Raw genomic sequence first — 72089 nt, 5'->3', positions numbered from 1 at the left:
CTTTCTTGTTTCCAGTACACATTGACACTGTCAGAGGGTTACTTGTCTCGCAATATGTTCGTGGGTTCAAAGGATAGTGTTTCCGTATTTATTTCTTTACCGAATCTTATCTGCTGGTGGACTACGTGTGCCAGGAGAGCAGCTAAGCTAAACTAACCTCCGCCCGAACAGGTCATGAAGATCCAACGGTACCGACCGCGCCGGGCATCGCGTCATCCTCAGCCCGCAGGCGTCACTGGATGCGGGTATGTGGATATGGTCATCACAACGCTCTCTCAATTTACGAGACAGAAGCCGCTTCTTCTCAATCAAGTATCTCGTCAGTTTGCCTCACAAGGGCTGAGGGCACCCCACTTGCGAACAACGGTCATCCATAAAAGAACAGAGTAGCTAGTACTCTTCAAATACTTCAGTTTGCTAGCATTGCGTGGTTGATAAACGGAGGGTCCAGCAGGTCTGCTTCGTCCCTGAAGTTCGGTTACAAGTTCTGTCGAATAGGTGGCTTTGTGTGGCTGATTACTGCCGAGCTGAGGGTATAAACCTCGGCGTTGCGTGGTCTGTTCCACATGCCTAGTTACTTTATTCATGTCAGTTGCAGGATGTGAAAGCCTTCCGGTAATTAGATCATCATGCCAGTGTACAGTAGAGGCAGTGAAGTATGGTGAAGACGCGCATTTCACCGTTTGCGTTTACGAATGGGGAAAAAAGCGAGACCCATGGTTTGTTGCAAAATGAACCAGTAACTGCCTCATTACCGATACGTAAATGAATCAAACTTCCATGTATTAAACATAATGTTTGCCGTATGTTAGAATTCGGTGAGTGCTCATCGTTATCAAACGCAGTATGTCTATAATAACTTTTGCTGCGTATGATGAATAGATCGTTTCTCTTGCATATCGGTGTTTATGAAGTCGTTATATCCTGAACTGTGCACACATATTCAGTGGTCTATTTGGAAACCGTCTCCAAAATGTAATGCGATTCGAGTTAGTAGTAAAGATGTAAGAATTTAAAACTTCATATTTGATGCAGAAGTTTAACTATATGATGAGCAAAAATGTAGTAACCGGCGACATTTTCTGCTGTCCATTACTTTTTACGGATATCAGCGTGAAAAATTTCGAAAAGATTCAAACCTATGTGTAAAGTCCATTGGAAGTAACTAAGTGCCCTCCATCTCAAATATTGGATGAACATAATCTAGGTAATCTGTGCGCTATAATTTACATTGCCTCAAGATATACGGGTTGTTCCGACATCATTCTTTCAAATGAATACAGGAGGTACAGAACATCAAAACAAATAAAATTATAAAGAATGTAGCACTATCATGATAGAAACCTGCAAAGGACAGTACTTCGACTTACGGCATGTATCGGTTAGAAAAATGCATCGATGATGACTGATATCAGTCGAAACCGATTTGAAACAAGATAAATAAGTTATGTTTCAGCGACTGGTTGCTACATTCTTTATAATTAGCACATTATTTGTTTTGATGTTCTGTACCTCCTGTATTCATTTGAAAGAATGTCGGAACAACCCATATATCTTGAGGCAATGTAAATTATAGCGCGCGGATTACCTAGATTATGTTCATCCAATATTGGAGATGGAGGCTCTGAGCACTATGGGACTCAACTTCTGAGGTCATTAGTCCCCTAGAACTTAGAGCTAGTTAAACCTAACTAACCTAAGGACATCACAAACATCCATGCCCGAGGCAGGATTCGAACCTGCGACCGTAGCGGTCTTGCGGTTCCAGACTGCAGCGCCTTTAACCGCACGGCCACTTCGGCCGGCATTGGAGATGGAGGGCACTTAGTTACTTCCAATGGACTTTACACATAGGTTTGAATCTTTTCGAAATTTTTCACGCTGATATCCGTAAAAAGTAATGGACAGAGGAAAATGTCGCCGCTTACTACATTTTTGCTCATCATATAGTTAAACGTCTGCATCAAATATGAAGTTTTAAATTCTTACATTTTTACTACAGGAAGTGTTCGAAGGCGCGACGATTGATTGTTACGTTCGTTCGAACATACCTGGCATATCCGCAATGATACCAGCAGCAAGGATAGTTCTAGTGAAGAGGTGCGCTTCTCTTTCCACAAGGTTTCATATCCAGCTGCTTTTTATGGCTCCAGAGAAACAAATCCAGCACATGCATTAGAACTACCCTTCCTGCTGGTATCATTGCGGATATGCCAGGTATGTTAGAACGAACGTAACAATTAATCGTCGCGCATTCGAACACTTCCTGTGAATACCATTGCTGTAATTAGCATGCTAAACTATATTTTGTGTAAATCGTCCCTAGCACCATAAATTGCCATCAGAGACAATATGTACCATACCTAAATATAGAGTGACAATTATTGAACTATGTGAAATAAAATCGTCATAAGTTATGAACGGTTTGGGATAGGACGCTCGATCTGCATGGTTCACCGCGAAGCACGACGGGAATTACTATGCACTGTATGGTTTGGTTTAGCGACGAAGCCCACTTTCATTTGGATGTCTTTTCTGTGAGCAAAATTGGCGCATTTGGGGGATTGAGGATCAGCATTTCGCAATCGAGAAGTCTCTTTAGTCTCAATGGGTGACTGTGAAGTGTGCAATCTCCAGTGCGACATTCCTTGATGACAGCGTGACTACCGAACGGTACGTGACGTTTATGCAAGATGATTTCAGGCGCATTATCCAAAGTGACCCTGATTCCGACAATATGTGGTTCATGAAAGATGGAGCTCGATCCCATCGAAGCAGTAGTGCATTTGACGTCCTGGAGGAGCACTTTGGGGACCGCGTTCTGGATCTGGGCTACCCAGAGGCCACTGGCATGGTCCTCGATCGGCCGCCACATTCTCCGGATCTGAACACATGTAACTCCATTTTGTGAGGCTATATTAAAGACAAGGTGTACAGTAGTAACCCCAAAAACAACTGTTGAGCAGAAAACGGCCATTCAAGAGGCCATCGACAGCATCGATTTTCCGACACTTCAGCGGTTAATGCACAGTTTCGCTATTTGTCTGTTCACATCATCACCAAGATGGCAGGCTTATATAACATGTCAAAAACCTAAATCCGAATATCTATAGCGACGTTTCCACGTTGAAGAAAGTGTGTGCACGCCGTTGTTTGTAACTAATTTACGTTTCCTTTCATATACTCGTAATTCAATAATTGTCACCCTGTATGTTTCTTTTGATGTTTTCTCTCTCGTAAGCTACAATAATTGGAACGAATTGTTTCGGAATACCCTGTGTAAACACAGTTTCTAACATTAATACTTGTCTTATTATATTAAATCTTTAACGTAAGCATATACGTCTTAATGCGAGTATTATAACTGTATTTTATATTTTTAAATTTTGTCAATAAATATGTGAAATAGTACTCTAAACTTTGTTGCCCCTGGAAGCAGTTAGATAGGCAAGAGGCAAAAGGATGCCCATGTGACCTTTCTAGCCATTTGTTAATATAAATGCATGGTCAAGAATACTGTGATTAACACCTTACTGGAAAAAAGGAACAGCCGCTGATTACTACCAATTACTGCTTCATACATTACCTTCACTGTAGGGGAACGTTACCATACTAGAACGACAATGGATGTGGTTTTAATTGGTTCAGGAGTCCAGTAATATTGTTTCCCCGTTCGTCTGCCCACAATCCCTCAGATTTCTGGTTTACGAGACTCTTAAAGTTGTTGGTGTAGTCTACACTGACGGAGACGAGCACAGTACAAGAATGTGTGTCGATACATGTAACGAAATCAGGGGACGGACAGGTGGTGTCGCATGAGTTTGTCATTCTTTGAGGAGGATGTAAGAAGTAAGTGAAAGGGTGTTAGCCACACCGATCGTGTAGAATAACAGATACATGTCTGTCTTCAAACCGAATGGCTAATATTTCAGCAAGTACTTGTTTCTGAAAACTTGTTTTAACGTCTTTTCTTTTTTTTCTGCGAGGGTCGTTCAATAAATAACGCAACACATTTACTTTCCCGTCAATGTCGGTTGGAAAATGCGGACTTTTTTGTGGAACATCGTTAATAATTTCGCTTCAGACACTATAATTTCCAGAAATTTCGATAGGTGCGTCGCTGTACGGGTAGCCTTCAAAATGCTGACCAGCCTGTAATGGAGTGCGTTCCAACCGGGGAGCTATCATTGAGTTTCTGTTAGCGGAAAACCAGAGGGTCACTTATATGAGGGTTGTCCAGAAACTAAGTTCCGATCGGTCGAGAAATGGAACCACTAGGTAAATCCGGTAAAGCTTTGCACAAACGTGTTGGGAAGTGTCTCTAGTATTCCCGTCGATCGTGTCGCATCGCTCTTTTCCGTTTTGAGTGAACAGTAAGCACGTAAAGATGCGTGGGGAATAGTGTCTCCTGCCAAGTATGAGGGCCTGGTTAGAGATTTCAGCTGTGTCATGCAGCCCACATAACACAACTGTGGAGCAGTTCCTTCTTCATGCCATTCTCGGCACACTGCACGGACAATTTCCTGCAGCGTTTCCGATGAGTAGGTGTTTGATCACACACAGTACAGTCCATAATTGGCTCCCCCTGAGTCTCATCTTTGCTCACAAGAACCGCTGGCTATGAAGACAAAATTTTTCCACAGACAACGATCCGCAGACCAGTGCAGATAACTGGCCGAAAGCACAGGCGGTGCTTTCTATGACGAGGATATTGGAAAGTTGATACAATACTACGAGAACACTCGAAGTTGGAGCGGCGACAATGTAGAGAAATAGGTGGAAGGCGTACCTAACTGTTGCAAATAAAATGTTTCTTGTTTTCCCTGTGGTTTCCATTTTGCAACCGATCGGAACTTACTTTCTGGACAACCCTCGTATTCATAGGCGCTTGGAGAATGTCTACGGAGACCTGGCAGTGAACAAAATCAGGGTGAGGTTTTGGGTAATGTAGCCGCCTAACGGTGGACCTTTTTAGCGCAACTACCTGCAGGCTATGAGGCCGATCGTGGCAATCTTTTGTCGAACATCACCACTGGCGATGAAACATAGGTTCATCACTTCGAACAGAAAACGAAACGGCAATACAACGTGTGGCGACACACGACCTTTACGCCAAAGTAAAAGTTCAAAGGTGCACCCATAGCAGGTAAAGTCATTGCGACGGTCATCTGGGACTCTGAAGAGGATATACTGTTTGAACCTTACGGCGCGACGAGAATTGTATTGTTCTACGCTAAGGAAAATGAAGAACCTTCAGCGTTTTCGTAGCTACAATGTCACAAACGAACTTCTTCTCCATGACAAACTAAGGCTTCGCGCAAGTCTGCACACCCAAGGGAAGCTCCTAGAACTTTACTGGACAGATCTTCCTCATCCACCCTACAGCCTCGATCTCGCATCTTCCGAACTCCATCTATCTGGGCAGATCAAGGGTGAATTCTGCGGGAGTAGTACGTGAATGATGGGGACGTTACTGATGAACAACGAACGACGCTGGCTTCGACGTCGACCAGTAGAACGATACCATGCGGGCAAATAGGTCCTCCCAGGAAGTTTACGTAAGGTCTTCGCACTGAACGTAGATTATGTAAAAAAAATAGGATTTTGTGGCGAAAGGAGTGGGGAATAATATAGTGTGCTGGAATCCCTAATAAAATCATCCTGCTTTTAGAAAAGGGTGTATTGCATTACTTACTGAACACTGTTCATATTATCTCCTACAAGAACACGGGTCACTGGGGTTTTTAACCTTCGTACATCAGATGTTCATTTGCTGCCAGAGATTAACATGAAGCTTCTTTATACCAGAACATATCGCACACACTTGATCTACCGAGCTGTGGCCGGCTCGCGTTCGTGCTGTTTGTTCTTTGGCATTTTGTCGCAATCTAGTGGCGTCTTATTTCCCCCTGAGTTACTGCCATTATGAGTTGCTGACTTTGCTCCGTCAGTGGCAGCAGCAGCGCTTATCGATACTAGTTCTGCTGTTCCATCTTTGGTGTGACCGATATACACTCCTGGAAATTGAAATAAGAACACCGTGAATTCATTGTCCCAGGAAGGGGAAACTTTATTGACACATTCCTGGGGTCAGATACATCACATGATCACACTGACAGAACCACAGGCACATAGACACAGGCAACAGAGCATGCACAATGTCGGCACTAGTACAGTGTATATCCACCTTTCGCAGCAATGCAGGCTGCTATTCTCCCATGGAGACGATCGTAGAGATGCTGGATGTAGTCCTGTGGAACGGCTTGCCATGCCATTTCCACCTGGCGCCTCAGTTCGTGCTGGACGTGCAGACCGCGTGAGACGACGCTTCATCCAGTCCCAAACATGCTCAATGGGGGACAGATCCGGAGATCTTGCTGGCCAGGGTAGTTGACTTACACCTTCTAGAGCACGTTGGGTGGCACGGGATACATGCGGACGTGCATTGTCCTGTTGGAACAGCAAGTTCCCTTGCCGGTCTAGGAATGGTAGAACGATGGGTTCGATGACGGTTTGGATGTACCGTGCACTATTCAGTGTCCCCTCCACGATCACCAGTGGTGTACGGCCAGTGTAGGGGATCGCTCCCCACACCATGATGCCGGGTGTTGGCCCTGTGTGCCTCGGTCGTATGCAGTCCTGATTGTGGCGCTCACCTGCACGGCGCCAAACACGCATACGACCATCATTGGCACCAAGGCAGAAGCGACTCTCATCGCTGAAGACGACACGTCTCCATTCGTCCCTCCATTCACGCCTGTCGCGACACCACTGGAGGCGGGCTGCACGATGTTGGGGCGTGAGCGGAAGACGGCCTAACGGTGTGCGGGACCGTAGCCCAGCTTCATGGAGACGGTTGCGAATGGTCCTCGCCGATACCCCAGGAGCAACAGTGTCCCTAATTTGCTGGGAAGTGGCGGCGCGGTCCCCTACGGCACTGCGTAGGATCCTACGGTCTTGGCGTGCATCCGTGCGTCGCTGCGGTCCGGTCCCAGGTCGACGGGCACGTGCACCTTCCGCCGACCACTGGCGACAACATCGATGTACTGTGGAGACCTCACACCCCCCGTGTTGAGCAATTCGGCGGTACGTCCACCCGGCCTCCCGCATGCCCACTATACGCCCTCGCTCAAAGTCCGTCAACTGCACATACGGTTCACGTCCACGCTGTCGCGGCATGCTACCAGTGTTGAAGACTGCGATGGAGCTCCGTATGCCACGGCAAACTGGCTGACACTGACGGCGGCGGTGCACAAATGCTGCGCAGCTAGCGCCATTCGACGGCCAACACCGCGGTTCATGGTGTGTCCGCTGTGCCGTGCGTGTGATGATTGCTTGTACAGCCCTCTCGCAGTGTCCGGAGCAAGTATGGTGGGTCTGACACACCGGTGTCAATGTGTTCTTTTTTCCATTTCCAGGAGTGTATTTCCGTGTGGTGGTGTGTGTGGCTGTCGGTCAGTTGTGTCAGAGCAACGAGGAAGTCTCCGTGGTGCGATATCAGGCGGGGACCGCTGGCGGCGTGCTTGACCGGTCGGATTGTGAGGTGCTAGCTGCGAGAACTACAAAATTCATTGCCCACCGGACCTGGGTACTAAAGTTGAGCGATCAGTTAACCTATTATGAAACCTCAGTTGGTGTGACATCTCTTCGTTCATTGCCGGTTGTTGCTACCTGGTCTGTTCTGGATAGCTGCAACATATGGCGTGTAGGAGTTGGTGAAATTTTGCAGCCCTCTTCTTGTGTGGTCTTTAACTATTAAGTTGGTTGTTACTTATCAGTGAAGTGCATCAGCGATATTTTCTGCCTTGTAGCCGTTAACGCCCCAGTTACCTGCCTGGTCGTTAGCGTAGCTTTCCGGCAGTGTGTTTTTCCTCGCCGCGTTGATGCTGTCCAGCACGGCGTGTAGTTCGGCAGCCTTTTAGTTGTTTGTTCACTTTTTTTTCTTAAGAGTTGTTATTGTGCGCTGGCTGTTTATAGACCCCAATTTTTAAGACGTAGTGTGACTCGTATATTCGTCCTCGGCTGATATTTTCCGTTGTCGTATCGTTGGTCGGGCGCAAGGGAATAGATTAGGATGTTGGTCGGTCCCTTAGCCGTCGTTGTGTCGAGTTGCCATTCGATTATTTAACCTTACTCTTGGCTGCCTGTCTCACCTCCTCAGGCCAACCCTCGGAACACTTCTGACCACCGCTGTTGTGTTGATTTTAGATTGTGATTTTCATTTAAGTCTGATGTACTGTACGAGGCCTTTCGCCGTCTATTAATTTAGTTTGTTTCGATTTTAAGATAATGCCTTGAGCCGACTTAAATTAAAGTTTGAAGATTGATTTGTTTAACAAGTAAAATTTTGAAAGTTCTTTCTATCTGAAATTATTGTTACCCATGTCCTAAGCCCTGAGTTGTTCAATGTCTTGTGTGTGGTCTTCAGACGAGTATTTACGTGAAATATTTTCTTCTAAGTATGGCCTTCACTGCGTGTATTCTTTAAAGCAATTTTTATAATTTGTGTTCAGGCCTTCAGAGGTTCTTGTTTTTGGTGTGGTTTTGGGCCTTCAAACCCAGGAGGTATCGCAAGTTTTCTTAACTAGGCCTTCAGCCGTATTGTTTTAATTTGATCCTTTTAAGGCAATTTGTAATTAAGTGGTTCTTAGGGAAATAAAACTTTGTGTCTTTTGTGCAACTAACATTAACTGATTACAGCCCCCTCCACAACCATAACCTGATCCGCTCTGTCCTGCGAAGCCAGATTTCAACTATTTCATGAAATAATGTAAGGATTAGTGCAGGAATGCTAACGAGGTACATACCTATGCTGCCAGCATTCTTCATCCGTCCTTCAACTCTTACTATACCTACATATGCTGCCAGCACTCTTCATCCGTCCTTCAACTCTTACTCTTTCACATCATAACTAGTTGCCTCCATAGGCGGCAGAAGCTTTGAAGGTCTCCATCGCCCGGTGATATTTTCACCACAGTATATTACCGTATCAGATGTGGAGTACGCCGTTCTCTTTGCACAGAGCAAGTAACGAGTTTTTAACCGAAGCTAAAAAATCTCGCTGTAAACTCTGTCAGAGAGAAGGCACTGCCGTAAGTAAAGTGCCTTGATATTTCATCCTGAGAAAAGCTGTGTGTAACGCGCCACGTTTCGCGGACATTTCATTCATCGGGACTCGTGTTGAGAGACAAATACGGTGCTAAGGAACAAATGTGTCCATATTTGGTCAACGGTTTGGTGTTGTGATATGTGTTTGAAAATTTCCACCTGGGAAATCTTTTAAGTCTCTAAGTGAGTGTAGTTTCCGAGAATCTTCGCTGACGGATATTCGTGAAGTACCGCGAAGCCACTTCAGACCAGATGAAACTTGCATCTTAGTTGCTGTCCACCAATCATCAATCTGATAAAGTTACAGGGGATCTTTTATTTAGTACAAAATTCTTCAATCCGTGAATTTTTTTTTTTTTTTTTGCATATTTACTAACTGAAGAAATTTCGCAACACGAAAGAATAATTAATGTACACTAATCAAGTTTCGGGAAAACATTTATCTAGGTTATTGACATTGCTAGATCACATGTTATTGTTAGGGGGAGATAAGCCATTGCAAATGTGAAATGCTCGTATATTAGTATCCGGTGTAACCGCAAAGCTGCTGATTGCAAGGATGCAAACGTACATGCGTTGTGTTGTACAGATGCCGGATTTCAGTTTGTGGGATGGAGTTACATGCAGGTTGCACTTGGTTGGTCAGGACAGGGAAGCTTAATGCTATTCGTGGATGAAACTGGAGTTGTCGCCCGATGATATTCCATATGCGCTCGATTGGAGACAGACCTGGTGATCGAGCAGTCCAAGGCAACATCATGTCAACAGTCTGCAGAGCAAATTGGATTACAACAGCGGTATGAGGGCAAGCGTTATCCTTATGACTGAATTGACCTTAAAGTGCCGATAAAATAATGAACACACGATATAAAACATAACATAAAATGAGATACGAGGGTTGTCCAGAAACTAAGTTCCAATCGGTCGCTAAATGGAAGCCACAGCGAAACTCAGAAACATTGAAGACACTTCTCTACATAGTCGTCACTCTGACTTAGACATTTGTCGGAGCGTTATACCAAATTTCCAACACCATCGTCATAGATGTCAGTCGCCTATGCTTTCTGATAATTCACTACTCTGGTCTATAGCGTGTAGACTTCGCCCAAGCGTTGTCTTCGTATTCAGCGTTTCATGTGAACAGAGATGATACCCAGGACGAGGCAATTAGGTCTGTGTTGTGGGTGATCGAATACTTCCCATCGAAAGGCTGCAGGAGCGTCTTCACTGCCCTGCAGAGTGCAGCTGAGAATTGGCATGAAGAAGGGAGTGCGTGGCAGTTGTGTTAGGTGGGCTGCATTCATTAAGGCGAAGCCTCTCAGCGGACCATCCTACTTGGCGGAAGACATCGTTGTTCTAGGCACCTTCACTCGCTCACAGTGAGCTCACAACTGAAAAGAGCGTCTTGATGAGATCAGTGGTCATACTAGACACACTTCCCCATACATCCGTGCAAAGCTTCCTCGGGTGTTCACTGTGATGTACATTTCGCGACCGATCGGAACTTACTTTCTGAACAGCTCTCGTATAAAATGAACTAGAGTATGCAATAACTCTCTAGGAAATCAGAACTGAAATTACAAAAATTATAATTAATTCACAATTCCAATGTTTTTTATTAAGAAATCTGAATTAAGAATGGTAATTATTGGAGTAATCATAATGCTAGAAAAGTGTATGACACTCAGCATGCAGAGTTTTCGGAGATGCGAGAATGTCTGTCGTCGGACACGTGCTTGCAGTCAGAAAATCTTTCAACATTTGCTGAAACATCTGCAGCATGCATTTTGATGTTTTCCCTTTCTTTCGAAAACAGTCTAAAAAGTAGACACACGATAATTGTATTTCATCAATGGACATTTTCTTGGTATAATATCGGTATTTCTGTTTCAATATCCATACCTGGTGTAAGTTAACAACAGTAAGTAACAGGCCAATAATAATAACCGGATGGACCATTGTAATTTATTTCCATCATGAACGAATAAATTCTTAAATAAAATTGTTACTGCTTTCCTAGAGGCACAAGTATTTTCATTTTTGGCGTCATCAATAGAGTGTATTATTGTGTCATAAATGAACGTTAAATAAAAAGAAGTAGAAATAGAAGTCTTAAATAGATACCATCCTCGAAAATGTAAGTACAGGATGGTACCTCTACGACGAAAATAGCAGAATTAATACTTGAAATACACTGAATTCTACTGTATGGTTGCCCGTGACCACAAAAATAAAGCAACGTATATACTCTTCACATTACTTTTAAAAAACATTTCTTTTATTAAGGCGAGCATCTATCATCTTGGGAAGTGTATTCACACTTGCAAACATGGACAACTATCAACTGTATAATGGAAGGATGACAATGAAACCGTGCTGCGAACCCTGATTTCCCACTTATCGCAGGCTGTTGTCTTGCCAGCAGGCTATCCGATCACAGGTCACGGCCAGAACCAAGCTTCCACAAGTCATCAACCATGTGACAACAATCTGCACCCGCATATTCTGTCTTATCCTGCCGACTCTTCAAATATGGGGTGCCTATGAAACCTGCTTTCTCTGATCACTAGGCAACAATTCAAGAAAATATCATTAATGAATTTTATTTACAGCAGATAAATGACAATACTTAACTTGGAGAAATTTACAATGATGTGTCGCAAGCAAAGGGTGACGTGCAACATAAGCAATCTCTTAAATATATACAGTTCGTAATACAGTTAACTGAATTATAGTCATAGTGGATGTTGTTGAACTCTGTGATTGTTCCTTTATAGGGTGTAGATAATTTTCAGCTGTCAGTCAGAATAAAAGATTACTTATTCATCACACAATCGGTGTGCCTTGCCACTTACAGTTGTTCCACTTCTATCTGTTTAGTCACCACCAAATAATTTTTTTTGTATTTTTACTTTGATATCCAGCAATATAAAAATTTACACGAATGTATACCCCTGAAGATGGGCACAAGTCCGAAACAGGTCGTCTGACGACCTTTTATTGTGACTTATAGCGGAATTTTTTCTACATCCTATAAGTAATAAAGTCCTAAGTCGCTGCTATACAAGTGCCTAATCTTGATGCTGCTGTAGACGTCGGGGAATTGACTAGTCTTCAACTGGCCGCAGCCAGGCGGGAAAGGCGCTTATGTTCTCTTCGCCTAGAGGCCGCTACTGTGGCGTTGTCGTATTGGAGAGGGATCGGTCAGCGTGCTATTGACTGACGTCTTCTTCACGACCCCCTCTGCTCTATCGTTCCCGCCTGGCGTGCCAGTGCTTGCCTTTACGCCGAAACACATTCATTATGTGTCTTCCCGTACAGGAGAGACATTGAGAGTCGCTTGCCCGGTGTCAGTAGGTAAATAGAATATCGCAATGCCTGTGTTGTTATACTGCTCAAAAAGAAGTTTTAAATTTACATGGACGTATAATAATTATTAATGAGTTTAGCTGTTTACATCTTTCGACTTCAGCTTCTGAATAAAAACATGTTTTATCCTCACTGCAATTGTGGCATATTCTCAGTCGGTGTTCTTTGAGTGGATGGCTGTGGTATAACACTCATGTTCGCTTTCTTGGTAAATAACAATTCCTTGATGTCTCAATTAGTCTTCAACTGATGGCCCAGCGTCTTAATCATCACCTCCTCTTAGATCATTGAGAACAGTATCTTCTTCAGCCCCCTTAGCTGTGTGGTCAGCACGTCATGCAGCGGGCTAGAGTTCGATTTCCGTCCGGCTCGGAGATTTTCTCCGCTCAGAGACTGGGTATTGTGTTGTTCCCAACATTTCGTCATCGACAGGATAGGGGCCCAGTATGGCGTCAACTGAAAAGATTTGCAACTGGGTGGCCGATCTTTCCCAAATGGACACTCCCGGCCATCAATGCCATACGATCATTTCATTTCACTTTAGTGTCTTGTTGGGAGGACGACGGTTCAAACTCACATCTGGGCATCCTGATTTAGGTTTCCAGAGATTTCCCTAAATCACTTCAGGCAGATGCAGGGATGGTTGCGTTGAAAGGGCATGACCGACTTCCTTCCCCATCCTCCCCTAACCCGATGGGACTGATGACCGCGCTCTTTGGTCCCACCCCCAAATCAACCAACAAATTTAGGATCTCTTTCACTACTTGCCACTTCACTTAACTCTGTATCAGTTGGATCGGTATCATCAGCTGCTAATTGTTCAACTATATCTCTTTCAAGGTCTTTTTAAGGTATCTGACAATGCCTTTGTATCGCTGTTGGAACTGGAACAATTCCGATAAGAACATGTAATGTCAAAAATGCTGTAGGGTTGTGTACAACATAATGCTAACAATATTCATGAGTGATGCACCAAAACACTTAAAGTAACTTGGCAACATGACAGTTCTCTCAGTAGTGAAGGAACACGGAGCTGAAGTGAGAGATAGGAACTTAAAGATAGGTCGCCTGCTACCTCACAATGTAGGTCCAAGGTTAAACACAGTGTAGTTCCAAGATTAAATTTACATTTACGTAGCCAGAATAGTCGGTATTTTAGTCCTTGTGAACAACCTGTAGTTCATAACGAAAAAAGATTGTTGAGACCAACGAACGCCGGTCATTACTAATAATCTATACAAAAAATTAAATGAAACTGTTGGTCATCTGACTTATAGAAGGCCTCACAAATGGACAGCAGATTCAACTCATATTTGACTGGTCGCTTGTATACAACTTCAAACGAAAGTTTTAAATTCTTTTCGGACCTGGAGCATTGAAGATGTCTTGCAAGGAAATTACAGGTACAGTAAGTCAAAGCACTCCTATACTTGAGGCTTGTTATTAAAATGTTATTTTGTAGTGATATAACCTTAAAATGGTTCAAATGGCTCTGAGCGCAATGGGACTTAACTTCTGAGGTCATCAGTACCCTAGAACTTAGAACAACTTAAACCTAACTAACCTAAGGACATCACACACATCCATGCCCGAGGCAGGATTTGAACCTGCGACCGTAGCGGTCACGCGATTCCAGACTGTAGCGCCTAGAAATGCTCGGCCACTCCGGCCGGCGATATAACCTTATTTCGGCTCCATGGCTATTATCAAGCTATCTGAAAACATATGGAGTTGTTAGTGCATCTGTCTAAGTCTATTCGTAACTAATAACAATTTTATACCTGTTGAAGTATTTACTTCCATAATACATGGTTAATGCTGTCACCGTGTACGTTATATAACTGCATATCGTAGGTGTAGCGCAGACTGAGTTCTTTTTCTCTAGATATGTATCGTCTCAGCAATGGAATTTATTGATTAACATTCTGCACTAAGATCCATTTAACATATCTGTAAGTTTGACAGCTTGAGATAAAAACTGAGACAACGATGTTATATGTGTACGTAGTTGACTTAATCATCTATGTAGTTGTGCATGTGTTTTGTATGTGGTAGTAAACTCTTTTATAATGTACTCTGGCGTTTTCTTTGCCTGTAAATTTATTTTACACATTATCATGTTCTACAATTTCAACAATAAAGTATAATTTTTATATTTTAAGTAATTTCCTCGGTAAGAATTTTATGTGGAAATTAACGTATGTGTGAGAAGATTTCTATTTCTTCCAAAACGTGCATCATCGTGCACATTGTTGCTAAGTTCAGAATTTGCATCGCATTTTGGATCTGGTTTACATTGTGGTTTACTGCTTGCGTGTGACTGAAGACTGGGCGTGGGTTTTTGTCATTGTTTCTCCTAAGTTATGGGTATCTGGTAGCGAAATTTCTGCCCATTTGACCTATACGGAATTTTCACAGTCATTCAGATTAATTTCGTTTACGCCTGGGCATGTGTGCACCAGGACATAGAGGATGCTCCGCTAAACAATTTGATGTAGGGAACCCGGGGTCAGAGAAGGCAGCTTAAGAAGATAATAGGAATGCAATCACATTACTGTGTACCTTTTAATTTAGATTAGTTAACTGCAGATACCATTATTGACACAATTAACATACGATTTGTATTGTATCTCACAAAATGTGCTGAAACTGTCAGCCATCAACGTCAATGTAAGCACGACATCGGCGAACAAGATTCTGACGCGCGCGCTCTGAGAAACATCCGTGGTGCATGGTACTGTACGTAGCTGAACAGGAATGAGTAATGAATGGGTCTGTTATTGATTCCTAGCACGTTTTGTCATGGGACAATGTAAATACGACACAACAGAGCCATGTTATGTACAAGTACAGTAAACAAAACCTGCATCATGAATTCCTGGTAATCCGTAAATAATGTACGTGTAAATAAACAGTGCAGGACGTGTAAACTAGTACACATGTTAGTTGAAACTAAACTGCAAAACAATAATGCTAGACAAAGCGGTAGACAAGTTTACTTCCACATCTCCTTAAGCCGGCTTCTCCAACCGCAGGTTTCCTCTCTCAAATTGTTCATTGGAGCGTTCTCAATGTCCTGTTACATTTTTGCACCCTCTTACTGAACCACCCTGTATTTTTGTGATATGTACGTTCCTGTTTTCTTGGTATCTATCTTATGACCTGCAGTAACAGAAAACGTGGTTTAAAATGAAGGCAACTTTTAAAAATTACAGTTTCAAAATTGACATACTTGTTCAATATGATTGCCATGACGTCCTTGACGCATTTTTGTGCACATGAAATTCCAGCCAAACTAACTTGTGCAGAACCATAACATCGACTGTTTCAGTACTCCGTTATAAGTTTTCCTTCCGTTATTCTGTTGTTTTATGTTTAAATTTTCAAATATCCTCACAGAAATAAATCTCAAACCCACAAGTCCGGCGAACGATGAATATACGAACTTTTGCTTATTGTGAATCCTTCTGTGAGTGCTTCGGCAATAGGAAGAAGCTATCGACGTGACAGTTAGCTCGCATCTCCTTCCTACTGGAAAAAGCAGCACTGCCTTTCATGTTCCTTTAACTGAGAGCAGAAGTTCATCCATATTTTAAAATAAACGTCTCAATTGAGAGCTGTTTCAAAGAACAACACATCAATAATTCGACTTACAGAAATCGCACACAGTTTTATAACTTACATTGTAGCGACGAGGAACTTGATGCACAGTCAGAGATGTTTTGGAGGACAAGCAGTGATTTTTATGGCTATTCCCTATACTGTGTTGGGTCAATCCTCAATGTGCACAAGCAATCACTCGCACTACTATTATTATAGCACAAATCAGTTCCACGTGAAACTGCTGATGTTTGACATCATATCAGTTTCCTTTTCCCGGCTTCTCAGTATTTCTTCATTCATGCTCTCTCTTGTTCTTCTGCCTGTCTCTCCACTCACTTCTTTCGTGTTTTTTTTCCTGAAATTTCTTGCCTGTAAGGACATTTCTCTAAAGTGGGTGCCTATATTATATGTGATTAACGATGAAGACACACAAAACCACTCAAATTATTCTAAAAATTATAACTATTACATAGTCAGGAATGATGTGTTTCCAAAAGCTGCATAGCTATACGAAGGAGCTTTATTTGCAACTATCTTTCACGTCAGTATAGACGCTTCTTCAGGTTTATCAGTCAAGAATATAAATCGTTGTGTGAAACTTTTGAAATGCTAGAAATACAGAGCTATACTGTCAGTATTAAACAAAAATAATGACAAGTACTCACAATAGTCAAAGTAGGGAGGATATAAAATATTTTCTGAAAAAAATGTTTCAAATGGCTCTAACAACTATTTGACATAACATCTGAGGCCATCAGCCCCTAGACATAGAACTACTTAAACCTAACCAACCTAAGGACATCACACACATCCATACCCGAGGCAAGAGTCGAACCTGCGACCGTAGCAGCCGCGTGTTTCCGGCCTGAAACGCCTAGAACCGCTCGACCACAATGGCCAGCCAAAGTCTTTTCTGAAAGTATTTGTATGGGGTGTAGCCATGTATGGAAGTGAAACATGGTCGATAAACAGTGTAGACAGGAAGAGAATAGAAGCTTTCGAAATGTGGTGCTACAGAAGAATGCTAAAGGCTAGGTGGGTAGCTCACGTAATTAGTGAGGAGGTACTGAACTGAAATGGGTAGAAGATGAATTTGTGGCACAACTTGACTAGAAGAAGGGACCGGTTGGTGGGTCATGTTCTGAGGCATCAAGGGATGACTAATTTAGTACTGGAGCGAAGGGTAGGGTATAAATCGTAGAGGGAGACCAAGAGATGAAAACACTAAGCGGATTCAGAAGGACATACGTTGCAGTAGTTATTTGGAAATGAAGAGGCTTTCACAGGATAGAGAACGGTGGAGGGCTGCATCAAACCAGTCTCTGGACCGAAGACCACAACAACACGCTCACAATGGTTATATTTTCATAATGAAGATGGACGGTTACGGAGTCCCACCTTTTGGGAAGTTATCCACGTTAACTGTCAACTACATTGAGGGTTGTCATAATAAAATTAATGCTTGTCAAAATATACAAAGCGTAACTGCTTAATGAGCCGTATCAAGAAAAAAGCGAAGGAAATAATTAATAATGAATAGGACACTACTGTGATCGGGGATAAAAGTTGAACCCCGAACAGTCAGACTTAACTGAGACACTACAATATCCAATCGAATTTTGATTTTCTGAAATGACTAGAACGATTTAGCAATTGTATAATACTCAGATACTGCCCCTTTGGTAATTTCATAGTATTGAGGTACTGATGTAAAGTAGATAATGATTTATTTTTTATTTTATATCTACAACAATCTACGGATTTTTGAAGCTGTGCAATGCAGTTCCCAGCCTTCGGTCGTTTCCTAGTTATGATTTCTTCCACGCAGCTCTTCGTGTGTTGAGTTTGTTTTCAGCATCGGCACTGTGGCCTCTCTCGTTCCTGTGTACCGCTAGTCTCCAAGGGCCACTTACACCAGCAATACGACAGAAGTACTCAAAATACACGGGATTTTGTTTTAATTCATTGGTTTTATACAGCTGTTGTGTACCGGATCTTATAATATATCCTCCGAGGTGTTCTCTGGTCAGCTACTTTTCAGGTATCTTCCATTCTCGATGGTTTGGTTCCATAGACAAGTATTATTTTTTGGAAGATATTTACCATGAGCTTATAGTAATTTCCCTAGAAGAGAGTTAACTTTCAGGCATTTTATTCCCGTTGCCAGTAGTAAGCGTATCATTATCCGTTTTTTCGCTGCTTTTTTTCTAGGGGCCGGCCGAAGTGGCCGTGCGGTTAAAGGCGCTGCAGTCTGGAACCGCAAGACCGCTACGGTCGCAGGTTCGAATCCTGCCTCGGACATGGATGTTTGTGATGTCCTTAGGTTAGTTAGGTTTAACTAGTTCTAAGTTCTAGGGGACTAATGACCTCAGCAGTTGAGTCTCATAGTGTTCAGAGCCATTTGAACCATTTTCTAGGGCCTGGCTCATTCATCAGACATTACTAGCATATTTTGACAAGTGTGTTTCGGGAGTACTTAGTTTTATCATGAGAACACACTAATGTGGTTTGACTCTTAACATGGGTAACTTCCCGAAAGCTAGGATTCTGTAATTGCCCATCTACAGTATGGAAATATAACCATTGTACTTTTCATTGTTTTTCGTTGAATACCTTGCTATCGTTCTGCATCTGTACCATTTCAAAAATTTCAAGCAGTGATTTGTGTTCTTGAGAGAAAAACCTGAAGAGGCGTCTGCATTTTGGAAACGTCTCATCATTCTTGACGTTTAAATCGTTTAACATTTTATGACGATTTGAACAGTTATTTATTGTTGACTGTTGTTTTTATTATTCAAACTTTCTGTGAGCTGTGGTTGCCGCTCCCCCCCCCCCCCCCCCCCCCCCCCTCCGCCATTCACTTCGGAGTTGTTTGTAGTTTTAAATATTTCGTAAAATAACCTGAATGTTTGTGAGAGTCTTGTTATCCGTTGTTTTTAAGTGAACACAAAATACAATCCTTCGCTTTCTCATTGTATCTTAATTTTGCATACACCCACAAGATGGTTCTCGATTTCCAAATTAAGTTTTCTTACTTGGAACAGAATCTTTCTTCTTTTGGCTTTTTCCAAATTATTTGATTGTTTAACTGCGTTTATGTTAAGGCAATGTCAGACATAGAGGCACCAGAGTTTAATCACCACATTGTAAAGCATTAGTTTTGTATTAGCAGATAACGATTTTTTATGGTACATGTTGTTGTGGATTGGCAAGAGAGCCAACCCACTATGAGAGGAAGCCGAAAGGCACGCGTTTTAGCTCACGCAGGCTGGCGTGAGGTCTAGAACAGGACAAGGAAGTTAGACTTTAGCAAAAAAGGACGTAGCTGTTGGAATACTTAACTTTAATCCGTAAATGGTGAACATCGCTCTTGACGGTACATGTTTTACAGCATCAATAGTAACTGGTAATGGTGCTTTGTTAGGTCGTAGCAAATGACGTAGCTGAAGGCTATGCTAACTATCGTCTCGGCAAATGAGAGCGTAATTTGTCAGTGAACCATCGCTAGAAAAGTCGGCTGTACAACTGGGGCGAGTGCTAGGAAGTCTCTCTAGACCTGCCGTGTGGCGGCGCTCGGTCTGCAATCACTGATAGTGGCGACACGCGGGTCCGACGTATACTAACGGACCGCGGCCGATTTAAAGGCTACCACCTAGCAAGTGTGGTGTCTGGCGGTGACACCACACATGTTACATGTTATCCGTTAAGTGCAGTGTCATTTCCTTTTTCCTGACTCTATTTACATTTATTGCTGTGTTCCTGAGAATTAGCCTGGATTGTATTCGCGTATTTTGATTCAGTATATTTTGCTGGATCCTAACGTTGGTCAAACGATCTGTAATCCGGTTTTTTCTGTTACCTCTTGAAGAACATATTAGAGGAATAAAACTATGCTTCTGTTTGAAGTAATTTGTTTTCTTTGTTGTACGACTGGTTTAGGTAGTTTAAAGCTCCATCATCAAGTGCTACCAACTGTGCTTGAGGAGGATGAACTATCTTACAAGACGTCTGGAACTTGAAGCTTCCGAAACATACTGTGCAATAAAAAAAGACAAATTACTTACAAATAGAGCTGATTTTTATTCTATTAATGTGTCCCTCACTAGCGGATGTTCTCCTGATCAAAGAGTTTACACTTAGAGAACATTTATCTGTTTCATTGCATCTTGTAGGTTATCTGCTAAACTTCCTAAATCGCCTGCAAAATCTACGCCCCGTAAATTTAAAGGTTTTTCTGTGTTACTTCCAAGTTTCACTTTACTTATTCCCTCTTCTTTCCTTTTCCTCCATTCTCATATTCCTTGAGTACTTAATCAGCTGGGATTAATGAACGAGCACGTGAAAGGCGGTAATATTTCAGTATGTTTAACAACTGACCTTTGCGAAAACCGTCTGACAGATAGTTTCCAAGCTTGCAGTAATATTCTGAAAATTATTTGCTACCGCTATCACTGAACCGATGTCTTATTGATACTCTTAGAATTAGAAAGTATTGGAATGCCATTGCTGTGTTCCTTCTAACAACAGTTCGACAAAAATTTCTCGAATATTTTTAAATGAGCGGCTAAGGGTGTATGCTTCAACTATACGCATACTTCTATTCACAGTTCATGCAAGTTTCACTAGAAAACCTCAAGAACGATAAAAGTTACACCATCTTCTAGCAAAAAGTAGCAACTAAATCTGTGACCACCAGCCGAGCCCGTAACGTCATCGGATGATACGCTAAGCAGGAAAGGGTGGCAACACAAATGTTGTGTAAAGAGCGTGAACCCTTTAATGTTGGACGTACTATATTCCTAGTGGTCTTCTCTTATTATTCTGTAACAAAGAACTAACAACTGCGAATATTCAGAATATTTTGAAATGAGGTCAGGAGAAATGCCGTTTTTTCTCGCAAACGCCATTGCCGGAAATGAAAGAAACATGTCAACACCATGGCGTCAGGTATGTTCATGAATATTCAAGCTCCCCTCTTTCCATTTGCACTCAGTGTTCACCGCCGCTCCCACTAGAGAATTCTCTCCCCTGGGCGGCTGGGCGGTGTGCGCTATCATTAGTATTTATTGTTATATGAAGGTGGAGGACCCAAGCCCAGATCTGACAGCAAATATGCGCGCATACACACACACACACACACACTCACACACACATGAAGGATACACTCACGTCGGCCGCTGGTGGCCGAGCGGTTCTGGCGCTACAGTCTGGAACCGCGCGACCGCTACGGTCGCAGGTTCGAATCCTGCCTCGGGCATGGATGTGTGTGTTGTCCTTAGGTTAGTTAGGTTTAAGTAGTTCTAAGTTCTAGGGGACTCATGACCTCAGCAGTTGAGTCCCATAGTGCTCAGAGCCATTTTGATACACTCACCTATTCGAAATCCGATATGCCACCTCCGCACTCTTAACTATCCAGTAACTATCTCACCTCACTCCCTCGAAGTTTCCCCGTACCTGACCTTTGAATCTGCATCTGAGTCTATACCCCTGCACTTAGTATCAGTGTCTAAAATCATGCGAAAACGCTGCTCTCGAATAAGCTTGAGTGTGAGGTGGCGAAAGGCCAATGATGTTTGCGGCATAAGACGGCCAACGTATTGTCTGCCATGCAACCACATTACTGGCTGCTCATGGCAACAAAGGCAGGAACTCGAAGTATCCAAAGGTCGGCACGGCATGAGGCTATGGAGCGTAGCTGAACTGCTTAGTCGACGAGTAACTCACAACAGTGCTTCAGTGCTACTGGTGTTGACACAAGGCAAAGCAATGGCAACGATAAATAAAGCAATCATTGAGTATATCTACAACAGTTGCCGAAGCTTACGTTTCGTCAGACAGGAACCTAAGGAATTTCGGAGCGTGAGAAAAGAGTGGCAGAGGAAATATTAGCGTTTCTGCAAGATGTTAATGGGCTGTGTGGTGTCGTATACACTTGACTGTGTGGACAACGTACATGAGGGGTACAATAATGGGTGCTTAACAAGTGAAAGTGATATTGAAACAGGTGTTGAGCCATGTAGTTCATCATCTTTGTCGGAAAGGGAGTCACAGATCCAGTCTCCAGTGAAACGTAGTAGAGGACAGTCGTTGCCGAAGGAGCGGGTACTAAACGTAATTACGTACTTGGAAGATCATCTGCAGGGTAGTAAAAAAACAATTATGAAAAGATTTAGAATAAGTCCGCAGCAATATGACCGTGTAGTGCACAAGAAAAGGTACTGATTTTCAAGAGAGGGGGAGATGCACATGTTACAAAAACCAGTGATTGCGCTTTTCAACTATGCTCGATATAATTTACAGGATGTTCACGATAATGACCCACTACGTTATGCACATAATACTGAACGCGACATGGACTACATAGATTTCAAGGGAAGCAGTGTATGATTGCATAACTTCAATCAGTGCTACAGAATTGTGAGACGTAAGGTAACGAAATTTCAGACAAAGCATCAACCTGACAATGCACGTCAAAGTACGGAATCGGCCAGAAAATTTGTAGAATTTTTTTTTTCAACTCAAACCAATAGAGATTTGAAGAGGAAATGCATATGAAAGGAATCCTGGATATTGCAGGCACCCAGAGAGTTGTATCAACATCAACTAACATCATAACCTTAAAGCATTCATCTCAAATATGCCGACAGTTAATCTGGATGGTAAATTGCTGTTGAGTTATATGTTGCACCGCGAGAAGTTCGAGGTGCCATCTACAATTCTTTCTCGTGTGCGTAATCATACAAGGGCAGTAGGGAATACTTACGTCACAACAAGCAAGAGTTGGAATATAGGTGTGAGAGAACATCTATGGGATGAGCACTGCTTTACGCCAACAACTGGTCAAAATAACTTGCTTTTGCTTGATTCATGGTCTGCGTATAGAAATCATACTCCTTTACAGAAAACTCTCTCTCCTGAAAAGTGTGTGACATTGCAATTCATAACACCTGGATCCACTGGATAAATTCAGCCTCTGGTTGTCTGTTTTTTCCATGCCTATAAAACATATTATCCCACTATCTGGAGCTACACCTTAGAGAAAGCCAGTTTCACGAGAAGCTCTACAACAGACTGGTTCACATTCGGTTTCATGCCATCACATTCCATCCTCATCACTTCGTTACACCAATGTGATTCCTCCACACTTTCTGAGGATGTGCATTTTTTGAAGCGTAATCTATACATCCGAAAGGAGGTTCATTTCTGCTCCTCCTGGATCCTGTTTCTGTCATCCTACTGATGCGGAAGGTGATTCATTAGAAGGTCACGTTTTTCCTGTTATGATTGTTAACACAAAACTTTCAAATTAGCCTTACTGAAGATGGTACTTGCAACATTTCACTGAAGGTGCTCCTTGTAGTTTTCTGTCACAACTTTTTTATAATTTCATATATCATTAGGATGGTTTGGAAGAATGAGGGAAGAAAATTACCACATTTACTAAATCAAAATTGCACTAAGGTAATTAAAAAATAAAAACTCTTGCTAGAGCAATAAAATTATGCAGTTTTCAGAGAGTAATGTAAAGTACTGACTTAGTCATTCCTTAGAAAATAGTGAACATTCTTCAGTATGTCAGACATAAGTAATATAAAACAATAATCTAGTGTAGAAGGAAAGTTATGTCAAATACAACTGCGACACAGAAATAATGATCACTGACAACAGATTAGATGGTTACAACATTTGAATGTTGCGGGAGTTTTAGTTTTCACTTTTTCGGGGCGTTGTAGAGCAATATTCGCTAATTTCCCGCATATCCGTACCTGTTACTTTTTGTTCCTCTTTTTTTACAAAGAAATTTCCTGACTGATGTTTTCACTTTCTGGTGAATACGAGGATTAAAAATTTAAAGTTATTTCGTTGTAATTAAAAATTTAAAAACTTTTCTGAAATACATAAAGTAAGATATGAGGCTTCACAATTTTTTTTCCAACGCAGTCACAGATCTGGAGTCATGCTGCCTCGCTGAATCCAGCAACAAGTTACTCAATAATATAGGGGTGCTGGGTCTCGTCGATACACATGCAGACTAAGGAAAGGTACGTTTGAAGGTACTGTGATACCTCCGCCCTGGTTCACTTGCACCAACTCAGAGCGCCAGCGGTTGACGAGGAGGAGGGAAGCGGATCCAGTGTGGCAAGCGCCGAGAAGTGGACTTTGGAGCCATTTTGCAACCACACAACAGGTAGTTGGCAGATCTCATCGCCTTGCTTAAGAATGGACACTTTGCGAAGAGCCTGGCGGGCAATTACAAGCGTTCCGAAAACTGATGGACCCAGCAGCCATTAGCATGGAACATCAATACTGTACGCGAGAAACATGAGTTATTCTGAACTGGCAGCTATCGTTCTGCTGTCTTAGAAAGCAGGAATGTGCCGACAATTCCAGCACCCCGCAGGAATTGGGAGAAGCGTACACAAAGTGAGAAGAATTCGCATTGAGAGGCGCATGTAATAAGTCAGCCTTCTTGGAAACATATTTTCTTGGCAGTAAGGTTCAAATGGCTGTGAGCACTATGGGACTTAACATCTGAGGCCATCAGTCCTCTAGAACTTAGAACTACTTAAACCTAACTGACCTAAGGACATCACACACATCCATGCCCGAGGCAGGATTCGATCCTGCGACCGTAGCGGTCGCATGGTTCCAGACTGAAGCGTCTATAACCGCTCGGCCGCACCGGCCGGCTTGGCAGAAAGGACCTGCCTTATAAATCAAGGACTCCAGAAGACAGAGACGAAGCACATACACGAACCTGTCCAGACCTCACGCAGAGGTAGCGGCTACAGAGAAGTGTTGCATCGCCGCTCTCACAAGCCTTGGAAACGCAGAAAAACGTCGTAAGGATGTGAAATCGTGAGAGAGACACCTCTTTCCGAGACACACACCAGCTCATTCAAAACAAGACTTTCCCACTCCGCTCGTTGAGGCGTGGCAATGAAACGGCCATCATTCATTGAGCGGCATTGCAAATCGAGTCTGCCAGTGTCAAATTTCGAAGGATAGTTGAGCTGAGGGATGGATGCATGAGGGGAGTCGGTGAGACAGCGCGTAACCAAACGAACATGGGGACTCTTCCAGTCATCGCCAAAATCCGCCTTCCAGCACCGTGATATCGCAGCTCCGGCCACGCAGACAACGCGGAGATCGTACCTGGGTCTCGCCGCAAAGCCACGTGGGCCGATGACAGCAATCGACTAGCGCCGCACACCTCCGAGGCGAGGCGCCGTACCTACGGATTGCCTGCCGCCGACAGCAGTACACAACGATTCATCCAACCGTTCCTTTCAGTAACCGAGTCGCGTAGACGCACAGTCAAATCGGCCCTGAGATTTGTAATTTTGTTCTGGTATGTGTAAAGAGTACTGAAATAAATACATTTCTTTATTTCTTTCATGGTGTAATCATCTAAGCTACATTTTACATTCACACATGAACGCCTAATTTCGTACCATTTCTCTTTGATTTCATTTAATTTATGCTCCTTAATTATCGGCTCGTAGCTTGGGACGACTTCATTGGTAATTTTCATGTTATTTGCATCACCAACAAACAATGCCTGGAATCCACTAATTTTTTGCACTCAACGTCGAGTCGTCGTATTAGTAGTTTTCATCTTATGTGATGTCATGAAAAATTTCTTGATTGACCATAATACTGGTAGCACAGCTCGGTTAACGGAAGTACAGTAATGTGAAACCACAAAGTGTCTAACAGTGTGGTGCCAATCTAACGTCCATCTGTAGTTACGGGTTAAATACCCTTTTAAATTAGAAATAATAGCTATCAGAATGTCGGACTCCCAACACCGTGTTACAACAAAAATTTCATAATCGCATATAGTAGGAGTACTTTGCTTTTGTGTCCACAGTTCTGAAATTGAAATAGAAGATAAATTAGTTTTTGTTCATACGATAACCGGAAGTATGTTGTAGGTGTAGTCACTGACTTGTTAGTATCCTACAGCATCGCGTTTACGTAATACCAATACGGCGTAGTAATAAGAAAGCATTCACACACATCTTCATATGAATTTTATTATTCATCAATTTGTAATTAATATAAAAATCTAGTTTAGAGACACCAAATTTCTGTAACTTGACTGTAATGACATTCAATAAAAAACATTGTCAGCTAAAATAAACATTAATGCTAAACAATACTGCTGTAGATAGCTTGTCTTAACGTTTCGAGGGAATAACATTGTTTTATTGTAAAATCTGAAACAGCCGGCCGCTGTGGCCGAGCGGTTCTAGGCATTTCAGTCTGGAACCGCGCGACCGCTACGGTCGCAGGTTCGAATACTGCCTCGGGCATGGATGTGTATGATGTCCTTAGGCTGGTTACGTTTAAGTAATTCTATGTCTAGGGGACGGATGACCTCAGATGTTAAGTCCCATAGTTCTTAGACCCATTTGAACCATTTTGAACCTGAAAAACAAGGAAGATTGAAGTAAAGGTAACTTTACTGAGATTACTTTCAATCATTAAAAGTCATAGTTCGGAAAACTTTGAGGCGCTGCGCTTTGCCATGTCTTCTCCACCTTCATTGAGCAGACTAGTCGGATGAAGTGGGCATAATGACTTTACTGCCAGTCAGGCAGCTCTCTCTCTGTCTCTCTCTCTTACTCCCTCACTCACTCTCCTTGCATCTACGTGGTGATTTTTTTGTTTAGTAATCCAGACCGATACATTTCTTCTTCCTTCAGTACAATACATCGCCACCATGCGTATCCCAAGTCACTTGTTTTCCGGCAAGCCACAGACTGCTATTGCTCGCCTCCTTTAACAATAAATCTCTCGCATACTGAGTGCAGTTCATTTTGATACCTTTACATATACAGGGAGTTCATAAAGTCCGCGAACATTTTCAGTTATTTATTGCACAAGAACCAAACACTGTACAGATATCATACATATGTCATTTTGAAGTTTTTTTTTTCATGTATACCGCCACAGCGTAGTTTGGTAATTTGCCGATAGTCAGGTTGCATCATGCGCAACTTCACACTCGACATCCATGGCGAGGTTCATCTTTGCAACCACGACAGCATCCAGTGCGGCACAGATGGTCCCAACAACATGCCGAATGGACCGCTCAGGATTGGCATCACATTCTCTTCACCGATGAGTGTCGCATATGCCTTCAACCGGACAATCGTCAGAGACGTGTTTGGAGGCAACCCGGTCAGGTTGAACGTCTTAGCCACGCTGCCCAGCAAGGTGGAGATTCCCTGCTGTTTCGGGCATTATGTGTGGCCAACGTGCGCCGCTGGTGATCATGGAAGGCGCCATAACGGCTGTACGACACGTGAATGCCACCCTCCGACCGATAGTGCGACCATATCGGCAGCAAATCGTCTTAGTGGACAACAATTCGCGCCCCCATATTGCACATCTTAAGAATGACTTATTTCAGGATAACGACATCGCTAGACCAGAGTGGCCAGCATGTTCCCGAGACATGAACACCATCGAACAGGGCTGTTTATGGACGACGTCACCCACCAACCACTCTGAAGGATCTGCGCCGAATCGCCCTTGAGGACAATCTGGACCAACAGTGCCTTGATCAACTTGATGATAGTATTCCATGATGAATACAAACATGCATCACTGCAAGAGGACGTGCTACTGGGTATTTGGGTATTAGAGGTGCAGGTGTGTACAGCAATCTGGACCACCACTTCTGAAGTTCTCGCTGCATGGTGCTACAACAGGCAATGTGTAGTTTTCATGAGCAATAAAAAGGGCGGAAATGATGTTTATGTTGATATCTATTCCAATTTTCTGTGCAGGTTCCGGAACTCTTTGAACCGAGGAGATGGAAAACTTTTTTGATGTGTGTACATTACTGCCGTAATATATCCATGTGGTATAGTACCCATATTTTCACGCTTTATTTGGGCATCCGTATTACTTATCATTCAATAAGACATTTTCGTTTGCACAATATTATCATTTCCTAAAAATTTGCGTTATCTTATGGGGTGCTTCCCTTCTCTGTACGTCAGCAAAGATCGGACAATACCATTTTAGGCGTATGGTAAATACCTCAAGTGGCACCCCACAATGTCATACCGTATAAATATTTGTGGATAATACTAGGGAGCAATATTAAATAGAACAATCACCTGAAATTAATATTTGTGAAAACGAACGCAAGATGTAGATTCTTTGGTCGGGTTCTGCAAACAGCAATGAACCTGCATGCGAAATCTGATAAAAGTCTTACAGCGACTAATTCTGTTTTTATAATGTTTGGACTCTTTGTCAACTAAGCTTGAAAATAGACGCCGAACGAATTCAGAGATATGGTCGTAGTAGCTCGTTATACTCTATATAAAAGTGGATCGTAATTTTGAATCTTTGGAAGGAAGGTGGTATATCTCTTGCCAGATACAGTTGGCTAAATTTACACTCCTAGAAACATACCGGGCAATAGAAACAGAAGCCTTAAAAATTGGCCTCATAGTAAATGAAAACAAAACAAAATATATGGTAATGTCACAATCTGAGGCCAGAAGAACCCCTAAAAACCTAAACATCAATGGGAAATGCTTCAATGGAGTGTCCTCTTTTAACTACTTGGGAGCCCTAATAATAAATGACAACAGTATTGGAAAGGCCATAAGGGAAAGAATACAAGCACGAAACAGATCTTACTTTGCAAATATGCAACTTCTCAAAAATAGTCTTGTTACAAGAAAAACTAAACTGCTAATATATAATTCCCTAGTCCACCCAGTTATCACATACGGCTCAGAGGTATGCACGTTGACAGAACACGACAAAAATGCACTAAGAACCATTGAGCGGAAAATACTACGCAAAATCTATGGGCCAATAAGGGAGGAAGAAGGCTGGAGAATACGCTACAATGCCGAATTACAAGAGTTAATACAAGGCAGGGACATAGTCAAATTTGTGAAATCACCGCGAATACGATGGCTAGGACACTTGGAGAGAATGGCAGAGGATAGAATTCCAAAGAAAATGATGAAAGGTATGATCCACTCAGTTAGGCGAAAATGGAGGCCTAGAAGAAGATGGATCGACGAGGTAATAATGGATACCACCAGTATGGGAGTCCAGGGGTGGAAAAGAGCAGCAAATAACCGATAAGTATGGAGGAAGATTGTTGAGGAAGCCAAGGCTCACCAAGGGATGTAGCACTACTGAATAAGAAGAAGAAGAAGAAATTTACAAGACCTTTATTCCAAGAGGACTGTGTGATTACTATGTTCGCATCGTTGTATATCTCGCGTAGTGATCATGTGAATAATAGATTACTGCATACGTTATGCATACTGCATAATTTTTTCGTTGCTCAATACACATAAGTATTAGGATACATTATCGATTGCTCTGAAACAGAGTACCCTCCACCACGCGCTGTAATGTGGCTTGCGGGCTGCTTCTGTAGATATAAATACTATCAGAGATTTTAGAACATCTCAAGGTGCTACTTCGTTGAAAGTTGTTTCATCATCCTGTACAAGGCCGTGTTCATTCACACCAAAACTATACATACCTTTCCTCAAATGAAGTACAGAGTAGTCTCTTAAGCTATCTGCTTTTACTCTACATGGAACTGCAGTGCGTGATTCTGTTCACATTCGTCCTGCATATACTAGTTCTTTTTAACAGATACTTCATCACGTGCTCACATCAAATTAAAGAATTTTTCATCTGTATTTCCGTTCACAAACATGCTGCTACCCGAAGCGACTCGATACGCTATACCACTAATCATTAAAATTGAACCACCAGAAACCAGTAACATTTTGAGAACAAACCATGTGTCTGGCACATGGATCGATAATACATATAACGACAATGTACAAATGTAACAAAACAAAAGTACAGCCTTCTTGAAAAACAGCGTTTACGATCTTACTGCGTGAATAAAAAAATGATTTTACAACTAAATATTACACACACACACACACTACATGCACTGAAGAGTCAAAGAAATTGGTACAACTGCCTTATATCGTGTAGGACCATCGCGAGCACCCAGAAGTGCCGCAACACAACGTCGCATGAACTCGAATAATGTTTGAAGTAGTGCAGGAGAGAACTTACACCATGAATCCTGCAGGGCTGTCCATAAATCCGTAAGAGTACGATGAGATGGAGATCTCTTCTCAGCAACACGTTGCAAGTCATCCCAGGAATGTTGAATAATGTTCATGTCTGTGGAGTTTGGTGGCCAGCGGAATTGCTTAAACTCAGAAGAGTACCACTCTGTTTCAGTTCTGGTCGTGTGGGGTGTCACATTTCCCTGCTGGAACTGCCCAAGTCCGTCGGAATGCACAATGGAGACGAATGGATGCAGATGATCAGACACCTGTCAGAGTGGTATCTAGACGCATCAGGGATATCATATCACTCCAATTGCACACGACTCACACCATTACAGAGTCTTCACCAGCTTGAACAGTCCCCTTCTGACATGCAGAGTCCATGGATTAATGACGTTGGCTCTATACCCGTACTCGTCCATCCGCTCGATACAATTTGAAACGAGACTCGTCCAACCAGGCAACATGTTTCCAGTCATCAATAGTCCAATGTCAGTGTTGACTGGCCCACGTCAGGCATAAAGTTTTGTGTGGCCTTGGACTCAGAAAGCCCATTCCGATTATGTTCCGTTGAATGGTATGCACTCTGATGTTTCACTGAATGGTACGCACATTGACACTTGTTGATGGTCCAGCATTGAAATCTGCAGCCATTTCATGGAAGGGTTGCACTTCTGTCACGTTGAAAAATTCTCTTCATTCGCCGCTGGTCTACTTCTTGGAGGATCTTTTCTGGACGCAGCAATGTCGGGTATTTGATATTTTACCAGATTCCTGATATTTACTATACACTCGTGAAATGGTCGTATGGGGAAATCCCCACTTCAACGGAACGTCGGAGATGCTGTGTCCCATCGCTCGTGCGCCGACTATTACACGACGTTCAAACTCACTTACATTTTGATTACTCATGTCTATACTAGTTACTTTGGTGTTTCAGTGTGTAATCAGACGTATTGATATAGCTTGGTTATATTTAGGTTCAAAATGGTTCAAATGGCTCTGAGCACTATGGGACTTAACATCTTAGGTCATCAGTCCCCTAGAACTTAGAACTACTTAAACCTAACTAACCTAAGGACGTCACACAACATGCAGCCATCACGAGGCAGAAAAATCCCTGACCCCGCCGGGAATCGAACCCTGGAACCCGGGCGTGGGAAGCGAGAACGCTACCGCACGACCACGAGATGGGGGCAGGTTATATTTAGGTACCGCCCAAAAATAAGCCATGCCCGTGAACTATAACAACAAATAAAATATTTTATTTAATAGCAGCTCTGGTGTAATATCGCTATAGCGCATTTTATACAATAATATTCCAAGTAGACTATGAAACGCTTCCACTGCATCTGCATCTTAGACACGTACACAATGAAGTTCTTAGACACATACACAACGAAGTTTTGCTCCCTTCATGTGCAAAATAAAAGGCAAAAGGATCATTCCTGATGGTATGGCATGTCTGTCTCCTCGCCCTACAATATGTATAATTTCCAAGTGGTACGTGTGGATGTTGCAGCTTGTCACAGCCAGCATCTGAGAAGTTCTTAGGTTGTCCATTTTTGAGTTTGTCTGTCACGTTAATAAAACTTACTTTGCAACAGCATCCAAAATTATTTTGATTGTGTCTAGTGACGCTTTGATGTCTTCTTACAAACTAATGAATTAGATTTAATGAAGGGTAAATGACCTGTGTTTCTTCGACACTAACAAGGAAACCAAAACACCTGGCCTGTGTAAAGTACGCGATCCTCCCCAACCACCCAACACAGAGTAACCATGTACAAAACATACCAAATTATATGTATGAATACACTTCCCAACAAAAATGCTTGTGACGATTTATCTTAGGTTGCTTTTTCTGAGAAGCACACCACGTTTCTAATCCTGCAAATAAGGGCACTTCGCTAGCTCGTTGATACAGTTAATCAATAAATAACATACGATGTCACTGAAAGCATAAAAAATTACATCAGTAATTACATAAAACATTATGAGAGAAATTGCTACAAACCAGTTTGCAGTTACTTTAAAGTGCTCACTTTTCTATATAATAATATTAGTAGTAGCAGTAGTAGTAGCAACAATAGTAGCAGTACTTTCTGTCGCTGTTGTCGTAGTAATATTCCATTCAAAAATTGGTTTGATGAATCTGTCCACTTTAGAATATCCTGTTGCTAGTCCCATTTCCGCTTAACTACTGCAACCTATATTCAATTGAACCTGCTAACTGTGGCCAAGTCTCATTCTACAATTTGTTTCTGTCCTAACTTATCCATGACCAAAGTGAACATTTCTTGAAGCCACAGATTCTATCTAATTAACTTATCCCTTCTTTTCAGTCAATTGGTAGCTTAAAATTTCCTCCCCAACTCACCTCAACACTTTTCATTATTTACTCGATCTGCCTATCTGATCTTCAGCATTCTTCTGTAACAAAACATCTCTACAGGGATAATTTTTGCACCATGTATAAACTCTAGGGATTGATCGATTAGAGCAGGGCTTCCCAACGTGTGGTCCGCAGACCCCTTGGGGGTCCGCCGGCTCTTTCTAGGGCGTCCGCGGCCATCTTTCACCAAATCGTGTAAAATAATGAGTAAAATTATTGAATAAAAAAGTGAAAATCAAATTCATCACTACTTTTTTCCGTGTGAAAAACATGTGTACTTTTACTTCAGGTCGTATTCCCAAGCAGCCTTTGCGGTTCCTAAGTGAGAACGCCTACACAGTTTAGTGCCGGAGAATGCAGCTTCTCTGATCGACTGTTTCGCAACAATACGGGGGTCGTTTGTGCGCCGGCTCACGGCGCTAGATGCGCTGAAACCTTTTACGCATGCTCGGAGCGTGCTTTGTCGACCAATCACAGCGCTCGCTGGCTAGTATGCAGCCCTAGGAATAATTAAATGTTAAACTTGCTTTGTCAGGGCACTACTTATTTCATAAGTCGATTTTTGACCAATTTATTACTTCTAACATGGATCGGTGGCCGAAGTCAGGATCATTGAAGAAGAGTGCGGTTTCTCCACCGCCTTCACAACAAGGGAAGTGTAGTGACGTAACAAGACTGTTACGCCACTTGAGGTAGCCGATTGAAAGAAAGGCACGCGTACACACACGCCGACGGGCGTGAATTCTGGAACAGGATAACTATTGAATGGTAGCAAGAAAAGTACGTAGCTGCTTTATACTTAACTTTATTAGTTGATGACTACAGCATTCTTCTTGAGACATTTATACTATAATTCTCAAACTATGTAAGGCTAATGGCGCCTTGCTAGGTTGTAGCCATGGACTTAGCAGAAGGCTATTCTAACTGTCTCTCGGCAAATGAGAGGAAGGCTTCGTCCGTATTGTCTCTAACAATGTCGTCGTAAAACTGGGGCGAGTGCTTGTTGGTATCACGAGACCTGCCTTGTGGTGGCGCTAGGTCTGCGATCACTCAGCGGCGACACGCGGGTCCGACATGTACTAAATGGACCACGGCCGATTTAATCTACCACCTAGCAAGTGTGGTGTCTGGCGGTGACACCACATTCCTCCCCTGCAAATCGGCGAACGGTCGTGAGATAAGGCTTCCGCCCGCCGTGGGGAGGACCCCATGTTGACGTATGCGATGAGGTGGGGAGCCTAACAACAGGCGAGGCTGTGCCACCCGCACCCGGCCATTCGGTCCGAGGGGAGCTAGGAAACGCCTGAAAACCTAGTCCAGGGTGCACGTCAACATGCGGTGTATGCGCCCGTAATGAGACAGGAGGGGCCGAAGGGTCGACCTCCATTGCGTCGGGGTAGCCGACGCGCGATGACGTCATGTTGTCCGGAGCGGGCAAGAGTTCCATGGCGGAGGACAGCTGGTCACGGGAAGCGATCGGCGGCGCGTGACCCAGGGAGGCGCTTGGCGGCTGCAGCGAAGCGTCGAATGCGGGCGGCGCCAGCTGGAGAACAGGCGGCGGCGGCGGCGGCGGCGGCTGCTGCGGCGGCGCGTCGCCATGGGGCAAAATGGAAGGCATCGTCGGTAACACCTGGGGATGAGGCGAGCCAGTAGATGGGTCCCCAGGGCGCTGACCGGACGGCACCGTCGCTGAAAGCAGACGGGGAGCGGCAGAACCCGTGCGACGACAGAGGCGCAGCTGATTGAGATGCCGACGCACCTCACCAGAGGCCCCCAAAACCAAATACATCGCGCGGCCGAGGCAGCGAAGAATGCGCCCTGCGAGCCAACGCCGTGAACCTTGATAGTTGCGATAAAATACAACGTCGCCTGGAGCAAAAGCAGGAGTCTGCCGCTGCACAGGAACCTGATGCGGCGGATGCAGCAAAGACATGAAGGTGCGATGAGGACGACCGTGGAGCAACTCAGCCGGCGAGCGACCATCTCGGGGCTGAGAGCGATACGAAGACAAAAAGAGCAACAATGCGTCCTCCCGAGAATGCGACTCTTTCAATTTCAACATCTGTGACTTGAAAGTCCGGACCAATCGTTCAGCGGCACCGTTTGACTGAGGCGAAAACGGCGCGGATGACAGATGTTGAATACCATGGGCCTGGCAGAATGACTGAAATTCTGCGGACATGAATTGTGGGCCATTGTCGGAAACAATAGTCTGCGGAAGACCTTCAATGCAAAAGATAGCAGACAACGCTTGGATGGTGGTGGAGGACGTCGTGGAAGACATGCGGACAACAAAAGGAAAATTACTGAAGGCATCGACCAGAACCAACCATCGAGCATTCCAGAATGGACCAGCAATATCAATGTGCCTGCGTTGCCAAGGGGAAGTGGCTTTTGGCCATGCAAAGACTTTCCGCGGCGGCGCGGATTGTTGTTCGGCACACGCCATGCAAGAAGAACACATATTCGTAATCGCAGCATCGATTCCGAACCAAGTACAGGGCTGACGAGCAAGTTGTTTCGTTCGCACTATACCCCAATGTCCTTCGTGAAGAAGCCGTAAGACAGAGGACTGTAACGAACGTGGGACCACGACTCGGGACTGACCATTATCAGAACGCTACAACAAAACACCACGACGAACAAAAAGTTTCTCCTTGTGAGCAAAAAATCTGCGAACCAACGGATCCTCGATCCGAGACTTTGACAAAGGCCATTGCGTAGCAACAAAACGCAAAACAGTAGCAAGGACAGGGTCAGCAGCTGTGGCTGTAGCTACACGACGAAAATCAATCGGAAACGATTCCACCACTTCATCGGTTTCCGAATCAATGAACATGCAAGCAAGTTCGGAAGAATCGAATGCTTTATCCTCAGCAACAGGCAAACGGGACAACGCATCGGCGTTTCCGTGCTTAGCAGTGGACCGATACAAGATATCGTAGCGGTACTGCGAGAGGAAAATAGACCAGCGAATGAATTTCTGCGCTGTACGTGGAGGTACAGGCTTGGTCGGATGAAAAAGCGATGTCAAAGGTTTGTGGTCTGTGATGATGGTGAAGTGACGACCATACAAGAAATCATGGAACTTAGTAACACCAAATACGAGAGCCAAAGCTTCTTTCTCTATCTGTGAATAATTTCTTTGCGCAGACGAGAGCAATTTGGACGCAAAGGCAATAAGGCGATCATGGGAGCCAACTTTGTGCGCAAGCACAGCACCGATCCCGAAATCCGATGCATCTACCATCAACAAAAGGGGTTTCTGGGGATCGAAAGGCGTGAGGCAAGTATTAGAAAGCAACGCCGATTTCAACTGGCGAAAGGCGCGTTCGCATTCCGTCGTCCAGACGAACGGAACACCTTTACGGCGTAAGCGATGAAGCGGAGCTGAAATGGAAAAGGCATTGCGCATATATTTGTGATAATAGTTAATTTTACCCAATACACTCTGTAGCTGTTTCACATTGCGAGGGGAAGGTAAATCTTGTATGGCACGGAGGTGCTCTGGACTCGGATGTATGCCTTGGGCATTGATGACATGGCCCAGGTATGGTAAGTCACGAGCAAAAAACACACATTTGTCCTTCCTCAAGCGAAGACCATTGTGTCGCAAGACCTGAAATAACGTTCGTAGGTTCGCAAGATGATCTTCTTCTGTCTGTCCGTAGATCACTATATCGTCCAGATAGTTTGCGGCAGTAGGGACCGACGCACAAATAGTTTGTAAATATTGCTGAAACAATGCAGGGGCGGATGCACACCCGAATGGCAGTCTTTTGAACCTGTACAATCCAAGATGCGTGTTAACCACCAATACACGCTGGGATTCGTCGTCCACCGGTATTTGCAAGTACGCATCGGCTAGATCCAACTTCGAAAAATATTTTCCCGGGCACAGTTTAGCAAAAAGATCTTCCGGGCGGGGCAAAGGAAAAGTAGCATCCACTAGTTGTGGATTCACTGTGGCCTTGAAGTCCACGCAAAGTCTCAATTTTCCGGAAGGTTTTGGCAAAATTACTAAGGGTGAGGCCCAGAGAGAAGCTTGCACACGTTCAATTACACCCTGTGATTCTAAATCGTCTAATGTTCTTGCGACCTCATCACGCAATGCGTGGGGAACATTGCGCGCTCTGAAAAATTTCGGTTGCGCGTTGACCTTCAGTTCCAAATGTGCTTCATAGTTTTTAGCGCAACCTAAGCCCGGTGCAAAAATGTCTGCAAATTCGTCACATAGACGAGAAACACTGTCTGAAGGCACAGTTTGATTCACTGATAGGAACTGATTTACTATAGACATGTTAAACAACTGAAATAAATCTAAACCAAACAAGTTCACTGCAGTAGAAGAACGAAGAACGTAAAACGACACAAGTTTTGTTTGTCCCTTGCATGTTGCAAGAAGGCTGCACTGTCCTAACACAGGAATTTCCTGTCCTGAATATGTGGTTAGCTTAACATTTGCGGCACGCAACGGAGGGTTGCCCAGTTGTTTGTACGTGTCGTGATTGAGCAATGAAACTGCAGCTCCGGTATCGAGCTGGAATGGTATGACCGTGCCATTAAAGTCCTAATCTACAAAAAGTTTATTGTCCTGCTGTCGACAAGAGCGACTGTCTCCTGCAATTTGAACAGACACTGGTACAGAATCACTTGCTAATGGACGTGATTTCCGGCGACGTTGACGCACTCTTTTTTTGCGGGACGAACACAGTCACTGTTAGAAAGAGTGGCACTGGACGAAGCGGAATTAACGACATGAATGTCCATGGGCGAAGGTCTACGAGCCTGAGTGTCCTTGGTTCGATTCCGGCGCGAAGCAAAGGGCCTGGAACGATTGTGATTGTCTGATCTGAGCTTTTTCTGGCAAACACTTTGAACATGTCCTTTCTTATTGCAGAAAAAGCAAATAGCTTGGCGTGACGGGCAATGTTCACGCGAATGTCTAGTAGCACACCGCGGGCATGATTTCACTGCATTTGTGTGCTGGCGCGGCACACCTGGCATAGCGCGCGGCGGCAGCAGTGCGGACATACGCGAGGGCAGTTGACCGGGCCACGTAGCGCGAGCGCGCCCGGCGGGCCGGTTAATGTTACACACCGCTGGCGAAGTTTCAAAAGATTCCTGAGCACAGTCAAGTGTGTCTTGTCTATCCAATATGTCTATCACTTGTTGAAGGGAGGGATTAACTAGTTTCAAAATTTGCTCCCGTATGCGAACATCAGAAACGTTCTGTGCAATTGCATCACGCACCATTGTATCTGAATAAGAAAGGCCACAGGCACAGTCAAAGGCACAGTCTCTAGTAAGTCCTTGCAATGTTGCTACCCACTCCCTATTAGTTTGACCGGCCGTACGTTTTGTACGAAAAAACGTATACCGTTTGGCAACCACATTAACTGTTTCTTTGAAATAGGCATCTAAAGCAGACAAAATTTCTTCGTAGGACAGAGTTGCTACGTCGCGTCGGGGAAACAATTTCACTATCACACGGTATGTGGACACACCGACACAAGAAAGCAAAAACGGCTGCCGCTCATTACCTTGAATTCTGTAGGCGGCGAGGTGGAAGGCGAATTGACGGGACCACTCTTGCCAGGACTCGTGGGTTGCATCAAAGGGTCGGAATTGAGGTGCAACAGCATGTTGTGGCTGCGGTAGCGATGAAGCGGCGGCGGCCGCATCGGTGTGCAGCGCACGTTGACCCTGGACGAGCTGTCCAAGAGCATCCAATAACGCTTGCGTCTGCTGATTCTGCAAGCGATAAAATTCGGACAGTACATCTGGAGATTGTGGCGAAGCCATGACACAAATAAATGTAAGCAAAGTAAAACACAAGATCCTTTAAGCCGCGTCGCCAATCTGTAGTGACGTAACAAGACTGTTACGCCACTTGAGGTAGCCGATTGAAAGAAAGGCACGCGTACACACACGCCGACGGGCGTGAATTCTGGAACAGGATAACTATTGAATGGTAGCAAGAAAAGTACGTAGCTGCTTTATACTTAACTTTATTAGTTGATGACTACAGCATTCTTCTTGAGACATTTATACTATAATTCTCAAACTATGTAAGGCTAATGGCGCCTTGCTAGGTCGTAGCCATGGACTTAGCAGAAGGATATTCTAACTGTCTCTCGGCAAATGAGAGGAAGGCTTCGTCCGTATTGTCTCTAGCAATGTCGTCGTACAACTGGGGCGAGTGCTTGTTGGTATCACGAGACCTGCCTTGTGGTGGCGCTAGGTCTGCGATCACTCAGTGGCGACACGCGGGTCCGACATGTACTAAATGGACCACGGCCGATTTAATCTACCACCTAGCAAGTGTGGTGTCTGGCGGTGACACCACAGGAAGTTTCCAGTTGAAATGAATGAGGGAGAGAGGACGACTAAAGGAAGAACAATCACAAGAAGCTCCACAGCCGGATTTATTATGTGAAAACGCTGCAAATACTCCATTGGTTGCAATATCCTGTGGAAGTGGAATAACCAAGAAGCGTAAGTACAACGAAAGCTATTTAGAAATGGGCTTTATGGAGACAAAGGAGGGTAAAGCTCAGTATGTAACTTGTGCCCGAGCCCTTCCGAACAGTTCAATGGTTCCAGTTAAATTGAGGTACTCACTCGGATTTCCAGGCTAAAGACATCGATTTTTTCAAAAGGAAGAGTGCTGAACTAGCTGCTTCTCAGCATTGAATGAAAACTCACGCAAAATTAATGAAAATCCATTAAAATCTTCTTTCTTGGTAAGTTATAGAGTGGCAAAAACAGGTAAAGCTCATACTAGTGCAGAAAATCTCATAAAGCCGTGTCTTAATGATATTGTTTCTTGCATGGTAGACGAAAAGGCAGTAAAGCTTGTATGTTTGGTGCTATTATCAAACAGTACTGTCAAGAGACGCATTGTTGACAGATCAAATGATGTGAAAGACACTCTTGTTTCTCGCATCCAACGCAATTTATTTTCTCTGCAGATTGATGAACCCACTGATGTTGCAGGATTAGCGATTTTATTGGTTTTTGTCCTTTATGAATATTCTGGATGTTTCGAGGAGGACCTCTTATTGTGCAGACCACTACCGGCCAACACAACAGGTGCTGAAATATTCCGTCTATTGGACGATTTTTTAAGGACTAACGAAGTTTCCTGGTGTAATAGCATAGATGTGTGCACAGATGGTGCAAAAGCTATGACGGGTCCTACAGTCAGAGCAATAACGAAAAGAAAAGAAAACGCCAAGAATTGCAGCAGTAGTCATTGCGCTCTGCACAGATACGCTTTAGCTATGAAACAAATGTCTGTTTAGTTCAAGAAAGTTTTAGACGAATCCATTCAAATAATTAACTACATAAAATCAAGGCCGTTGAAGTCAAGACTTTTCACAATACTGTGTGAAGATATGGGAAGCCTTCATCGTTCCTTGCTTCTCCACACAAAAGTGAGGTGGCTCCCACGTGGGAATGCACTCTCTCGGTTGTACGAATTAAGATTGGAAGTCTTAGCTTTCCTTTTGGAACATAACACCAAATTAGCTGACCTTATTAATGACGAAAATTAGCAGTGTATACTTGCCTATTTGTGTGATACTTTCTCCAAAATGAACGAAATGAATATTTCACTCCAAGGGCAAAGTGAAACAAAGGTCACTGCTATCGACAAAGTTCGAGCATTCAAGAGGAAAATCAATTTTTGGGCAGAGAGTATGGAGGAGGGGGAGATCGAGTGTTTTCCTCTTCTGAAGGAGTTTTTGAAGAACAAAACATTGGCGCTTGGGAAGAATTTGTTTCATCAAATCCTGGAACATCTCCGAAGCTTAATGTCATTGTTGGAGCATTATTTCCCAACAGCTGAAGATGAGAAGCTTCAGAAATACGAATGAGTGGTCAGCCCATTCACTATATCCAAAAAGCCGAACATTCTATCATCACATGAATGTGAGTTGTTGATAGAAATCGCCACAGACCCTACCTTGAAATCAAGTTTTGACGGTTACTCACACTTTTGGATCCGTTTGGATACCAAGAAATACTACCCCCTTGTTCAAAAGCAAAACGTGTACCTATTCCGTTTGCCACAGCATACATGTGTGAATCTGGATTCTCGATCGATGCTGCCCACAAAACTAAGTATCGTACCGAAGCTGTCTAGACACGCAACCAGATATCCGTCTCCAGTTGTCAAGAATTGAACCCAACTTTTCAAAATTGTGCCAGCAGAAGCACCCTCAACCATCACATTAGGTTTCCATTAATATTCCTACAGACTCATCTATAGTAAAGAAAAAAGCATTTTTCTTCGTAGATGCTCAGTGAAAGTGCCTGAACTATAGCTCTATAGGAATTTTGTTTCTGTCTTCTATCATTTACAAAATAATTATTAATCGAATTCTGTTGGCATTCATATTTTAATTACGAAAATTAAAATGATCTCTAAAGCTAATTTCTTTTCTTTATAATATATGGCCTGCCTATTACATGCTACTACTCTGACACTGTATTGTGGCAACTGGCTACAAGCGTAAACAAATGACAACTTTTCACGTGCCACCTTGTAAAAGGTAAAACTCCTCTACCAGAACTGTTTCCTTTGCTAAAAAAGTCTTACGTTCTGTGAAATGCTTTGTTTACTTATACAGAAACAAGAGTGTCTGTTTGTTTGTTTGCTTTCCTAATTTGTTTACAATCGAGGCTGACTGCCACGAAACAGTGTCCAAATAGTAGTTGAAGTTGTCAGCTGTGGCCAAGCTGCTGCCACACCGCCTGCCAGTTGCCAGCTATCAACTGACAGTACACTGTTGCAATGCCGCCTGCTAGCTGCCGGCTATGGACTGACAGCTGCCGTTCAGTAGATACGCAAGGCCGTAAAAATAACTAGACTTTCCGAGCTGTCTACATGGGCACGAAAATCGGTTGTGGAACTGGAAAACGGCTGACCAACCAAAAGCGGCACTGGGACATCGGCTTACGAAATCCGGTTTCGGAAACGCATGTAAACTGGGTGAATGTATTCCCACACATTGCACCACAGATGTCACAATACTCCTTTAAAGGCAATTCCTTGGCTTCTTTTTTTTCGTGTTGTGTTTGTATCCCGAATCATGGGTTTACCTCTTGTCTTCACAGCTGCGCGGAATGGCCATGCAGTCTAAGGCGCCATGTCGTCGTGGATTGCGCGGCCAATCCGCCGGAGGTTCGAGTCCTCCCTCGGACACGTGTGTGTGGGTGTGTGAGTGTGTGTGTGTGTTGTCCTTAGCGAAAGTTAAACTTAGGTTAATAGTGTGTAAGAATAGGGACTGATGGCCTCAGCAGTTAAGTCCCATGTACTTTACATACATTTGAACATTTTTCTTCGGATTTCACGAAAAACCACACACACACACGTGACTGTTACGAAATATGAGTGCTCCTTACACAACAGTAGCCACACAGTAGAAGTGAACAGACTGCAAGCGGCAGCTTGCCAACAGCGAACAGTTTGGATGTGACGTTGATTGTTCTTAGAGCAAGGCAGCTCAAACATGTGAAATGTCTACATCTACATCTACATCCATACTCCGCAAGCCACCTGACGGTGTGTGGCGGAGGGTACCTTGAGTACCACTATCAGTTCTCCCTTCTATTCCAGTCTCGTATTGTTCGTGGAAAGAAGGATTGTCGGTATGCCTCTGTGTGGGCTCTAATCTCTCTGATTTTATCGTCATGGTCTCTTCGCGAGATATACGTAGGAGGGAGCAATATACTGCTTGACTCCTCGGTGAAGATACGTTCTCGAAACTTCAACAAAAGCCCGTACCGAGCTACTGAGCGTCTCTCCTGCAGAGTCTTCCACTGGAGTTTATCTATCATCTCCGTTACGCTTTCGCGATTACTAAGTGATCCTGTGACGAAGCGCGCTGCTCTCCGTTGGATCTTCTGTATCTCTTCTATCAACCCTGTCTGGTACGGATCCCACACTGCTGAGCAGTATTCAAGCAGTGGGTGAACAAGTGTACTGTAACCTACTTCCTTTGTTTTCGGATTGCATTTAGTTAGGATTCTTCCAATGAATCTCAGTCTGGCATCTGCTTTACCGACGATCAACTTTGGATGAGCATTCCATTTTAAATCACTCCTAATGCCTACTCCCAGATAATTTATGGAATTAACTGCTTCCAGTTGCTGACCTGCTATATTGTAGCTAAATGATAAGGGATCTTTCTTTCTATGTATTCGCAGCACGTTACACTTGTCTACATTGAGATTCAATTGCCATTCCCTGCACCAAGCGTCAGTTCGCTGCGGGTCCTCCTGCATTTCAGTACAATTTTTCATTGTTACAACCCTCGATATACCAAGTAATTTTAATCAGACTATAGTATGTTGAACAAAGGGAATAAGTCCACTAGTAAGTGTCTGGATACTGTGGAAATTCAAATTGGATCGTTAATTTCAAGTTGTTTTCATTCATCTCTAAACCAAAGACTATTGATACTTCGGGGGGAGGGGGGTCATTGGGAACATGGCACTTGCATTAAGAAGCTTTCAGTTCCCATGGGTTTCGCTCTGAAATTTAAAGTTACTGTGCTCTTGACTGACTAGGGGTCCGCCATGGATTTTCGACTGAAGAAGGGGTCCGACGGCTGAAAAGGTTGGGAAACCCTGGATCAGAGGATAGGGAACAAAACAAGTCTAACGAACTTATGTACGAAAATGCATGGCTTCAGTGCTAGATACCATTTATTCCGTCATACATTGTTACAGAGTCTGTGGTCTAATACCCGCACACGCTGTACCGTGCAGCCACAGTTACAGTACGCATGTTTTCCTCCTGAAGGGTGGTCCTCTTCCTCATACGTCATGCCCAGGCGCCATCTCCTGCCATAGTAATTGGTAATGTTGTGTGCGATTCACTTCGCTTGCTGACCCACCTTGTAGAGAATGTGATATATCGCTGCACACGACCTTTCCGTATTCGAATCGAGAGCTTCCCGACATGGTGTTTACGTACGGGAACTCTAGGGGCAACGGGCGGTGGTCGGCAAGGTTACATCAGGAGACCTATCCCCACCGAAGACAATCACAGCGTGCAATGTTTGCAGCAGTGTTTCGCCCTTTATCTGAGACAGGTCGTTTCAGGGAGCAGGAAATGATGCAGGACGTACCCGAAACGTTCGGACACCAGACTTGGAGGAAAGTGTGATTAGCACTGTGGAAGGCGACCGCTGTGTCAGTATCAAGCAGTTGGCCTGCCAGTTCAGTGTAAGCCAGACGACTGTGTGGAACATTCTCAACAACTGTTGCTACCTTTAACACTCACAGCGTGTGCGTGGCTCATTAGCGACAGACTTACCACATCGGGAGCAGTTTTGTCACTGGTTTCTTTACCAGGAAATCATGATTACGGGATTTGTGTCATCCATCCAATCCACAGTTGAGGCCACATTTGCACGAAATGGTATCTCCAGCTTCTGTGTCATCTACGAGATAGTATGCATAACACTCATGTTATGGTGACAGCGAATCATCAGCATCAACGCAACCGGAATATGATTGCCGGTATAATTGGCGACCGTATTTTGGGACCAATCTTTCTTCCACGTTGCTTGACAGGCCAGAACCATTGGCGTTTCTTGCGGATGAATTCGCCACCCCTGCTGGAAGAAATGCCATTGATGATTCAAAGGGATATGTGACTGCTAGATGATGGTGCTCCAGCCCACTTCGCCGTTAACGTACGGACACATCTCAATCGCGTCTTCCCAGGTTCATGGATCGGACGAGGGAGTTCAGTTGCTTGGCCTGCTCGTTCACCGTATCTCAGTCGGTGCGATTTCTGGTTATGGGGCCATCTCAACAGTATCGTGTACGCATAGCCCATTCCAGGTGTGAAGACACTGGAGCTGTATATTCATGCGGCCTTTGACGGTGCTCGGATGCAGCCTGGCCGATGTGAAGGCGTGGGACAGACGTGCTACGGCGCCTACACGCATGCGTTGAGGCATATGGAAACAATTTTCAACACATACTGTAAGTGTGGTACAGCGTGCGATACCGCAGTCTCTCGTATGAAGTATGACCGAGGAAATTGTCTCTAGTATCGAAGCCATGCATTTCCGAACGCACGTGCAGTAGACTTTTATCGTTCCGTATCCTCCGATCGATCAATCCCTAGGATTTGTACACGGTGGGAAAAATCACTCTATATACGAGGCGTGTTTTTTATGTAAGGTCCGTTTTGTTGTAGACACCAGTAGTCGCTCGCATACCGCAACGAGTGCGTGCGTCGTGTACCGGCATGCCTCGGGAACAACTGTGCTCAGTTTCAGCTCTGTAGCTAACCTGCACGGTTCTGTTCTCTGCTTTCAAAATGTTTAAGACTATCAACTCGCCCACCGCGTGGGAGGTTCGCTCAGTGATACGGTTTTTGTGAGAAAGGAACCTGTCTACTGGAGAAATTCATAAACATATTTGCGAAGTGTATGGTGATACCGTCATGAGTGAAAACAAAGTGCGTAAGTGGGTACGAGAATTCAAAGATGGCCGACACAACGTCCATGATGATGATCTCTCCCGTCGCTCTTCTTTGTGTACGGACGATTTGGTGGCTTCAGTTGAAGCGAGGATTCGTGAGAACAGGCGCTTCACAATAACAGGCCTCTCAAACGAATTTCCTGACGTGTCGAGATCAGCACTTTACAATATGGTTTCTGAACACCTAAAGTTTAGGAAACCGTGCTCCCGTTGGTTGCCGAAACTCCTAACAGAGGACCACAAAAACCAATGATTTGAGTGTGCTATTTAGTTCTTGTTATCACGAAGAAGGTGACGGCTTCTTGTGTCAGATCGTAACTGGGGACGAAACATGGGTTTCGTGTATCACGCCCAAATCGAAGCAACAGGGCATGGAATTGATACACACACACTCGCCTGTAAATGTGAAGGCCAAACAGACTCTGTCCTAGCCAAAATCATGGTGTCGGTGTTTTGGGATAGGCATGGTGTTTTGTTGGTCGACTTCATGCAACGAGAAGCCACTATCAATGCAGAAGCATACCGCCAATCCTTGGGAAAGCTACGCACAGCGAGTAAAAACAAAAGACGCGGCACGCTGACGGAGCGAACTGTCCTTATCCATGACAATGCAAGACGTCACACTGCAGGTCAGACCCACGATTTATTGGACAGTTTTGGCTAAAAAGTTTTAGACCATCCACTCTTCAGTCCTGATCTTGCGCCGAGCGATTACCATCTATTCTTCCACCTCAAACAACACCTCAGTAGAACCGTTACAATAATGACGACGACGTGAAAACGGCAGTGAGCTCTTGGTTATCGGAGCAGGCGGCAAGTTTATATGAAGAGGGTATTTTAAAATTGGTTGAGAGGTATGATAAGCGTTTCAACAAACTTGGCAACTATATCGAAAAATAGAGTGAAGTATGTGCTTTCTGAAAAAAAAATTTACTTTTTCGAAATAACCTTTCGTTGTGTACTTATTTTCACTTCTATTCCATTTTTGCAAGCAGTGTTTACTACTTCGATACAATCTGTTCAGCATTAACTGATCCGATTCCACTACACTTAGTAACTTATCATTTACGTTTGTCGTTCATGTTGTAACCCAGTTTCAACACAGTATCTACTCCGTTCAAATAAACTTCTACGTCATTTTCCATCCCCGCCGGAATTACAGTGACATCAGCATTTGTTTAAAGTATATATATTTTTTCTTTGAACTTTAATTCAATTTCGCAGTACCTCTGTCGTTATCTTTAGTCCTTGCTCTATGTACAGGTTGAGCAACAGGGGTGTTAGGCTGCAACACTGTCTCCACCCTTCTCATCTACTCCCAGCCTGAAAATATTCTTCGACTCTTATAACCACAGTCTTACTTCAGTTCAAGTTGTAGGGAGCGCTTCAATCCCTTTATCTATTCCTGGTACCTTCAGAATTTCGAAGACTATATTTCCTCTAACACTGTAGAACTTTTACTAAGTCAACAAAGGCTACATATACTATTATTGAATAACTTTATTTTATCTTCATTTTGTGGTGTCACCGCCAGACACCACACTTGCTAGGTGGTAGCTTTAAATCGGCCGCGGTCCATTAGTACATGTCGGACCCGCGTGTCGCCACTTTCAGTGATAGCAGACCGAGCGCCACCACACGGCAGGTCTTGAGAGACGTACTAGCACTCGCCCCAGTTGTACGGACGACGTAGCTGGCGATGCACACTGACGAAGCCTCGCTCATTTGCAGAGCAGATAGTTACAATAGCCTTCAGCTAAGTCAATGGTTACGACCTAGCGAGGCGCCGTTAGTAATATTGCATGTATCATCAAGAACGATGTACCACAAGGATGGATTAAAGTTAAGTATTCCAGCAGCTACGTACTTTTCTTTATAGCATTCATTACGTATCCTGTTACAGACCTATCTCTTGCCTGCGTGAGCTAAACGCGTGCCTTCCGGCTACTTCCGTGGCGTGGCTGTCTTGCTACGCCACAACACATTTGGCTGTAATAATTACATTAATGTCCACACGCCTTACATATTTATTTGATTGGGTCTATGGTTCAAATGGCTCTGAGCACTATGGGACTCAACTGCTGAGGTCATCAGTCCCCTAGAACTTAGAGCTACTTAAACCTAACTAACCTAAGGACATCACACACATCCATGCCCGAGGCAGCATTCGAACCTGCGACCGTAGCGGTCTTGCGGTTCCAGACTGCAGCGCATTTAACCGCGCGGCCACTTCGGCCGGCTTTATTTGATTCAGATACAACGATCACAACTTTCTGTGAATCATACACAAGTACGTCAACTCCAAATTTCGTATGGAACACACTCAATTCGGGAAGTCAGCATTCAGATTATATTCGGTCTATACTAATAGATAAAAAATAGAGAACTATCACGAGACCTGGAAGGAAACACACAAAAAATTTAAATTTTTGAAATATGTTAGTTATCAGTATTAATAGACGAGAGCTTGTGAGCGTACTGCAAAGCGTCATCCAAACATCTGTGTTAGGCCTGCGTATCAAAGGGTGGATAGGAGCGTTAAACGTTACAAACAATTGTTTGCTGACGGCAAACATTAGGTTGGAAATTACTTTGCCTCTTTGGCGTCAAAAGGTTGCATGTGACCCAGTACTGACGTTCTACGTGTTAAAGGGACCGTGGATTTACGCACCGGTCTCCTGTATCTACAGTTCATACGAATGTATGGTTATATACACCTCTAACATGTATGTCAATAACATCATCGGCGAACCACGAAACGTGAGATCAAAGCTGACATATCGCCTTCTTGCTATCGACACGGTTATGCCGTATACGGAGTGTCACCATACAGTTGAATACTGTAATAAAGGAGCCCACGTCTGCTTCAAGTTTTCTACGGTGACACATCGTGAACTGAATACAGGTATATTTTGGTGCAAGATGCTTAAGAGACAAGTGCAACAAGACTACAGTTACAATTACTATCAATCCAATACGAACAAGGCATTCGGCTTCAAAATCAGGAATAGATCAGGTGCGTCTAATTACAGTGACCGTTGACTACGTGTGATACATTATAAAAGTGAACGAAATTTTCATTGTGGTATCAAACGGCCTCTTACGGAACGAACCACTCATTGGTGGGCTGGGGTGGCAGTGAATATCATGAAAGATTTATTGTATACCAAAGAGAAAATACGGTCATAGCCGCCTGCCAAATCCTGCCCACGACATAAAAGAAGCTGGTGGTATCCTAGATTATATGAAGTATTAACATTATTTGTAGTACTAAGCTATTAATCATTTGTTGTAATCCCAGGAAAAGAAAACAGAGGATCTGGTATATGACGATCAGTTTGGCCTTACGAAAGGTAAAGGCACCAAAGAGGCAGTTTTGAAGTTTCGGTTGATAATGGAATCAAGAAAGAAGAAAAATAGCGAAGCTTTCATTGGATCTGTCGACCGGGAGAAAGCTTTCTACAATGTAAATTACTGTAAGATCTTCAAAATCCGGAGGAAAATGGAGGCAAGCTATGTGGAAGAAGAGTAATACACAATGTGGGAAGAAACGAAGTGGGAGCGGAAGACTAAGAACGAACGGTCCAAGGCAGGGATGTAGTCTCTCGCCGCTACTGTACAATCTATGCGTCGAAGAGACAATGACGGGAATAAAAAAAAGGTTAAAGAATTGGATTAAAATTCAAGGTGATAGGATATCAATGTTAAGATTCACTGATAACATTTCTTTCCTCGGTTTAAGTGAAGAGGGATTACAGGGTATGTTGAATAGAATTAACGGTCTAAAGAGTACAGAATATAGATTGAGAGTAAATCGAAGATAGACGAAAATAATGAGAAGCAGATTAAATGAGAACAGAGAGAAACTTAACATCTGGTTTTATTGTCACGGAGTAAACGAAGTTAAGGAATTCTGCTACCTAGATAGTAAAATAATCAGCGACGGATGGATCAAGGAGGACATCAAAAGCAGACTAACACTGGCGAAAGGGCATTCCTGTCCAAGAGAAGTATACTAGCATCAAACATAGGCCTGAATTATGGAAGAAATTACTGAGTATACGTTTGGAGCACAGCATTGCATGATAGTGAGGTATGACTTTGGAAAAACCGGAACGGAAGAGAATCGAAGTATTTAAGATGTGCTACAGAAGAATGTTGAAAATTAGGTGGACTGATACGGTAGGGAATGAGAAGGGCCGGCCGCGTTGGCCGTGCGGTTCTGGCGCTACAGTCCGGAACCGCGGGACTGCTACGGTCGCAGGTTCGAATCCTGCCTCGGGCATGGGTGTGTGTGATGTCCTTAGGTTGGTTAGGTTTAAGTAGTTCTAAGTTCTAGGGGACTTATGACCTAAGATGTTGAGTCCCATAGCGCTCAGAGCCATTTGAGCCATTTTTGAATGTGAAGGTTCTCCGCAGAATCGTCGAGGAAAGGAATATATGGAAAACACTAACAAGGGAAAAGAACAGGATAGTAGGACATCTGTTAAGATATTAGGGAGCTGTAGAGGTTAAAAACCATACAGGAAGACAGAGACTGGAATACATCCAGCAAATAATTGAGGACGCTGGTTCTAAGTGCTACCAGGTTTTGCATCAAACCACTCAGAAGACTGATGATTCAAACAATAATTCCTTTGTTTCCAAGGTCGTGAAGGATATATTTACCGTTTCAGTTGTATTTTTGATAATTCTATATTCTTCAACATTCGTTTTTACTGTACCTAGTTGAACCTCTCTGGATGTGAAATGCGGGAGCGTGTTCTATACCAAATAAGTGCTCTGTGATATCCGAGTATACGGTGAACCAGATAAGGTTTCAGAGATTTTTAAAGGATATTTTCTATTTTTGTACATCGGAAAGGTACCTACGGTCACCGACTGCTCGCTAGAGAGTTATTGCATTTTTTCGTTTCCTTTGCCTAACTAGCTTTGTATGTGGTTGTACTGAAAATAGTGCACAACAGTGCAAAGCTCGAGAGTACGTGGTGTGTGTTGGTTTCCGTTCGCTAACTGTAGCTGCTGTTGTCAGCAACAATGCCTTTCTTAGCTCTTGTCCTCAAGTTTGCATTCAGTACTTCTGGGTTTCGTCTAGGGTTTTGTTTTCCGTCAATATCAGCTGTGGGTCTACAATGATATATAACAGCAGTATGGATATGTTTACTGATGAAAAGGTCACAAATAAAAATGGCATAGGGGTTCACTGAACGCAATGGGAAAGCACTACGACGACGCTAAGCACAGCGTCTCGCGTTCCGACGACAGCCTCTCTCATTACTTTCATCATTTGTTCATAGGCGTTCATTACAAACATGATCCTTCGAGTTAGAATGACGTATGGAAGAACACCTGATACGGAGGAGAATATGTTACACGTGGTTGGTGACAAACATGCCTCTAGTAGTCGGCACGTTGCACGAGTTCTGAACACAAGTCAACTGTTTGGAGAGATTTTCATGGGCAGTTACACTCGTATCATTCTCAGAAGGTGGAAACATTGCAACCCATGGACTTCTCATTCCATGTGACGTGTGCAGATTGGTTCCAAAAATCAAGTACAGAAAACTCCAATTTTTCTGCTTTCGTTTCCCTTACAGATAAGATCATGTTTACGCACACTGGCGTTCTGATCATACGTATCAGCAGAAGTTTGCTATGAATGTATGGTCTGGTATTGTCAACGATTTTATAAATGGACCTTACCTGCTTCCAATACCCTGAACGGACTCGTATACAGAACTTTCCTTTAACATGTTCTTCCACAGTTCCTAGAATTTGTGCCGCTGAGAATTCGCCAGGTTGTGCGGTTTCAACATATCAGGGTGCCAGCACATTTTCCACTCCATGTTAGGAGCAACATTGCAGCACAATTAACGATAGCGGATTTGTCGCGGTGGTCAGGTTACATGACAAGCTCTGTCACGAGATATGACACAAACGGATATATTCTTTCTGGAGCATGTGAATAACCTAGTTTACGACACTCTCGTTCATGCATGAGTCTAATTGAAGAATTATAGCAGCTGTGAAAGTGTACGTTTTGGTTATTGTGTATTACAGAGCTCTTCACTGTTCTGAAGATATTTTCACAGAAACAAGTGTGACTGTGTCAACAAGCTGAACAAATTGCAAATACATTATTACCTTGTAACGAACCGGTCCCTGATACCAAAATATTCAGAAGGCATCCCCTGTCGGTGGAGTTATGGTTCATCCTGTAAATATAAAGTTTCCTAGAAATGTTTCGACACTTTCCGAGCACTTGTGATCGATGTGTTGAACACATCATGGATAGGACCGCGTCTCGGGAAACATCACCCAGCAACACTACAGAGCGCCGAAGATAGTCGCCAGCGCCTGCGACTAGGCCACCCCTTCGACAGCAAACGAGACTCTGCTGGCGGACAGTAAGCGGTAAGTCTCGCAACGTTGTTTGTTATTCAGCGACAGCGACTGATTACCATTATCGCCAATGGAGAGGATGGAGCTACCTTCTGCGTAGGTAGGTCTTGTCTCTATGAATGCTATGCCCTGATGCCTTGATTGGTAAAGGTTTCGAGCATGGGTTTCCAGCTCCAATTTCTATTCCTCCTGTACACTGAAAAACGTTGGCTATTTTAGAGGAATCCACCGAGGGAAATAAACTGCGGATGGATCGGTCATCCACATGGATGGAGCATCAGATGCATCGGAGACAAGGTCTGTCTACGCAACAGCTAGCTCTATCTTCTCCAGTGGCGACCGTTGCGATCAGTCGCGGTCACTGAACACAAACAACGTTGCTAGATGTTCCGGCAACAGTCAGCATATGAAGTAACTTTTCCTGCCAAAGGGGTGGCCTACTTTCAGGCGCTAGAGCCTATGACTTTTGACGCTTTGTAGCATCGTTGGATGATGTTTGCATACAGGCGTTTCTAACCTCCTCCAGACAGTCTCTAAAGGCCCCAAAGTTTGTCACAGTCCGCAGCTCGTGGTCGTGCGGTAGCGTTCTCGCTTTCCGCACCCGGGTGCCCGGGTTCGATTCCCGGCGGGGTCAGGGATTTTCTCTGCCTCGTGATGACTGGGTGTTGTGTGATGTCCTTAGGTTAGTTAGGTTTAAGTAGTTCTAACTTCTAGAGGACTGTTGACCATAGCTGTTAAGTCCCATAGTGCTCAGAGCCTCAGAGCCAAAGTTTGTCAAACTTTTCTGGGACGTCCTGTATGTATACACATGCAGGATGTTGTACTTTGTAAAATCATTTTCAAAATCTCGTAAGGGTGGTACAGGGGTGGCTGTGCTGAGAAATAATTGCTAAGAAACAGTGCAATACGACACCCTATTTAAGAATTATTTATCAATAAAGTTAGCCATTGCACATGTAAGTTCAAACACGTGCACGAGCTAAAATTCGGTAGTGAACAGACATTTGTCGGTTGTGAGTTACCATCTGTTCAAATGTTCGCTACCTGTTAATACATGAGTTCTGTGTAACCGATAAATCTGAGCTATGTGAGCAAAAGCTACGTTTGAGGAAACCAAACGAAGAACACATTTTGCGACACCATCTCAAGCAGGCTTCCTGAATTTGCGCACGCAACGATCTAACTGGCTAATTCCCTTGCTAAGTAACTCAGAAACGACACAGCGTGCTATTCATCAGCACAAACTCCCCTGCAACACAATTTCCTAATAGCGTGTCAGCTACGATTCTTCATGGCATGGATTCTACAGCTCCTTAGTAGGTTTTCAGAGGCATGTGACCCAAGAATCCCTGAACAGCCGGCCTGTGTGGCCGAGCGGTTCTAGGCACTTCAGTCTGGAACCACGCGACCGCTACGGTCGCAGGTTCGAATCCTGCCTCGGGTATGGATGTATGTGACGTCCTTAGGTTAGTTAGGTTTCAGTAGTTCTAAGTTCTAGGGGACTGATGATCTCAGATGTTGTCCGATAGTGCTCAGAGCCATTTGAACCAATCCATCCACAGGTCACTCAGTTCCCGCAAATTACTGGCGCATTGTTTGTGCGCTCCAGATGTGTTCCATTGGGTTAAAATCAGGAGGCTGTGACGAACACCTAGCTTATTTAACTATGTGCTCCTAAAAGAACTGCAGCACTGTTCTGTTCAATGACAGTTATCCTGCTATAAGATGGCATCGCGGTCAGAGAAGACATCACCAATGACGAGATGCAAGTGATCTGCATTAATGTAATCCACAGATGTCGTAGACTCTTCGGTTAGTACGACAGGCCCCATGGAAGCCCAGGTGAATGTCATCCACAGAATGAAACTCCTCATATTCCTAAAACGGCGGTAAGGTAGATGTCTCAGGCCGACATTGCCTGTATGACGTTGTATACGGTCACATCCATCGACCTGTCTTGATATGATGCATCTGCTCACGTGACACATTTCCTTTGATCAACGGTAGAATCCCTTGCCCACAGCAACGATGTCGTTGACGTGGAAACACTCGTTTGGTCGGCATGGGTCAGCTTTGTAGTCAACACTGTTCCGTGAGCGGTGAGTTATGAAACACTTGTGCCTGCACCGCCAGCCTCCTCTGTCGCCCGACCCGCTGCAGATCACAGCCGATCCTAATTTACCTGCTGCCTCCACTTCTGTGGTGAGGAGTCGACGCCCAGCATGTTTTCCCTACTCGACATTTCACTGACCTAAACTCACATTCCATAGAAGCGAACAGCGGACTGGTTTCGACGTTTCCGAGATGCTCGTTCCCAGATGCTGGGCCATAACACTCCGCTCTTCGTCAAAGTCTCCTTTATCCACGAATTTTCCCATTTGTAGTCTGTATTGCTGATAGAATAATTCCTCATTCCTTGCTGCTGCGTGTATATATTTCCATCTCTACGTCTCATAACCGCAACACCATCATTTGGCATTTAATATCGCAGTGAGCAATGGCTCATCAGTATATGTTAAATAAAACATTGACAAAGCCAAACAAGAATAAATTATAATGTTAGTGTATTCTTTTTCCTGTCGGGTCTCTAGTACAGGTAGTCCACAAGGAATCAGGGAAAGTTCATTGACATTGTAGTTTAATTACTTTCATTTTGTTCCATTTCTGAAAAGTGACTATGTAAAATAAATAAATTCATTGACTTCATTTCTGTGAAAACAGTGCGTCAATGTCCGCCCCCGTTAGCTGAGTGGTCAGCGCGGTGGAATTCCACGCCAAGGGGCCCGGGTTCAATTCCCGGCTGAGACAGGAGATTTTCTCCTCTCAGGGATGGGGTGTTGTGTTGTCCTCGTCATCATTTCATCCCCATCTCCGACGTGCAAGTCGCCCAATGTGGCGTCGAATGCAGTAAGTACTTGTCCTCGGCGGCCGAACTTCCCCGAACGGGGGACTCCCGTCCCACAATGCCGTACGCTCATTTCCAGTGCATCAATAGGACCTTCCATTCCAGAATTAAGTGCTTTCGTGAAATAATTTGTCAATAAGTAGGGGATAAAAGACATTAGAGAAAGGTTTCACACGCACTTGAGTGATGCTGGAAATCGTCTGGATCCACATAATACACAACACGAATATCCTCTTATGCTCAAGCATTCTTTTTTAGACATTGAACTTCAAAGCTTTAATGGACACCTTAGTTGCAATAAATAATTTCGAGCATTATTCAAAGCAGCTTCAAAAGTTTCTATAATCTGTTTTATTCCTTACTTTGCGCATAAAATGTGACATTTTTCCAGTCTTTTTATTTATTTATTATTTTATTTCTGTATCCGTGTATTTTTCAGAAACCATGAAAAATAATACTGCATGTGCATCAGAAATTTGCAGTCTGTTGACAATGACATTCATCCAGGGATTTTTATTTTCATGTTTTGTTGCAAATAGTAGTGTATTTTTTCCCTCAGTCACAAATAACTGAGTTTATCGAAATGACTCTCATTAAGTTCAAGATTTTGTCCCACTTCGTTTGGCTATGGAAATCAATTACGTTACTTCTAGGGAGTCTTGCGTTCGCTCTGCTCGGGCTTTTGTTACAGTTAATTATCATGCCAAAATAGCTCTTCATGCACTGAATAGGTAGGCCTTGAGGATATGAATTTCTTGACAATTCACTTATAAACCACAGAAGCTGTTTGTGAAATATCTCATTTTCTCCCTCAAATAACTAAGTTTTTATTAATTAACGTGATTACTTCCGACCAGCTAATGTCTTTTTGAAAAATTACAACTTCATGCTGTTCTGTTTGAAATATCATTTGTCCATACCCCACTCATCGTTTGGTTTTGAAAATCCATTTTGTAATTTCTAGATAGTCTTCTTTGCACTACGCTCAAACATTTTACCACAAATCATGTAGGAGATAAGATGGCAATGAACATGTCCCTGTCTGTCACAATTCAGAGTATACCGTTATGCGCATTCCTTTCGTAGAGTTTCACATCTCCTGGCGAATGGGTGCTCTAACGGGTGGCCTTCAACAAATTCAACGCTCGAATAATATTTTCGGACATTACCGGTTTCGAACCGACAGTTTATCCTCGGTTGACTGTTCACAATTAAAGTTACATTCTAGTTCAAGTGATGTTCGCTGATCGTGACCACGCGACGCACGAGCTGCGACTAATAAATAACACTCCGGTGCAATTGCGGTCGTTAATGCCACCTTGGAAAGCAACTTATTTGGAGTCCTGCTCCTTCCACAAGCGATGTCTATACGTTCACGTTATACTGAACGCTAATGAGAAATGGTTCAAATGGCTCTGAGCACTATGGGACTCAACTGCTGAGGTCATTAGTCCCCTAGAACTTAGAACTAGTTAAACCTAACTAACCTAAGGACATCACAAACATCCATGCCCGAGGCAGGATTCGAACCTGCGACCGTAGCGGTCTTGCGGTTCCAGACTGCAGCGCCTTTAACCGCACGGCCACTTCGGCCGGCGCTAATGAGAAATATTTGACCCCGTTGTTCCCAAATTTCAAACCCCACACAACGGAAACTACGCATTTACAGAGATGATTTCTTTCCAGAAAAGTAATCAATTTGCCATCCCGTGCAACATAGAAGGTGTCTACAGTTGTTTTTCTCTTCTTTCTTATTGTGTCCTGTAAATACAGAGCGGATAATGGAGGACAGGGAAGCAAAAGAGAGAGAATGAGGCACTGTTTGTTGTGGCGCAGGATACAAAAAAAATAAAAAATAAAAAAAAAACAAAAAAAGTGGCTCTGAGCACTATGAGACTTCACTTCTGAGGTCATCAGTCCCCTATAACTTAGAACTACTTAAACCTAACTAACCTAAGAACATCACACACATCCATGCCCGAGGCAGGATCCGAACCTGCGACCGTAGCGGTCGCGCGGTTCCACACTGTAGCGCCTAGAACTGCGCGGCCACTCCGGCCGGCGCAGGATACAGTGGGATTGGAAAGTGTGTAGCGGATGTGTGAGTACGAGCTCTTAACAAGCTTCAAACACTCGTAATAATAACGCACTTGTACAAATCAGAGTACAAGAGCATAACTAATCCATGAAATACACATTAACTTCATATCTAAAATAACATGTCAACACGAATAGAACATGTAGTTTTACCATACAAGAAAGGTCCAAAACAAAGGATAACCCTACCACTAATGACTGCAGAAGCTGGAAGAAATGGCAAGAAAAATAAAATAGCAGGGTTCTAGTGAAAGACACTGCATCCAGAATAAACTGACTATAGGTGACGCACAAAGCCCCAGATTAATAGAATTCCCGCTAATCTACAAGAGACACTAAATAGACAATAATATCACTTGAAAGATGCCTAGACAATGCCGGAAAAATACGAAATAAATCGGCGCAGTTATTTAAAACAAGGCCAGCAATTAATACGTTATTAGGGTAAATCAGGAAAGCACAATTGACAACAAAGTCACGTTCTCAAGGCCTAATTCGCCTGGAATCTTATCCAACTGAAATTATTTCCCATACCGACATTAAGCTTTGCCCGCCCATCATGACAATAGAACAACTGGTACAGCTAGAACCGAATCACGTCCAGACGCAGTCGCCTGAACACTCACGTTTCCGCAAGCACAGCCGCTCTTCTTATGCGCCAGTGTTCAAGAACACACTCCACGGTTCACCCCCACGTTTGTCTCGTCAGCAAAACGTTCGCTGGAGCTGAGACGCCGAGTCCATCCACTTCTGTGAAACAGGAAACGATGCCGCATGCTGACAACAAGTTGATGCAGTTGCTGCAGAGGTTCCACCGGGCTGCCGCCATAACTTGCTGCTCCATCAATGCAGATGACCCTATCTCAGTTCCTCATTTGTTCCGCTTGCTTGATAGCTCGCTACAGACTGTCCATGTCCTTTAGCTACCTGTTCTATGATGAAAGCCGCCTCCGCATCCTTCATAAGAAACAGTATTATAGGCTGCCCGTCATTCGTCTGTCCGGGCACTGGTGCTGGTCCACCAACTCTCTGAGCCGGCCACTCCAATATGTAAACAAGAACACGTGGCTCACAATCCGTGCCTTGGAGCTGCACACAAAGTCTTTTCCTCCCACTGTAGTCTACCGCCCCTGGCGCTGGCTTTAAGTTGTTGCAGCCTCCTCGCCGTACACCAGACTGCTCTCCGATGTCGCTCATAACCACTCCGGCTCCACTACGGCTCTGCGCTAAGTAGTTTGCTGTTTCCCGCTCTGCATCACCATTACCGGGACCAACTGCCAACTGAAGCAGAACTTATGCCAAGAACCGCTCATTTCTCACATAGTATCAATGAAAAACGAGTCTTAGCCTTCCCAGTAGTGTATCTGCATGCAGTGGAACCTACCTTCGCTAAATTATTTCAGTAAAAAAAGGCATGAATAACAGAACACGTAGGATCTTCACAACGATGTATTTAAATTCTTACAATCCTTCTTTACTAGCACATTTGATCCATTCGCCATTTTCACATAGGTGCAAAGGAAAGCCCTCACAAATTACGTTGCACGTTGTTACTGGCGCAGAATTTCTACTCCATTTTTTTATATCCATAATGCTGTTGCTGCCAGAGTATCAATTTCATTATGAAGCAGATCACAAACACTGTATCATTACATTTAAAACTGCACCATGACTGCGATGGTTTGAGGTTTAATACTCCTTACCATAAAAATTATGAATCATCTACTGGTGAGAAATAAGATGAGGAGCGAAATAAGATTATAATTTGTATACTCTCCATACACCGAAGTTGTTGCCTGTAGTGCTCATCACGGCCATTTAGTGGTTTTTCTGACATATCACCAACACGAGTGACCCACAATGGAGTGTGAATCTTCGACGGTGCTAGGCAGTCGTTCTGGAGAAACGCCAGAAAAACTATCAACCGCCCTTCGGTCAAAAATACCGAGACGAACACCAACAGGCATCACACCAGTAAGTGGCCGCAAAGGCCTCATCAATTTTACTCTTCGAGCTTCCTTCAAAGTGTTTCGAAGAAAATGAAATATATATTTGATCAGCCCCGGTGCTGTTTCCCTCTGTTCAGTTACTTAACTGAAATATAAACACAAAAAATATACTCGTTCCCATCAAAGTAAAATCTCTTCTGTCCCACTCCACCACTCAGCCGTTTTGCAAAATTACTTTCTAGTAGCAGTAACCGCACTCTGGAGTACCTCACGTCATTACATTGAAACGTCCCCTTTTGAAAAATTATACATGACTGTGCTTAAGCTGACACACAATATTTTTAGCGCAACGCAATCTGACTTTCAGTAATCGCTACAAAGAATGGCCCTGACTAACATTAACCTATACCTTTCACAAATCACTTACCTCACAAAAATCTTCGTTACTCGAACTACTGCAATACAGCGAGCGCCACTACTGCCAGCTAAATAAAAGATTCAAACTACGGAAGGCACTAACTACTGATAGCCATAGTTAGCAAATGAAAGATTTTAATAGAGAACAAACAATGTATTTACCTTAATAGTCATAATATACAGGGTGGTCCCGAATTCATGGTACAAACTTTAATGGTAGGTACAGGACATTGTAACAAGGATTTATTGTATAGGAATGTATAGTCGCAGGTGACGCGGTGAGGCGTAAACAGGGGAAAGAGAAATGGAGTGATCGGTTGGTGTCACTGCCGGTAGAGGGCAGTAGATGAACATGATGTATCGCAGTAGGGACAAGCGCCATTCACAATTGTGCTGCCGTAGACGATGGGTGACTTTACGTATGCAGAAAAAGCAGACATGCATTACATGTACGGCCGTGCAAATGGTAACGCCAGAGCTGCGTTACGAATGTATCGCGCGGAGTATCCTAATCGACGAATGCCGGATCATAGAATTTTTCAACGGTTACATCGTCAACTTTGTGAAACAGGTACGTTCGACGTCAACAGACATGACGCTGGTCGATTAAGAGCTGTACGCACTCCAAGACTGGAAGAACGCATCTTGAACATAGTGGCTGATAGACCCGAGTCAAGCACAAGAACTGTTGCGCGTGACGTACATGTGAGTCATCAGACTGTATGCAGAGTGTTAAATGAAAATCGCTTACACCCCTTCCATTTTCAAAAAGTACAAGCATTGAATCCGGCAGATTATCCTCTTCGCGTGAACTTCTGCCAGTGGTTGTTGCAGCAATGTGCGTTGCAGCCGGATTTCGTAGGTCATGTGCTATTTACAGATGAAGCGACATTTTCACGCGAGGGTGTCTTTAATGCGCACAATTCCCATGTGTGGGCAACAGATAATCCACATGCAACGCGTCCACATGCGTATCAACAACGTTTCGGTATTAATGTGTGGGCTGGTATTGTGAACGACTTTTTGATTGGGCCATACTTACTACCCACGCGACTGTGTGGCGAAAGCTATCTTATTTTTCTGCAAGAAGTGTTACCAGAACTGCTGCAAGATGTTCCGCTCGCCATTCGTAACCGCATGTGGTTTCAGCACGATGGAGCGCCAGCACACTTCAGCACTGCTGTACGGAATTACCTGAATGCCACGTTTGGTGCTAGATGGATTGGGCGTGGTGGACCAGTCCCTTGGCCACCCCGATCTCCTGATTTCTCTTGCCTCGATTACTTTTTATGGGGACATCTTAAGAGTCTTGTTTATGAGACTCCAGTTGACTCAGATGAGGATCTCGTTGCTCGCATATCTGTAGCTGCTGCAGGTGTGCGTGAAATACCAGGCATCTTTGAACGTGTACGCCAATCGCTGCACCGACGCTGTCAAGCATGTATCGCTCATGGTGGATGCAATTTTGAACACTTACTGTAAACATGACACTTGTCAACAACGATTTCAATAAAATCTTTCGTTTTCCTTTAGGCCGTTATTTCCCCTGTTTACGCCTCACCGCGTCACCTGGGACTATACATTCCTATACAATATATCCTTGTTACAATGTCCTGCACCTACCATTAAAGTTTGTACCATGAATTCGGGACCACCCTGTATATAGCAGTTCATGACATCCAATCTTACAAATTTCAAAACTCCGCCATCTCTCTCCCCACATCCACCACTGCTGGCGGCTCACCTCCAACTGCGCAACGCTACGCGCTGTTCACATCCAGCTGCCCAACACTACAATGGCAGACAACAATGCAAACTGGCCACAGACTGCACACAGTACAGCCAGTGATTTTCATACAGAGTGCTACGTGGCGTTACCAATAAGAAAACCTAAACAGCCTACTTACAACATTAGAGAACTGAAATTTCAGCTTCTGGAGTTCGTTAATGCTACATCCAGTAAAACTGCACCAATGTCGACGTCAGCCCCTGGAGGTACTTGTTATCTGATTACAACTAAATATCCTTCTTTCAGTCGGATTTTTCTCCCATATCAAAGCTCCTGTCTACTTAAGTTTCTCTCTCTCAGAGCTCGCTATCTCTGAAATATCGTTTTTGTACACCTATAAATACATTTTTGTCTCATACTGGCATTATTATTTTCATTATTATTATTATTATTATTATTATTATTACTATATCTATCATAGTGAAATTATTTTTTTCCTTAAGCAAATGGTATGTAAAGAACTGTGTATATGTCTTACACAAAACCCTTGTTCATTCTAAGAGAGGGCCTGAAGGCCGTAATGTGTTCATGTTAAATAAATAAATAAGCGGTGGGCTAGCACAACGTGTCAGATTTCTTTCCTTAAAGTGCTGCTGTGATACTCGTACGATGCTACGATGCTACAACATTAACTCTCGGCAGTAAAAAAAGCTCCCAAACCAGTGAGTTAATAAAATATTTTTAGCCTTTTTGGCTACTTTATTCATTTAAAGACAGACACTGGCGCACCGTTATCGAAGGTAAGTGCACTAAGAATTAAGTGAGTGGTAACTATTCCTGTGACAACAAAACGTCGGTGCGTAAGTGGACAGAGATGGTCTGACTGCACATGCATGCTCTAGCAAAACATCACAAAAGCTTTGTGCAGCTTTATCTACCTATAACTTGTAAACCTGTGACCTTCCTACAACCTACAGTACACGCGCAATCGACTGTCATTATATGTTCCCACTTACAGGAAAGGCATCACTTCTGAGGAATATAAACAGATTGAATGTAGACCGGTGTACATCTGATCGTTGCCGTTTCACAGAAACATACTGCCCAATAACAACAGGATAGAAACGTACGAAATTCTGCGGATTGATTTTAATGAAATGTACGAATTTGTTACTAATAATGAAACTGCAGTATAATGGAAAACTATGACGTAAAATAATGCGGTCAACGGTTCTAAAATGGGGAATAGTTTTAATACTGACTGTGATAGACTGAACCTGATCCTGCATAACTAACAACAGTCAGTACATGCAAGAGATCTTTTTGAATACGGTATTAAATGATTTGGATGTACAGTAACTATTATACTCAACGGTTTGGAAAGATTTAAAATCGAAAGTGACTGACTTATTGCTTCACATAATGCAGTGAGGATTGAAAAATGTGACCAAACAATAATGTTCACTGCCGCAAATCTTAACTAATTTTTTTCTAAAAGTCATAATTATCAACAAAACATTTTAATTAACTTTAAGTGACATACTTAGCAACAGTATACTAAGAATACATGAAAAATATAAAAAGGCGGTATCGATAGAGAACGTTACAAAAATATTCAAAATTAAATAATATGACTGAATTAGAGGGTAAAATTTACTCTAGTTTGCCAGAATTAATTATTTTGTCACTTAATGAACTCGTTTTTCAAAAAGTAATACAAAAGTGATGTAATAATTTCACTTGTCGGTTAAACTGACGTTGGTAAGAGAAAAGATTGTTCTACTTTCTGACACATTTAATATTTGTATTATAAAGGCTTGACATTCGGTTGTTAGGATGACAGGACATGGATCCCGTTTATGCTAGTGGAGGTTTGGAAAAACAATTAATTACATACATTATTTACATACTTTAAATTTTATATTGTCCGTAGAATGATTCTACAGCTATGACAAGCCTTTACAGCTCTAAATGCCTGATGTGGTACAATTCTACTGGAGATGAAGCGCTCGCGCGTCGTAACACTTTAGTGGCAAGAATTACTTTTAGCAAGCATTATCTTCCAGCTGCAGATAACTTTATTTATGTTTCAGCCACATAGTACCCTTCCCTTATTTCTTCTCTTTTTGCTTCCTTATTAACAGAAACTGTCCTGTCGCCCACAAACTGCATACTGTGGCCCACAAACTGCATGCCTCTGTCATCCATACAGCCTTGCTACATGTAAAGCCACTATTGTGTCGTGATATACATGCTCATTTATCGTGGTACGCAACATTTACTTTCTTTCGCAGCTAACCTCCGACTCTCTACTCGCTCTCTCGTGTGTCACAAATGCTTATATCATTCAGAGTGTATGTCTGATACGATACAAAGCAAGGTTCCTGGGGTTGCTAGCGTGGCCTCTTAGAATTATGCAAGTTTTCAATAGTTTACACGAAAGGCACTTCATGATAATACAGTTGATTGGAACTGACAAAAAACTGTGAAATTATAGGCAGTCGTTAATAATGAACAACATCGAAAAATACAAAGAAATACTGTGGTAAGTGTTGTGTCTAGACAAGGCAGCCTAGACACAATGAGAGGAAGCCGAAAGGCACGCGCTTAAAACCACGCAGGCTGGCGTGAGGTCTGAAACAGGATACGTAATGAATGCTATAAAGAAAAGTACGTAGCTTCTGGAATACTTAACTTTAATCCATAATTGTAGAACAGCGCTCTTGATGATACACGCTTCATATAATAAATATCAATTGAATACGGCGCCATGCTAGGTCGTAGCAATTGACTTAGCTGAAGGCTATGCTAACTATCTTCTCGGCAAATGAGAGAGTATTCGTCAGTGTAGCATCGCTAGCAAAGTCGGCTGTACAACTGGGGCGAGTGCTAGTACGTCTCTCTAGACCTGCCGTGTGGTGGCGCTCGGTCTGCGATCACTGACAGTGGCGACACGCGGGTCCGACGTATACTAATGGACCGCGGCCGATTTAAAGGCTACCACCTAGCAAGTGTGGTGTCTGGCGGTGACACCACAGTAAGTGTGGCTTACTACGTTGTAGTGTTAAAAAATGATGTTCTTGAGTATCATGATTCACAACGAAGAGACAAATTAATGTGGGAGGCAAATCATAAACACAATTTATGACAGATTCAGGGTTCACGTATGATGTTTCTGTTGGTTTTTGCCTCTCGTTCTTCGATTTTGTCAAACAAAATTAAATCATACACACGGACAAAATGGGGAATGATTATACCGTGAACGCTAGGCGAGGAAAAGGGTGGGGAGGGGGGGGGGAGGACGGACTGGCGGTAGATACACAACGTCAAGTTTTAACACATCTCTCTCTTATTTACTACTGGCACCAAATGCCGTTGTGTTCGTCATGGTAGTGGCTGTCAATCCGATCTTCACCAATGGGCGCTGCGACAGTCAGCGAAGTTGTAGACCGAGAGGCTGATTGAGCTTATGGTAGGGTGAGGGATACATATGATATCATTATTCCGAAAATTTGCTTGAGCAGTTAATCAGAGAAGTGGCACCTGACACTAACATCTAATATCACCTGGCCACAAAAAGGCCAGAATTTTTCGACTCGGTGAACGTTGAAAATAGATCCAATGATCGTGAGAAAACGTTGAAGATGAATCCAATGATAGCGAGACCGGTATAACAAGACTGATTATGGATATCAATGGCATTATAAAGAAAAGTAAGGACGTATTTCTCCTTAGCATGTGCGACAGGAGGCAGATTTCACATTACACTGAAGAGTTAACATGAAGGAAAATGCTGATTTTCATGGACAATATTCTACATTTCTGTACATTAGTCTGCCAAAAGGTATTTTGAGAGGAAAATTCTGGGCAATGAAAATGACTCGCTGTTGCTCAATAGTCGTGTAAGGAAGAAACTCCAAAAAGCAAGGGATCTACGTCACAGGTTTACAAATAACCAAAGCTTGTAGACAAAATAAAAACTAAACTAAGTCAAAATGAGCGTTAGGAGATCCAAGCATGCTATATATTCCTGAGTAGTGAATGGATCAAAGCCATGTATCCATATCCTTAAACACCATTCCGTCACTGAAACAGAGGATATCAGCCAGAAGGAAGGAATACTACATTCCGTGTTCTGACATTGTTTCACAGGCAAGTATCGTACTGCCGTACTTCATTTATTTATTTGTTTCTTTCTCTACTCCAGTGACTAGAGCAAACAGTTTGCGATTGTTCCATTATAACAGGCCTGGTCAAGATCTGCCGAGTCTGCTCAGTGCTCCGGCTTCCCGCTCCATTGCGCTATTGCGAGCAGGTGTGTGATTGAGACGAGTATATGGTGAAAGGCTGGACACAAGTGAAACTTAGGAAGACATGTTTGCAACATAGTGCGACTACATTTATGAGGCGAATATTCTAGGAAACTATGATCACGAGTTTATAATGTGCGTTTATATTCTTGTTTTTATTTCTCTACCAAAGCAATAACTATTATTATATGTACTTATTTAGTACATTAGACAGTGTTAATACGGCAAGCGGAACTACAAAAAGCTTAACATACAAGCATTAACTTCCAGTTGTGGTGGTTATAAATTTATGCAAATTTCGGTTTTCGAATATAGAATTTAACATGAAATATGGTTCGTAATATGATGAACCAAAGTGCGTTATACAGATCAAAGTCCTTTAACCCCAGTTTGGCATGCCAATAGGATTTTTTTTTACGACAAACAAAGCTGATAAAACTTTAAACATGTTTTGCATACCTTCGACGACTAAGTCACACGTTGTATGTATATACATTTCGTATGACTTAAAGATACAGCGTGTTGTTACAAAATACAATGTACAATTATTTACATATTTACAAACATTTACAGGTCTAGACCTCGATCTCTGAGTAACATCAGTATTATTGCAGATGGATGTCCAGTGTCCTTAACCACCCCTCAGCTTCCGCACTGGCCTGCTGGATCTCCTCCATTGAACCACTGATCCTTGGAAGTGGGCAATAGATAACGATCTGGCTGATGGTCTGAGGCACGCCTGTACAGTCACAGAAGGGCTATAAGCAATATTCCACTTGTCCTTCCAAAACTGACATCTGCCGTGTTGGTTTCTTATCCGTTTAAGTGGTGTCCAGAGTTTCCTGGGTTGGTTGAAACCAGGGGGTTGCTTGGTTGGGTCCGAGATCAGTCCAGATCTTTCTGGGTTTGAAGACAGCCAGTCAGTGCGCCAAGCCGCACTTTCTGTAAACTGATCTTGGGCCAGCTTCTTTCCTAGAATCCAAGAAGGGTTCCGAGATTTCAGCCTGTGATCTTCATCGAGACAGTCTTCATGTATTGGTAAGAGAGGGTTGTTACAGCACTTACGCCATTCTTTATTGCGCTAACGCTCTTCATAGATGAGAAGGTGGAATGTTAGAAAGTGCCGGTAGCCACTTCTGAGGAGTAGACTGGATGGTGCCTCAGATATTCCTCATTGTGTCCTTCAGCTGGACATCTACCTTCTTTTTATGGGGACTGTTAAGCCATACTGGACTACAGTATTCAGCTACTGGGTATGAGAAGGCATTATGGTTCTCAGAGTAGATGCAGTGGGACCCCAGCCTGTTCCTGTGAGTCTGTCTAGAATGTTGTTACGGCTTTTGATTTTAGCAGATGTTTTGCTTAGATGTGCACTGTAGGTCAAGCATCGATCCTAGATGACACCTTGATATTTAAGGTGAGGATTGAACTTCAGCAGGTGGCCATGATATTGAACTTGAGACATATAGTTGTCTTGTCTGTTGCTCTGATGGAAGGTGCTGACTTCTGTTTTCGCTATATTTGGTTTCAGTCTACAGGTTTTGAAGAACTTGTCGAGTCTCTGAAGATTTTCTGTGAGCGCGGTTTCTGCTGCTGCGAACTCATTGAGCTGGGCTGTCAGTGCAAGGTTGTCAGCCTATATAAACTTTCTAGCAGTATCAGCTGGTAAATCCGCAGTGTATATGTTGAACAGCAATGGGGCAATGATCGATCCTTGTGGTAGTCCATCATTCAGTTTGTAAGGTACGAAGCGCCTCGTCTGAAATTCGTTATCGTTAACGTAAATGAAAATTGAAATCTGAAGTAAGCAGATAGAAGCTTGATGTTGACAATGTATTCCGCATGACAGAGAATGAAATGTTAACTATACTTTACCAAATATTAGTAAGTGAATCTAATAAGTTTGACCTGGTGACTCACTGGGTGTTGTGTGATGTCCTTAGGTTAGTTAGGTTTAAGTAGTTCTAAGTTCTAGGGGACTTATGACCATAGATGTTAAGTCTAATAGTGCTCAGAGCCATTTGAACCTGGTGATTCCAGTGTCTGCAACCCACCAGATTATCCTCCTCCTAACCTGAGGAGTACTCATTATACTGCCTGTTGTCTTCCTCTCACCACTTTACTTACATCATGGCTCGGCTATCGCAATCTTACGCGAATTGTAGAGTGACTCTTGGGACGGAATACTACGGCTCAAAAGCCAAAAATAGCACAAAATACACACATGATATTTACAACTGTCATATCACTCGAAAATGCTTAGCAAAATCAATAAATTTGTTATTTAAAATAATATTTTCTTCCTGAGGAAGCAGGTGGCCGTAAAGCTATTATAGGTTAACACTGGGCGCTAGTAATCGTTTGCATCCCCGCACCTTTCCGGCTTAGAGGATGGGTTACAGACAAGAAACAGACATAAGAATGACACCTCCTAACATCTTATGTAACCATAAATACTATCTTTTAGCTAGGTGCGCCTATCCCCTCAAATTGTGAAACTGTGCAGTTCGTATCACTAATACATTAGACACAGAGTTTCCTTTACTATTAGCAAAACGTCACTGGATTGATACATACTTCATACCTCCAAAATAGAAGCCGCTTTGTACCCCAACGAAAATATCTGTAATAATTTCATTGTTCGCTCGTCAACCGCTTTTTTTAAATCAGGATTTCATCGCGAAATGGCGCTTATCTGAGCACGCTCGCTCATTCGGCTGCGCCACGAGCTGTTATCGACACGATGGTGGCAATAAAATTTCTTCATTAGCTTCCCGCATTTCAAATGTTCTCCATTGGAGCACACTTTGTGGCTATTTAGGAAACGGTATTAGTTTTAAAAATATTTTTTTACGCTGATGATATCACTGTGATTACTGATCGTAAAAGGCAACAGAAAATGATTCTCTCGCACCTACTCCGATGCGAGATATCGTTTCGCTTTTGTTGCTTCACTTGTTTATCGAATCTAAAATTGCAGTACCATCCCAACGTTTTATTTATTGGAGATCTGCTCTAATGCCAGTGCGTGGCTTCTCAGTTTGCCTTAAACTTAGTTTTGCACTACATCTTCATTGTTCGTAAAAGTTTAAAAGCCCCGTAAAACAATTTAGTCCCCGGTTATCAACTCGTACGCGAGATGAATTATTCACGTACGTAGGTTCTGGTAAATTTAGACCACATTTTGCGAACGTTGCGTAGCTTTCTACTTGCTACTGAAATATTAACGTGAAAATTTTAGTGTAAATAAAGCACAAGGGAGGGGGGATTTTCTTAAGGAGGAATGGATAACTAGAGCGTTTCGTCGAAGTAAAACACGTCTTAAGGCGCCGAGAAGCGATTAGTGTTTTCGCGCGGCTGTTTATAACGCACTTGTATAAAGTTCACAACACGTTAAGCGCGACTGTAATACAATTTTACGTGACGTTACGTGTGTCGTTAAGCCGGGAAGAGCTTTTTGCGCGGGAGGACTTTGCGTTGGCGCCGGCCATGATGCGTGTTAAGGCCGTACTCGGAGTCCCATGTTTCCTCATAATGGGCCGTGTTAAGCCAGTACCTGCGCTCACAAATATCCGGGATGCCTCTGCGACCCGCTGACGTGCTAACGCCACACTGTTTTTGCGGCTCCCGAGCTGTATCCACTCATACTTACGCCACAAGAGAACAGTACTGCTGCGGTCCCTCTCACTACGAAAATGTGTATTGTCTGCAACAGTTCCCGCCGCTAGTTTCTCGCTTTGTGGTCCGTTCAAAGTCAGCTCAAGCTTTCGAAGACCGCCACTACAGCGCACTTGAGCAGGTATCAGTGTGATACCCCTTGTATCATGCATGTTGCGACTTTGAACAAACTCTATTACACAAATAAATTATGAATTCATTTGTAGCTTCAGACAGTGGGTTCCGAACTCGAACTCAAGGTCGAACTTCAAATAACACGTTTGTCTAAAAAATAACTAAATAATGCTGAGGAAGTTTATTTGCAGAACTTGTTAACTGCAGCGTGATATGAATGCAAGTGAGCGGAGTCAATGCGAATGAATACACAAGTTTATAGCTCCAGATAAAAATGATTATTAAAAAATTGCAACTTCTGAGGTAACAATGCAAGTTTGCGTGAGATGCATGTAGTCATTCTCTACCATTAACAGATTGTACAATCGCTATGTTATTCGTTCACTAGGTAGCAAATTAAAGAAACAACAGATTGTAGATATGACTTATATCTAAGGTGCATTATGTGGTACCACTGATAATTTTTCGTTTCTTTGGTCTGTAACACTCCCTAAATCTAAATCTACATCTACAAAATGGTTAAAATGGCTCTGAGCACTATGGGACTCAACTGCTGTGGTCATAAGTCCCCTAGAACTTAGAACTACTTAAACCTAACTAACCTAAGGACAGCACACAACACCCAGCCATCACGAGGCAGAGAAAATCCCTGACCCCGCCGGGAATCGAACCCGGGAACCCGGGCGTGGGAAGCGAGAACGCTACCGCACGACCACGAGATGCGGGCCTACATCTACATTTACATCTACATGGATACTCTGCAAATCACATTCAAGTGCCTGGCAAAGGGTTCATCGAACCACCTTCACAATTCTCTATTATTCCAATCTCGTATAGCGAGGCAGGTCGGTGTCAACAAAATATTTTCGCATTCGGAGAAGGTTGGTGATTGGAATTTCGTGAGAAGATTTCTTCGCAATGAAAAATGCCTTTCTTTTAATGATTTCCAGTCCAAATCCTGTATAATTTCTGTGACACTCTCTCCCATATTTCACGATAATACAAAACATGCTGCCTTTCTTTGAACTCTTTCGATGTGCTCCGTCAGTCCTATATGGTAAGGATTCCACAGCACGCAGCAGTATTCTAAAAGAGGACGGACGAGCGTAGTGTATGCAGTCTCCTTAGTAGGTCTGTTACATTTCCTAAGTGTCCTGCCAATAAAACGCAGTCTTTGGTTAGCCTTATCCACAACATTTTCTATGTGTTCCTTCCAATTTAAGTTGTTCGTGATTGTAATACCTAGGTATTTAGTTGAATTTACGGCTTTTAGATTAGACTGATTTATCGTGTAAACGGAGTTTAACGAATTCCTTTTAGCTCTTATATGGACGAACTTACACTTTTCGTTATTTAGGATCAATTGCCACTTTTCGCACCATTCAGATATCTTTTCTAAATCGTTTTGCAGTTTGTTTTGATCTTCTGATGACTTTATTAGTCAATAAACGACAGCGTCATCTGCAAACAACCGAAGACGACTGCTCAGATTGTCTCCAAAATCGTTTATACAGATAAGGAACAGCAAAGGGCCTATAACACTACCTTGGGGAACACCAGAAATCACTTCAGTTTTACTCGATGATTTTCCGTCAATTACTACGAACTGTGACCTCTCTGACAGGAAATCACAAATCCAGTCACATAACTGACACGATATTCCATAAGCACGCAATTTCACTATGGGCCGCTTGTGTGGTACAGTGTCAAAAGCCTTCCGGAAATCCAGAAATACGGAATCGATCTGAAATCCCTTGTCAATAGCACTCAGCGCTTCGTGGGGGGTAAAGAGCTAGTTGTGTTTCACAGGAACAATGTTTTCTAAACCCATGTTGACTGTGTGTCAATAGACCGTTTTCTTCGAGGTAATTCATAATGTTCGAACACAATATATGTTCTGAAATCCTGTTGCATATCGGCGTTAACGAAATGGGCCTGTAATTTAGTGGATTACTCCTACTAGAAATTTAGAACTATAGCTAAATATTTACGTAAGAATTCTTTTACGTAAGAGATGTGGGATGCTAGTGACGAGGTTCCTTTTTTATTTCTTTTTATTCTATTTTTTTTACGTGTTATCTTATGTTTTGATACGTCAGCTAGTAATCTCAGCGCAATTTCTATCTCCCTGTTGGTAAATGAGTATCTTAACTTACCGTAAAAGTCTTACAAGTTACAAAATTACGAACTTAACCTAATACTAGCAAAGACGTATACTGGCGGAAAAAAATTGCAACAATAAGAAAGAATTGTGTGACATAAACGAAAGTTGCTTGACGTGTCTCTAAACGTGAAAGATGATGTCCCTTGCAATTTCGCGTCAGTCGCCTAAGAGTGGCACTACTCTATTAGAATGCAAATCAGGTTTGCCTTAAATACACGCCGTAACGGTCGTCAGCGTTACTTACCTTTGACATTGGATGTAGTGAGTTGACGTTATAGTTCAATTCTTTTATCTTGGCGGTTCGGGCATGCCCGCCCAGACGCCGGAGATTGCTGCGTTGCCAGTTGTAGGCGCCAAGAGAAGCAGCGCCATAGTATAGTTCGCAAACTTACGTTTAGGGGGGAGCGTGCAGTTTATGAAGAAAAGTCACCACGGTCGCATTAACCCTTTCGCTACTACAGAGACGTGCTCCCCGCATTCCGCGATGTGCGCGATTTTGTCATCATTGCACTGCTCCCCTGTGCAGACACATGGTGTTTCGACTGCTTTGACACACTTTATCATTCGATTTCACAAAAACTATTTGGCCTAAAAATTTGATTTCTACACATCTTCTTGACTGATACCTTACCCCCATAAATGACTTAATTTTGTTTCGATGTTCAACACAGTTATTGTGCAGCATTAGATGTAGTAAACCATTGCACGAAATTTTGAAGTTTGCAGAGGTAAAAGTCCATAGCGTATACTTTGCAAATGGTCGATTTTAGTTGCCACTAGAAATTTGAAAAAGTTACATTCAAACGAATAAAATTCATGAAGGAAGACACTTCGATATTGTTTTTAAGTAACGAAAATTTTAAGCACCAATCAAGGTTCGAACTTACAACCTTTCGCTTGGCAGCTGTAAACTATAAACATTACGCTAACGCAGCTCGTCATTCAATATACCTCCCAGAGGACTGTAAAATATCACGTAAAATACCGACAAACGCTGTTGGTATGATTATGAATTACTTACATTTCGTCGCAGTACAGTAGGAAATAAACAATTACCGCTATTCTTTATTGCGAAAAAGCGGTTAGTGAGAATGATACAAACACCTTTCCTTGCTATCGCCTGAATTAGGAGGATTATTCCTTGTTCGGTTTAATTAATTAATAGAATATGAAGCAATTGGTATAAAGATTGCTTTTTCCAAACTTTTAAGAAAGTCTGCTATCAAGACATGGCTTTTGTTCAATTACT

The sequence above is a fragment of the Schistocerca serialis genome, chromosome 8 (assembly GCF_023864345.2).
Source record: "Schistocerca serialis cubense isolate TAMUIC-IGC-003099 chromosome 8, iqSchSeri2.2, whole genome shotgun sequence".
Classification (NCBI taxonomy): Eukaryota; Metazoa; Arthropoda; class Insecta; order Orthoptera; family Acrididae; genus Schistocerca; species Schistocerca serialis.
This window is presented reverse-complemented; position numbering follows the sequence as displayed.